Raw genomic sequence first — 69,788 nt, 5'->3', positions numbered from 1 at the left:
CAATTCCTGTTTGGCAAAAGTTCTGAGCAGGTGGAAGGGAAAAGTGTGGGTAAAGGGAAAAGCCAGGATGCCTTAATGAGCAGCTGGAGCAGGAGGAGCCAGCAGCAGGCACAACAAATCAGCCTCACATCCAGGGAACATCACTGGAAATATTTCCCTTCTGTACCAGCAGGACTGGGACTTTTCAGGGCCTGGAGGGGCTCCAGGAGAGCTGGAGAGGGACTGGGGACAAGGCCTGCAGGGACAGGAGCCAGGGAATGGCTCCCACTGGGAAAGGGGAGATTGGGCTGGGATCTTGGCAAGGAATTGCTGGCTGGGAGGGTGGGCAGGGGCTGGGCTGGAATTCCCAGATTTGCTGTAGCTGCCCCTGGATCCCTGGCAGTGCCCAAGGCCAGGTTGGGCACTGGGAGCTCCCTGGGATAGTGGGAGGTGTCCCTGCCATGGCAGGGTGGCACTGGGTGGGATTTAGGGTCCCTTCCAGCCCCACCCAGCCATCCTGGGGCTCTCTGAAGGGCACATCCCCTGTGTGCTCTGAGCAGCTGCCCTGCCCTGTCCCTTTGGCTCAGCTCCAGTGCAGCAGAAAGGACCCAAATGCAGAAAGGCAGGGACTTCTCCTTGCCAGGCAGTTCAGGGATTCCAGGCCCTTCCAGCCCTGAGCTTTGTTCTGCTACAGAAAACCCCAAATTCAGGTCACAGGGATTTTCCAAGGAGCTCCTCAAACCCCAGCAGGATGGATGACAAACAGCTCAGCCAAGGGAAGGCACAGAAACCTGCTGACAGAGTTGCTGAATGGTCCCACACACCCACAGCACCCAGAGCTGATTGCCACAGGCACATCCTGGGGGATCCCACGGCCAAACATGGCAAAGGCACCTGGGGGGACCCAGCTCCTGCAGCTCCTGCTGTAACTGAGCCCAGCAGTGACGTGGGGCTGGCTCTGTGCTGAGCCAGAGCGTGACTCAGAGCTGGCCCTGCTGGCACTGCCAGGATCTCAGTGGGGCTGGCACATCCTGGGCACCTCGGGGATGGAACCAACAGGGAAAGGGCAATGGGGCAAAGAGGGGCTCAGAAGGGATGGGGGTGACGGTGCTCAGAGGGGTCCCAGGAGGAGGGGAGAGACGAGGATCTGACTCCACGTTTCAGAAGGCTGATTTATTATTTTATGATATATATTACATGAAAACTGTACTAGAAGAATAGAAGAAAGGATTTCATCAGAAGGCTGGCTAAGAATAGAATAGCCAAGAATGATAACAAAGGTTTGATCTCAGATGGAGAGTCTGAGCCAGCTGACTGTGATTGGCCATTAATTAGAAACAACCAACATGGGCCAATCACAGATGCACCTGTTGCATTCCACAGCAGCAGATAACCATTGTTTGCATTTTGTTCCTGAGGCCTCTCAGCTTCTCAGGAGGAAAAATCCTAAGGAAAGGATTCTCATAAAAGATGTCTGTGACAGATGGGGGTGGAAAGGGCAGCTCCTCACATCAAGAACTGTCTGGGAGGGGGGAGGGTGTCAGCCCAGGCAGTGCTGGGGACACCAGGGAGCTCTGAGGTCCTGCACAGCTGCAGATCTCAATTGGATCCCCTGGTACCTCCCAGGGCTCTCATGAAGAGACTCCACAAAAATCTTCCCATGCTTGGGACATTCACAACATTTGGGTTATAAAATTATAGAAAATCCTCAGATGGAATGGACCAACAGGGATCATCCAGTGCCACCTCTGCCCTGCCCAGACCCCAGGACTGCTGGACCTGATCCCTGCAGGGAGCTGTGCTGGCAGGAGGATCCCAAACCCTCCCTCCTGCTGGATCTGGTTCCTGGATCCCAAACCCTCCCTCCTGCTGCATCTGGTTCCTGGATCCCAAACCCTCCATCCCTGCTGGATGTGATTCCTGGGTCCCAAACCCTCCCTCCTGCTGGATGGGATTCCTGGATCCCAAACCCTCCCTCTTGCTGGATGTGATTCCTGGATCCCAAACCCTCCCTCTTGCTGGATGTGATTCCTGGATCCCAAACCCTCCCTCCTGCTGGATGTGATTCCTGGATCCCAAACCCTCCCTCCTGCTGGATCTGGTTCCTGGATCCCAAACCCTCCATCCCTGCTGGATGTGATTCCTGGATCCCAAACCCTCCATCCCTGCTGGATGTGATTCCTGGATCCCAAACCCTCCCTCCTGCTGGATGTGATTCCTGGATCCCAAACCCTCCCTCCTGCTGGATCTGGTTCCTGGATCCCAAAACCCCTCTCCAGGTCCCTGCCAGGGGCCCAGGGCCCAGGGGCTGCTCTGCCCACAGCAATCTGCATCTCACCACAGGCAGCCCTGGCAGCCTCCGTGCCTGTGGGGTGCAGCAGAGGTGGCAGGGACAGGGGATGTGAATTCCCATTGCCTCACACGCTGCTCTGGGCTCTAATTAATACCTACAAACCACTCCAAACCACATACAGGAGCTGTTATGTAAGCAGGAATTATTATTATTAAAAAAACATTACCAGCCAGTTATTAGTCTGACAGATGGAATTATCAGTGGAATTATATTTTTATCAATCATCTCACATTTCCTTTCCTCTCATCTTTCTTTTCTCACCCTCCGGCTCGAGGTTGGCAGCCCAGCATGAGTGCCAGGAGTGTTCATCACCCCTCAGTGGCACAGGAGAGTAACTGAGCTCTTCCAGAGAGCCTGGGATGGAAAACTCTGGGATCACCTGAGGTGTGGGATGGGCAGGAAGGGCTCAGAACACAATGGCTGAGCCTGGCATGGGCAGGAAGGGCTCAGAATGTGATGGCTGAGCCTGGCATGGGCAGGAAGGGCTCAGAATGTGATGGCCTGGCATGGGCAGGAATGGCTCAGAACACGATGGCCTGGCATGGGCAGGAATGGCTCAGAACACAATGGGTGAGCCTGGCATGGGCAGGAAGGGCTCAGAACACAATGGCTGAGCCTGGCATGGGCAGGAAGGGCTCAGAACACAATGACTGAGGCCTGGAGATCACTGCCCCCTGCCCTGTTGGCTCTGGGCTCTGCAGAGCTCCAGGGGAGCTCAGTTCCTGCTGAGGAAAGGGAGCATTCCCCATTCCTCAGCAGGAATTCCATCATTACAGCTGCTGTGCTGGAGGAGGATGAGGATGGTTTCCTCTCCTCTCTTCTGGAGAGGCTGGAGGGTCGCTGGAGCTGCTGAGGGGTGCTGGTGGGTGCTGCCCTGGGGGCAGGAGCAGCACAGCTCAGGCTCCCTGCTCGGGGCTCTGAGCTCCAGGAGAGCCCTGCAGTGCCCAGGGGCTCTGCAAGGAGAGCTGGGCTGGGATTTGTGAGGGTGAACTGCCAGGGGCAGGGATATGGGATGTGGGATATGGGATATGGGATATGGGATATGGGATATGGGGCAGGAATTGTTCCCTGGCAGGGGGTGAGGCCCTGGCACAGGTGCCCAGATTTGCTGTGGCTGCCCCTGGATCCCTGGCAGTGCCCAAGGCCAGGCTGGACACTGGGGTTAGAGCCCCTGGGACAGTGGGAGGTGTCCCTGCCATGGCAGGGGTGGCACTGGAGGGGATTTAAGGTCCCTCCCAGCCCAGGCCATTCCCTGATGCAATGATCAGGAAGAGCTCCCAGTGGCTCCCACAGTGGAATTGCAGAGGCAGCTGCTCCCTAAAGGTTGCTTTGGTGGTGAAGCCAAACTCCCCAGGACTTGGGAACAGCCACAGCCCCTGGAGAGGTGACTGTCCCCATCCCAGAACTGCTCCTTGTCCCAGGCTTTGCTGGATAACTGGATAACAAACTCTCCTCCTCCCCTGAGAGTGCTCAGCACTCTGCTGCTGGCTGGGATTTTACAGCCACAGGACATAAATATTGATTTTATTATTGGATTTCTCTGGAGTTAATCTGTATCCAAAATGTAAAACATTTCTGGGATACATGTCCCATAAATATGGAATTCTGGAATGGTTTGGGTGGGAAGGGACCTCAAAGCCCAGCAAATCTGGGCACCTGTGCCAGGATCTCACAGGAAGAATTTCTTCCCAAGATCCCATCCAAACCTTCCCTCTTTCATTTTCAAGTCATTACCCCTTCAATAGGCAAAAAAAAAATAAATAGTCCATGTAGGAAACATCTCCCAGTTCTGACTTCTGTGGCAGGAAATGCCATTTCCTTCCTTCCTGCCCTGGCAATGACCAAATGGGACAAGTGGAGCCTCTGAATCCCTTCTGGAACTCTGCTGCTCTCACAGCATTGCCCCTGCCCAGGCACCCCAGCTGTGAAACCCTTCTCACATTTGTTATTGGCTCCACGTTTGCTTTAATTGCTCTGTTAATTCATGATGCAGTCACAGACTGAAATAGATAACCTGCTTGGCAGCCTGGGCTCCTAAAATAATCAACTTCATTAATATGATTAGGAGCAAAATCTTTCACTGCTTCAGGTACTCAGGACTAAATTGAAGAATGAGCATTGAATAGTTCCTCAGGCAGGTCTCATTTTTACAAAGTATAAAAACTCAGTTAATTTTAAAGGTTCCTGTCCCAAAATAGCCCTGTACTGTACTTTAATAGTAAAGCAATAAAAAACCTTTCCATGAAGAGAGAAAGAAAGAAACACAATGTAAAATATTACAAGTTCCCAGACACCTAGGGCATGACTAATACTGGGATGAGGATTTTCTGACTGGTCAGAAAGCAAGGAATAACGAGAGGATGCTCATGCAATTAACACAGGATGGTGGTTTGTGATTTGTGGATTTTCGTTACCAGGCTAAATTTAAACCCTTAATTTACCTAAATTAAAATTGCTCAGTCTGGTTACAGCCTTTTCTCAGCCAAGTCTGAAAATGAGCTCCAGTTGCACGTTATTGCTCTTACTTTGGAGGTTTATAATTATAACTTCAGCAATTTCAGCATGATCAGATGGTTAAAGCTGAGGCAGTCACTCGTTACCCTGGGGAGGATTTGGGGAGCTCAGGTCCTGGACAAATTCAGGGCTCCTCTTTTGTTAGTGGTGAGGGTTCAATGAAAGGAACTCTTATTTCTGTAGCAATGCTATAAAATAAAGGTTTATTTCTTGGATTTCCTCATGAAGGTGCCAGTTAGCTCCTGGCCAGGCCAGGCTGCAGCTCTGGCTGTTCAGAGCCAGAACCAAAAGCAGAATTTGTGTCTCAGAGAGGTCTGAGAGCAGAGCAAAAAGCAGTTTGTGTCTGAGACAGGTCCAGGAGCAGAACCAAAAGCAGAGTTTGTGTATCAGAGAGGTCCAGGAGCAGAGCAAAAAGTGCAGTTTGTGTCTGAGGAGCAGAACCAAAAGCACAGTTTGTGTCTGAGACAGGTCCAGGAGCAGAACCTAAAGCACAGTTTGTGTCTGAGACAGGTCCAGGAGCAGAACCAAAAGCAGAGTTTGTGTATCAGAGAGGTCCAGGAGCAGAACCTAAAGCACAGTTTGTGTCTGAGACAGGTCCAGGAGCAGAGTAAAAAGTGCAGTTTGTGTCTGAGGTCCAGGAGCAGAACCAAAAGCACAGTTTGTGTCTGAGACAGGTCCAGGAGCAGAGTAAGAAGCACAGTTTGTGTCTGAGGTCCAGGAGCAGAACCAAAAGCACAGTTTGTGTCTGAGGCAGGTCCGAGAGCAGAGCAGATGGGGCTGGACAGATGGAGCAGGAGGGGCCAGCGAGGGCAGCAGCTCTGCTCTGCAGGGCTCCTGCAGGAACGGCAGCACTGCAGGGACAGGGGAGGGCAGGAGGGGCTGGAGCAGCTCCGAGGGAATGGGGGGAGCAGAGCTGAGCTGGGGCTGCTGGGGAATCGGGGAGGAGCTGGTGGAAGGGACCCCAGGGACCCTTCCAGCCCTCTGCCAGCCTGCCACCACCCCAGGCTGCCCCAGCCCCATGCCCAGCCTGGCCAGGGATCCAGGGGCAGCCACAGCAAATCTGGGAATTCCAGCCCAGCCCCTGCCCACCCTCCCAGCCAGGAATTCCTAGCCAAGATCCCAGCCCAATCTCCCCTTTCCCAGTGGGAGCCATTCCCTGGCTCCTGTCCCTCTGTCCCTTGTCCCCAGTCCCTCTGCAGCTCTCCTGGAGCCCCTGCAGGCCCTGCCAGGGGCTCTGAGCTCTGCCTGGAGCCTTCCCTTCTCCAGGGGAACATTCCCAGCTCTGCCAGCCTGGCTCCAGAGCAGAGGGGCTCCAGCCCTGCAGCAGCTCCGGGGCCTCCTCTGGGCTCTCTGCAGCAGCTCCACGTCCTCCTGCTGTTGGCCCCAGGGCTGGGGCAGCTCTGCAGGTGGGCTCTCACCTGAGGGAGGGGCACAGGGACACAATTCCCACCTTGCCTTTGCCATCAGCCCAGGGCTGAGCAGGGGCTCTCGGTCCCAGCACACACAGCCAGGGCAGGTCCAGTTCTCTTCCAGCTCATGGAGGGGAGAGGAAAGCCCACACTGAAGGCATCTGCCCTAAGGAGGCACTTGAGAAAAAGGAAGATTCCAGAGAAGGACAAGACTTCAAGATCAGTGTAAGCTCTGGAACTGACCCAGGGAAAGTGAGGATGAAGCACTGGTTTTGAGATTTAACTTTTTAACCTTTTATCCATTTAGCTTTCATTAAGGACTCTGGAATGAGCATCCCTTGTCTCTTGGAAGGGAAGGGCACTGGAAGAATCCTGGGCAGGCTTGGCATGTCCATCCTTGGAGGTATTCAGGCCTTCATGGACACAGTCCTGGGCAGCCTGGTGCAGGTGGGTCTGCCAGGGCCTGGCACCCCTCAGTGTGGGTAGCAATGGTTCTGTGTGCTCAGGGACCTGCAGGGGATGGGGCAGGAATGGGGGTGTCGGGTGGGGTCAGCGTGGATGGGTTTGGCCGTGAGGGAACCCAAGTGTGACTGTGAGCAGAAATTCTCAGTTGTGGATGGGCTGTGGGCAGGGCAGGGGTGAAGGGAGAGCCAAGGAGACACTGTGAGGTACCTGAGGGAAGGGTGGAGCGTCAGGAAACTGCATCAGGAGGAGAAGAGGGGAGGCAGGGGAGCTCCAGAGGCAGGGAAGGGTCACCACACACATTGTCCATAAATCCTTGGGAGTTGTAGGTGAGATCCTGTCCTTGGCAAGAAGCAGAGCAAAGAAAGGGACCCTGAGGAGTGAGCAGTGCCACAGCCAGGTAGCAGAGCTTGGAACTGAGTGGATCCCTCAACAGAATGCATGGATGATGGATGAAGTCACCCTACCCCTTCATTGAGCTCCATCTGCCCAAAGATAGACTTGCCTTGCACAGACACCTCCATTCCAGCAAGTCACGTTGGGCTCCCTTTGAAGTCAACAGAGAAGAACAGCAAATTTGAGGACATGCTTCATCTCCTCCCAAAATAGAGACTAAAACAGATTAGCTGACTCATGCCCTAAAAGACTCTGATTTTCCCCCACAGATTACAGAGAGAGCTCACACAGCTGGGTTCAGATTAGTCTGTGCTGGGGGAGCTGAACTTTCCATAACTCCGTGCTCCAGTCCAGCCATGGTCCCTGCCATGGGACATGGAGCAGAATTCCAGGGCTGGGCTGGGCTGGGACCCTGGAGAAGGGACCAAAGAGGGGACATGGCTGAGCACAGAGCCACGCTGGCCATGGGGCCCTTATGGGCAGGGAGCAGCCCCAGAGCTCAGGGGGCACAGCCCAAGGTGTGCTCAGCACCTCTGTCCCCTGAGTGCCACCAGGGCAGGGCACACGTGGGACAGGCAGCCTGCCAGGCTGGGAGTGAAGAACACGCTGGAAACTGAACACTTGGCAGTGTTTCAGGCATTGAACAATACATGAGATAGAAAAGAGATAGAAAAGAGCTATAAAACAGATATAAAAGAGATATAAAATAGGTAGAGCTATAAAAGAGATAGAAAACAGGTGCCATGGGTTGGCCATGCCCAGCCCAGAGCCCTGAGGCTGCTGCAGGCTGGATCAGGGAGGTCAGAGTGAGGACCTGGGCACTCCTGGCACATCTGGGCTGGAGTGCCCAACATGCTCCAGTACAGTTAAAGAATAATGGAATAGTTTGGGTTGGAAGAGACTTCAAACACCATCCAGGGCCACCCCTGCCATGGCAGGGACACCTCCCAGGTGCTCCAAGCTCCATCCAGCCTGGCCTTGGGCACTGCCAGGATCCAGGGGCAGCCCCAGCTCCTCTGGGCACCTGTGCCAGGGCCTGCCCACCCTGCCAGGGGCTGTGGCTGTGTCTGGGGCAGCTGGGGCAGCACAGAGAGCAGGGGCTGATGGAGCATGGACACTTCCCCTGCTGGAACAGCAGCAGCAGCTGATGGGGTGGCACAGACAGAAAATGTTCTGCAGGAGCTGCACTGCACCTGAGGGTGAGTGCAAATCTCCAGTTCCCAGCACCGCCATTTTTCATCTCCATGAAATTCAGTTATTTTCTTGTTTAAACTTAGCACAGAACTCAGGGAACGCAGCGTTTCAGCTTGACAAGTGGTTTATTCAGGAGCTGATTTACCAATTCAAAGGCTACTCCCTACAGACTCCTACCAGGAACGTTCACTCGTAAACCTCTGATTTAATTAAAGACTTAGCCCTTCAAACATTAGCGCAGCTGGAAAATCCATAATTAGCTGTACATTTTTTGAGGGAACTTTCCCCTGATTTGCCTGGAAACCTGGGGAAGGGCTCCATATATCCATCATAATTCCCACCACTTCCAGCTCAGGCATTAGAGACGCTGTGTGGGCAGATTTAATGGGTTCCTTCTCACTTCCTGGGGAGGAGAGGGGTTGCATAAGATGTGAGTCAAGACACCCGTCCTGAAGCTGTGCCCGTGGCACTGGCAGGGCTGGGTGTCAGGCCAGGACGTTTCAGAGCAGCTCCCAGCCCATGCTGGGTCACTGGAGGAGCTCCAGTGCTCCCCTTTAGTCTGGAACTGGGGCTCAGCAGTACCCAGGAGGGCTCTGGAGCTCCTTCTCCCATCCCAGCTGACACTTCCACAGCCCAGACTGCACCTGGAGCCTGCTGGCCCTCAGGGTGAAGCTTCATTTGGGACATGTCCTCCTGCTCCCTCTCTTAGGGTCCCTGCTTATCCTCAGCCCCTCAGGGTGAAGCTTCACTGGGGACCCTCCTGTTCCTTCTCTTTTAGGCTCTGCTTATCCCCAGCCCCTCAGGGTGAGGATTCATTTGAGATATGCCCTCCTGCTCCCTCCCTTAGGGTCCCTGTTTATCCCCACTCCCCTCAGGGTGAAGCTTCACTGGGGATGTGCCCTCCTGCTCCCTCTCTGAGGCTCTGCTCATCCCCAGCCCCTCCTGGAGGGTGTTTTCCCCCCAGGTCCAGCCCTTGCCAATGCAGGGCTTTCATCACTGCACAAGGAATAAAATTTTAAACAACTCAGCACCATTCACAGGGAGGAATCCCAGGCTTTCTGTAGATCCAGGTTCCCAAGAGCTGGGTGTAGTTACCCTCATTTTGGGCATCTTACCAGAGTACCTAAAGCACGTGGGGGATTTTCCTGGGCACTTCTGGGCTCACTGGAAGGAGCTGTGTCCCCTCACAGGCTGCACCTTCCTGTGTCACTTTCCCCATGGCACAGGGACACAGGCACAGGTGCCCAGAGCAGCTGAGGCTGCCCCTGGATCCCTGGCAGTGCCCAAGGCCAGGCTGGACACTGGGGCTGGAGCACCTGGGACAGTGGGAGGTGTCCCTGCCATGGCAGAGATGGCACAGGGTGGTTTTTAAGGTGTTTTCCACCCCAAACCTTTCCATGATCATATCCCCTGCCATGGACACAGCTGCCATTGCCCCTTCAATACCCCAGTATGAGCCCTGCTGGAGGGCTGCTGAGCCCAGGTCCCTCACATCAGTCTATCCCATTCATCTGTTTCCCTGGTTTAATCCTGATTTGCTCTTTTCAGCTCAGAAACCTCGGCTAAGCCCAGATCCCGTTTATCCCTCAATCTGATTGAGCTGAAATCAGCCAATAAAGCCTGCAGCCTCTGGATTGCAGTGATCAGGGCACTTTGCTGCTGCTGCTGCAGGCAGCCAGGAGCAGGATCAGCTCCCAGCTTGGCTGGAATGCTCTCCCAGCCCCGGGTGCCCTGTGCTGCTGTGTCCCACTGCTCCTTGCATGGAGCACAGCTCCCCATTCTGGTGTCCCACTGATCCCAGCATGGAGCACAGTCCCCCATTCCTGTGTCCCCCATTCCTGTGTCCCACTGCTCCCAGTACAGAGCACAGCCCCCCATTCCTGTGTCCCTCCATTCCCAGCACAGCTCCCCATTCCTGTCCCCCCATTCCTGTGTCCCACTGCTCCCAGTACAGAGCACAGCTCCCCATTCCTGGGTCCCTCCATTCCTGTGTCCCACTGCTCCCAGTACAGAGCACAGCCCCCCATTCCTGGGTCCCTCCATTCCCAGCACAGCTCCCCATTCCTGTGTCCCCCATTCCTCTGTCCCACTGCTCCCAGTACAGAGCACAGCCCCCCATTCCTGTGTCCCTCCATTCCCAGCACAGCCCCCCATTCCTGTGTCCCCCCATTCCTGTGTCCCACTGCTCCCAGTACAGAGCACAGCTCCCCATTCCTGTGTCCCTCCATTCCTGTGTCCCACCATTCTCAGCAGCCCCCCATTCATGTGTCCCAGCACAGAGCACAGCTCCCCATTCATGCTTCCATTCCCTTTCTCTCCTTTTTTTCTCCTGAGCCTGCGCTGTGCTCAGGAGCTCAGCCTGTCACCAGCCTCCTCTCCTAATTCCTGCTTTCATGTCCTGCAGCCCCATCTGAGCTGCTTCCCTGGCACAGATCACAGCCAGCCCAGCTCCCCCCGCTGCTGGGAACCCCCGTGCCCCTCGCTGACGGAATCCCCTGCCCATCACTCTGCTGTGCCAGCTGGCTCCTGCTGCCCACCCTCTGACACACCTGATCCTCCCTCCTTGCCTCCTCCTCTCCATTTTTAACGGGAGCTGGATGTAGAGATTCCCTGGATCTCTGCCATGGAACCACGTCCATTTCTGCAATCACAAAGCAGGGGAAAGGCTCACTCAGGTGTCAGTGTTCCCAAGGTACCAGATACTGAAATGCACAGGCACTAGAGCAGCTGAGATTTGTTTTCCAGAGCAGCTGAAGAATCCTGTTGATCAGATCCCAGTAACGATGAGCTTCCAACTACCTTGGAGCACAGAAATCCTCACGTTGAAAACTTGGCAATTAACGTGTCACTGGCACCAGCCAGGGCCTGATGTTCAAACATTCCTCTTCTCCAAGGTATCTGAAGTCACGATTGTATTTTATATCCTCCCCTGCAATTAGCACATTAATCAATCCCTGTATTTTAATATATTACATGTCACCTTTTAAACCCCTGAGGCTGACAGAGTTTCGGGGGAAGGCAGGTTCTTCTCTCTCCAAGAATCTCCCCCAGCGATGGCCTTTCTAAAAATTCCTCTGCCATTTTCATGTCAAGTGACATTTCATTGGAAAGGATCTGAGCAGATTTCCATCTGAGCCTGAGTAAGTCTCTGGATATTGTTAGTCAATTAATAAAAATGTGAACAGCTTCCTGTGTGATGTGCGAGCGATAAACACTCAGCCAAGCCTCCCTCCTCCCCTCCCTCCCTGCCTGTGAATCGCTCTGCTAAAAATAAAGGCAGTGACAGAATTTGGGGCTGCTGTGACGAGAGGAGCCCTTCAGAGCTGGCAGGTCCCTCCCAGGTGCCTCTCGGAGCTGTTCTCAGCACCACACCGCGCTCAGCGAGGGAGAGCCGGCCCTGGAGCCGAGCCTGCTCCTCCTCGGGCTGCCAGGGAAATAAAGCAGGAATTGCTGCTCTTCCAGCGGGGTTTGCTGTGTGCCTGCTGCCTCTGCTCCCCCCGGGCAGGCACCCCACGGCTGCTGCTCCCTGCTCCCAGGGGTCTGGGGATGTGTACAAATAAGCGCTGGGACGGGCTGAGCCCAACACATTCAATTGCATTTGCAACCGGAGATGGCTCTGAATATCAAGCTGCATTTTCTTGTCAGCATCTTAATTATTTTAAGGAATGTTTGCCTTGCTGTACTGGAGCATTCCCATTTATCTGGTGCTGAAAAACAACCCCCCAGTCACTGCAGAGCCCGTGCAGACGCTGCCTTTTGGGAGATGTTCTGCTGGATACCAGGCAGAGAGCTGCTCTGAGCAGAATAAAGAACTCAGGAGAAGGAAATGCTCCGGAAGCACCTTTATTTTCCAGTTCCCTGCTCGGGGAGGGTGCAGTTACTTATTGGCTGGGCACAGAGCTGCTCAGTGTGCACAGCTGGGTCCACTGCTGATACTCAGCAGGAGAGTTTAACTGCTGGGATGGGGACAGAGGGACTGGGGGGCTGCCACTGGAACCTGCATGGCCCGGGACTCCTGGCCCTGCTCTGCAGCTCCAGGGCAGCCAAAATAACTCAGAATCCTGCTTTTAACAGGAAATTCCTCCTGTGCTTTTGCTGGCCCCAGCTGAAACACGGAGCGTTAACCAGTGCCTCCGGGAGAGCTTATCACAGAGTCTGGGAGTCATGGCATGGGCTGGGATGGAAGGGACCCTAAAAACCAGCCAGCACCAACCCCCTTGTCATGGGCAGGGATGGAAGGGATGGAAAACCAGCCAGCCCCAACTCCCTTGTCACGGGCAAGGATGGAAGGGACCCTAAAATCCAGCCAGCCCCAACCCCCTTGTCATGGGCAGGAACACCTCCCACTGGATCAGGGGGCAGTTGTGTCAGGGGAAGGCAGAGATCCTCCCTCCCTCCCTCCCTCCCTCCCTCCAGGGCTCGCCATGCACAATGGCAGAGAATGGGAAGCCATGGAGGATTTCAGGGATCAGGGAGCCATGCAGGATGGCAGGGATCAGGAAGTATGGAGAATTTCAAGGATCAGGAAGCCATGGAGGATTTCAGAGATCAGCAAGTCATGGAGGATGTCAGGGATCAGGGAACCATGGAGAATTTCATGTATCAGGGAGCTATGGAGGATTCCAGGGATCAGGAAGCCATGCAGGACTGAAACCCAGATCTAAAGGTGTCCATGGGGAGGTCCATCTCATGTTCTCCACCTGCCCAGACTTTGAGTCTGTCCTTTAAACCCAGCTGGGGACTGGTTCCTGACAGACCAACAGAGACCCCCACTGCCGCTGGAGAGCTTGGGAGAGAGTTGAATGAAATTCCCACGTAGGACAATCCCACTCATTTCCTGCTCACACAGGAGTGTCTCAGAATGCCTGATTTCAGTGGCATTTCAGTGTCCATCCACCACCGAGGGGCTCCGGGAGAGCTGCAGAGGGACGGGGACAAGGGACAGGACACAGGGAATGGCTTCCACTGGCAGAGGGCAGAGTCAGGACAAGGGCACAAACACCAGGAAGGTTTTATTCACAGGAGGGTGACTGAATACTGGTAGCGCTGCCCAGGGAGGCTCGGAGTGCCCATCCCGGGAAGTGACCAGGGAAGGGCTGGAGGTGGCACTCAGAGCTCTGGGCTGGTGACAAGGGGACATCGGGCACAGCTGGAACTGAATGGTCTGGGATGGCTTTTGCAGCCCCAGCCATGCTGTGACCCTGTTGGACCGGACATTACGGGGGAGCTTTCCTGGCACACGTTACCGGCGGCGGCTGCCTCCGGATCCCGGGCAGTGACCCGGCCGGGCTGGGCGGAGCTCTCCAGGCAGCGGAAAGTGCCGCTGGCAGCTCCGTCCTGTCCGGCCCGGCCCAGCCCGCTCCGGCCCCGCTCGCTCCGGCCCCGCTGTCCCTCACTGTCCCTGGCGGCTCCGCCTCCATCCGGGCATTTCCGCTGCCCGCCAAAACCCCCGCGCGCGCGCGCTCCCTCAGCCCCGCCCCGCCGCTCCCCGCCCGCCAATCACCGCGCGGGAGGCGGAGCTCGCTCCCTGGCCCCGCCCCCCGCACTGACCAATGGCGGCGCGGGGAGGGGGCGGTCCCGGCGCGTGCGCGCGCGGGGCGGGCGCGAGTCCCTGACGACCGGGCGGGACACGGGGACAGCCGGACACACGGACACGGGGGAGGGACACACGGACACGGCCCGGCGCCATGGAGCACGGCCAGCAGCAGCAGGAGAAAGAGGAGGAGCAGGCTCAGGTGAGCACGGGGCCGGGCGGGCAGGAGCAGCCGCTCACCGACCGGAGCGGTTGTGTGTGTCTGTGTCTGTGTGTCCGTGCGTGTATGGGTGTCCCTGTGTGTGTCCGTGTGTGTCCCTCTGTGTGTGTATATGTATATGCGTGCCCGTGTGTCCCGGTGTGTGCCCGTGTGTCCCGGTGTCCGTCCCTGTGTGTCCGTGTGTCCCCGTGTCCGTGCGCCACGCGGCGTCCTTATCTTGCTGGGGCTGGGGCAGCCGGCCGGTGTCACCCCCTGCCCTGTGAAATGGCTCTTAAGGGGTCACTTCCCCCAGAAAGGGGGACCCGGCTGGCCCGAGCCCCTTCCCGGCTCCCAGCAGGGCCCGAGCCCGGCCTGGTCCCTCCGGTGGCCCCCGTCCCTCTCTGCCCCTCGGTGTCCCCGGTGTCCCTCGGTGCCCGGCTCTCTCCCGGGATAAGGGTCCCCTGCTCCGGACCGCCCCTGCTCTCCCGGCAGCAGGCTGTGCGCTCTGTCATTGTGTTAATTACAGGCTGATAATGATGCATTGTTCCCTTGGGGCTGGTTCTGCCCCGGGGACGGGTGAGTGCGGCTGCTGAGCCGTGACCTGCAGGGCACTCAGGGACAGGGATCAACTCAGCAATCACAGCGTGGTTTGCGTTTGGAGGGACCTTAAAACCCAGCCCGTGCCACCCTGCCATGGCAGGGACACCTCCCCCTGCCCCAGGCTGCTCCAAGTCCCCTCTGACCCGGCCTGGGGCACTGCCAGGGGTGCGGGGACAGCCACAGCTGTGCCAGGGCCTCCCCTTCTGATGGGGAAGGATTTATTCCAAACATCTCATCTGAATCTCCCAGCTTTTAATTTAAAGCACTTCCCCCTTGTCCTTCCAGTATCTGCCAGTGTAAAAAGTTGTTCCTCTTTTTTAAAAGCCACCTTTAAGTTCAGGGAGGTGCTGGAAGTCTCCCTGGAGCCTCATTTTCTCCGTGGAGGGCTCACACAGCTCTCTGCCATCAGCTGTGCTCAGGCCCCTGGATGTGGTGTCCCACCAGAGCTCACACAGCTCTGTGCCTTCAGCTGTGCTCAGACCCCTGCTGCAGGCTGGGAGGAGATGCCTGGCAGTGCTGTCCCATCAGGGCCATGCAGGAACCAGTGTCCTGCTGAGCTGGCACCCTGTGAGAGCGTGGGGCAGGTCCTTGTGTGGTTCTGGCACTTGGTGCTGACTGCCCCCTGTTCTCAGAGGGAAAATCCCGAGGTGTGACAGCTCCAGAGCCAGGAAGGGGCTCAGAGAGAGGTGCAGCAGCCACGTGGAAACCTGAGGCAGATGCCTTGGCAACTTCTAGAAACATTCCCTGGAGGAAGGACAGGCTGGTGCAGGTTCAGTCTCACCAGGAGAAATAACAAAGGTGGAGCAAAGGGTGGGAACAGCCATGGGAATCACTGGGACATGCTGAAGCCCAGGAGAAATAACAAAAAGTGGAGCAAAGGATGGGAATAGCTGGGATTTCCTAAAGGCCAGGGGAAATAACAAATGATGGTAACAGCCATGGGAATAGCTGGGATATCTTAAAGGCCGGGAGAAATAACAAAGATGGAGCAAAGAATGGGAATCACTGGGACATGCTGAAGGCCAGGCTGACAGTGATGGACATGGCACTCAGTGGAGGTCAATGCAGTTTCCATCAGCCCTGCAGCAGCAGCAGGAGCTGCCCTGGGTGCTGCCAGGAGGGACAGCAGGGCTGGATGCTGCCCTTTGTTCTCCCGTGCATTTAAACAGCAATGCCCTTCCTGGGAGTGCAGTTCCAGGCAGTTCCCAGCCAGCTGGGCTCCAGGCTGTGCTCTTGGGGAGCAGTGAATTCCCCTCCTGTTCTGGTGCCAGCTGGCTCTGCTGAGCCCAGGGCAGTGTGTGTGGTGCATTTTGGGTGCTGCTGTTCCCTGTGGCCGTTGCTCCCTGTGTGTTTGTGTTGCCCTGGCTGTGGTGTGAGTGCTGCTCTGACAACCCCAGCGAGCCCTGGCAGTCCCAGCTGGAGCTGAGCCCAGGGGCTGCAGTGCAGCCAGAGCAGCCTCTGCTGCCCTCACACCTCTGCTGTGTCCCTCTGTTCCTTCTGGGATGGTTTCAGCCCACTGCAGAGAGTCACTCTGGGATTTGGGAGCTTCAGGCTGCAGTTCCCAGGGTATCCAAAGCAGGAGTCACCTGTGCTGCTGTGCCCTGCTCACCTGTCCTGTGTCACACCTTATGGCACAAGCCAGCACAGATCTGCAGTGGACTGGGGTTCAAATTAGCTTTAAAAACTTCTGCTCAACACTTCCCTCAAGTTCTTGCTCACTGAGGAGAGGCTGGGAGTGATGTCCCAGTTTGTGGTGATTTAAAGGTGTTCTGGGCTTCGGGGTGTAACAGGGGGAGGAATTCTGTAACCCACAGAGTGAGGCGCTTCCTATTCTTTGGGACTCTCTGAGGGAACCGTTCCCTCCTTGGCCTCACCTGGATCCTCTCGTGTTTGGGGTTCTGTGGGAACCATTCCCTCCCTTGCCCCAGCTGGACCTTGTCCTGTTTGGGGCTCTCTGGAGGGAACCATTCCCTCCTGGCCCCAGCTGGATCCCCTCCTGTTGGGGCTGCCAGCACAAGGGACAGGCCAGCAGGGTGGCCTGAGCCTGGGGAGCCCTGGGGCACACTGGGCAGGAGGCTGGGCAGGAGGAAAAGGAGGAGGAGGCAGTGGTGCTTCCCTGCCACAACAGGGTTTGGAGAAGGCAGAGGAAGGTTCCTGGAGGTGCTCAGGGGTGGGACCTGCAGACTGAAGGTCTGTAGTCCCAGGGGCAGAGCAGCTGGATCCCTGGTGCTCCCGGTGGATCCATCCCTGTGTTTCCATGTGGATCGGTCGCTGGTGTTTCCAGGTGGATCCAGCCCTGTTTTCCCAGGTGGATCCATCCCTGGTGCTCCAGGCAGATCCCTGGTTCCCAGATGGATCAGTCCCTGGTGTTCCAGGCAGATCCCTGGTTCCCAGGTGGATCCATCCCTGGTGCTCCAGGCAGATCCCTGGTTCCCAGGTGGATCAATCCCAAAGTATGTGTGTGTCCGCTCCAGGCAGATCCCTGATGTTTCCAGCTGCATCCCTGGTGTTTCCAGGTGGATCAATCCCTGGTTCCCAGGTGGATCCCTGGTTCTGCAGACAGATCCCTGGTGTTCCCAGATGGATCAGTCCCTGGTGCTCCAGGCAGATCCCTGGTTCCCAGATGGATCAGTCCCTGGTGTTCCAGGCAGATCCCTGGTTCCCAGATGGATCAGTCCCTGGTGTTCCAGGCAGATCCCTGGTTCCCAGATGGATCAGTCCCTGGTGTTCCAGGCAGATCCCTGGTGTTCCCGGATGGATCAGTCCCTGGTGTTCCCGGATGGATCAGTCCCTGGTGTTCCAGGCAGATCCCTGGTTCCCAGATGGATCAGTCCCTGGTGCTCCAGGCAGACCCCTGGTTCCCAGATGGACCAGTCCCTGGTGTTCCAGGCAGATCCCTGGTGTTCCCAGGCAGATCAGTCCCTGGTGCTCCAGGTGAGTTCCTGTTTGTCCCTGCCCTGCAGCAGTGGCTGCTGACTCCCAGTGGCCCTGAGCTCTCACTGCACCGGGGGCCAGGGAAGAGCCGGGCCAGGCAGGGAAGCTCCATTCAGCTCTGATCTCTGCCATTATTAACTCTGCTCCTCAAACTGCTGCAGCTGTGGCTCGTTCTCAGCCAGGACTGGGGTGCCAGCAGTGCCCTCCAGACCCAACCATCCATTCCCTCCTGCCACCAAGGCACCTCCACCAGAGATGGGTGAATTCTGAACTGCTTCTGTGCTTCCCAAGGCCCACAGGAGAGCCCCAGCCCAGCAGCTTGGGCAGGTTAAATTGCTGCCATTCAGTCTGGGCATGAGCAATGCCCCAGTGCAGAGCAGAGTGTCCTGTGTCCCTCCTGTGTGACAGTCACCAGGGCAGGAGGGAGCAGCCTCAGGGAGCTGTGGGTTGGCTGTGGGGGAAGATCCCTGCCCAGAAAGGGCTGTGGGGCTGCCCAGGCAGGGCTGGCCTCAGTCCCTGGGGTGTTACAGGCTCCTGTGGGGCTGGCAGGGCTGGGCTGGGGCTGCTCTCAGGTGCTGGCACAAACCAGAGTGTGTTTGTGATGTCCTGGCAGATCAGCTGGCTGCCATCAGGTGTCTGGGGAGATAGATCTCTCTCCCTTCTCTCCCTGGGTTTTTGCTTCATCAGGTATCTGGGAGATCTCTCTCCTTTCTCTCCCTGGGTTTTAACTTCTCCCCTGTTCTGTATTTTGGTATTCTCAGTGGTCTGTGGGGCAGAATAACACAAGGAGAGCTAACCTGGCTGTTGAAGGTAGTTCAAAACCCAATAATGTTCATATTTCTGCCCATGAACTGCAGCATGGGTTCAGAGCTGCTTCTCCAACTCCCCAATTCATGGCACTGTGTGCTGTGGGGGTGGCTGTAATTCAGCTTTATTTCTGTCTTCACCCCTCTTTATGTATTTAGCAGCAATGTATTGAACTTCAGGAGGAAAAACGTTGTTAAATTTCCTTCATTTGATTTAAATGGTGTGGGAGCCCTCAGAGATGATTACACTCATTTAGTAAATCCTTCCTCCTGCTTGCAGCTGCCTGGTTCAGTGCCCTGCTACAGCCAGTGCCAACGTGGGGCAGTGTCTCACCCAGGTTATCTCCTCAGGGGTGCTCTCTGGAACAGGGATTAAACTGGAATAGTGCAGCACAGTGTACTGAGCAGCACAGGAGAGATTATTCCTGGTTTATCCAGGGAGCTCCCCTGGAGCTTGGGGGAGGCACAGCTGAGCCTGGAGAACCTCTGGGTGGGAGGTTGTCAGGAGGGGATGAGCTTTGCTGGAGGTTATGGTGGAATTCCCAACCTTGGAGGTGTCCAGGGAAGGGCTGGAGGTGGCACCCCGAGCTCTGGGCTGGGGACAGGGGGGATTGGGCACAGGAGAGCTTGTCCAGCCTCAGGGACCCCAGGGCTCCATGATGCTCCAGTTCAGTGGCTCAGGTGTGGCTGGGTGTTGATCCTCTTCAGAGCACACACTGGATTTACATGGGTTTGGGAAAGGGAAGGCTGTGTGCCCCAGGAGGGACTGGCTGCTGTGCACACAGTGGTGCTCAGGTTTGGGGGCTGAGGTGGGAAAGGGACCTGCCTGCTCCAGTGCACTCTGGCATTCTGCATGGGGTGTAGGAACACCTGAAGCACAAGGGGCTGGGGCCCAACCTCTGCTGCTGGGGATGGCCTGAGCATTTCATGTATTTCATGTATTTCATGTATTATTTCATTGTCCCTGAGGCAGTTGAGCACACACTACAGAGCAAAGCAATAATCTGTGTTTTTAACCAGCAGATGATCCCTTTTAGCCCATTGCCAGCACTTCCCCTGCCCTGCTTGGAGGGAGGAGCTGCAGCAGCAGGACCCAGGAGGGCAGGAGCACTGGGGTGTCCCTGGATCAGCCATCCCTGGGATATTCATAGGATCAGCCATCCCAGGGGCATCCCTGGATCAGCCATCCCTCAGGAAGGTGCTGCTGCCAGGGTGTGTGCTGAGCTGCTCTGGCCTGGGCTGAGGGTTAATTAGGTGATTGCAATTAGCAGGAGGTGCTGTGTGTGGAGTGCAGCCCTTGCACTGTGCTGCAGTCCCAGGGGATGTGCTGGATGTGTTGCTAGGTGTGGCATTGCTCTGAGAATTCCCTCTGCTCTCAGTGCCCAAAGGCTGAGCCTTACCAGCCTTATCTGAATCAAAACCTGGATTTCCAGCTGTGCAGAAGCTCTGGCTCACACAGCAGGGCTGTGGGAAGGAGCTGTAAGCCCTGGGGGTGTCCCCAAAGGCAGAGCAGCTCCTCAGGGCAGTGCTGGGGGAGCCATGTCCTGCCACACTCCAGGCTGAGGGTTTGTGTAGGAACCCTTCAGACTCAGTGCTGGCTTCTCTCAGTTTCACAGGGATGATGGTGAGCAGTGTTTGATGATGATGGTGAGCAGTGTTTGGTGATGATGGTGAGCAGTGTTTGATGATGATGGTGAGCAGTGTTTGATGATGATGGTGAGCAGTGTTTGATGATGATGGTGAGCAGTGTTTGGTGATGATGGTGGGCAGTGTTTGATGATGGTGGTGAGCAGTGTTTGGTGATGATGGTGAGCAGTGTTTGATGATGATGGTGGGCAGTGTTTGATGATGGTGGTGAGCAGTGTTTGGTGATGATGGTGGGCAGTGTTTGATGATGATGGTGAGCAGTGCTTGATGATGATGGTGAGCAGTGTTTGGTGATGATGGTGAGCAGTGTTTGATGATGATGGTGGGCAGTGTTTGATGATGATGGTGGGCAGTGTTTGATGATGATGGTGAGCAGTGTTTGGTGATGATGGTGAGCAGTGTTTGATGATGATGGTGGGCAGTGTTTGATGATGATGGTGGGCAGTGTTTGATGATGATGGTGAGCAGTGTTTGATGATGATGGTGGGCAGTGTTTGATGATGATGGTGGGCAGTGTTTGATGATGATGATGAGCAGTGTTTCTCCCCCCAGGAGCCCTGGTTCTGGCTGACAGCAGAGCTGGGCAGCAGCTGCTCCTGGGACACCAAGCTGGGCCAGAGCTGTGCCAGGAGGGACCTGTCGGAGCTGCCCACGCTGGAGGAAGGGCTGCTGCCCTCAGCAGAAGCTTCTGGAGCTGCAGTTCCTGCCTCACCCCTGGGTATGTCCAAAGGGATTGCTGCACAATGGGTGTTTTACTGCTCACTCAGTCCCAGCCTGCATTTGACCTTCCTTCAGCGGGAAGTGAGGTTTCCAAAGTGTGTTTGGGGTGATTTTGTTGCCAAAGCTCCCCTCAGGATGAGGGGCAGGGTTTGTGTGCCTTCCCTGGATCTCCTAACATGAACAAGTTCCTTTTGTGCCTGGTGAAGCTTTGCTTTGTTTTCCTGTGGAATTCAGGGTGAGCCTGAGTGCAGCTGCCACCCCTGGCAGTGTCCAGGGCCAGTGCAAGGTGTCTCTGGCAGGGGCAGGAATGGAATAGCTGTGAAATAGCTGTGAAATATCTGTGAAATATCTGTAAAATACCCTCCACCCAAGCCAGGCCATGGTTCCAGTCCTCATTGCTGCCCTTGGGTGCAGTTCCTGTTGCTGAGATTTGCAGTGCTGGCACTCTACTCCAGCCAGGGTCTCTGCTCCTTCTCATCCCTGCAGCTCAGTCACAGAAGGCTTGAGAATCTCCAACATTTAACATTTCACCTTTGTGCTTCCTTGCTTCCATTCATTTCCAGAGTATCCTGGTCAAACCCAGCCTCAAATGCAGTTTCTCAGCCCAGGGGTTCATTTTGCAGAGCAGGAGCTGCCCTGGCCATGAGGACATTCCCTTTGTGACCCCCCTTGCCAGGGTGTGCCTGAGTTGGTGAATGAAGGTGCCTTTTCCTACACCAGTGGTGTTCTTCACAAACAAACACAATTACTGAGAGGCAGAAAACATAATTGTGGTGTTTTAAATAACCCTTCTGTGCTTATAGTTGAGTGCACGTGGAGCTGTGCAGTTTGGGCTGTGCAGTTTGGGCTGTGCAGTTTGGGCTGTGCAGTTTGCCATTCCCTGTGCCAGCCTGCCTGTGTGCTGCTGCTTTTTGGGCTTTGTTTGGGAGTTAAACCCCACATGAAGGGCATGGAATTAAAACTGCCTTTTTTTAAAAATCCCTGCTGTAGGATTTCCTCACAGCAGCTCCCGAGGAGTTTGTGAATTTGACTTTTATTTTTTTTAATGCGAAGCTCTTGGTGGTTTCCATGAGTTTTTGAGATGATTTTGCTCCATCCTTGGTGAAGGAGTCTGCAGGAGGAGAAGGAACACCTTGGGTGGATCCTGGTTCATCCCAAACCCTCTGAGGCTCAGTCCCTGTCACTCTGGGTGTCACCATGGTGGCTGTCCCTGTCACAGACATTTTTCACAGAAATCCTTTCTTTCAGATTTCTGCATTTTCTGGGAAGCTGAGGGCCCCAGAAAGTGAATGTAAACAATTGTTATCAGCTGCTGTGACATGCAATAGGATGCACCTGTGATTGTTTCATGTTCCCATGTTTATAATTAAGGGCCAATCACAGGAGCAAGCTGGGGACAGAGCCCCTGGACACAACTTTGTTATAGATTCTTTCTTTCTATTCTTAGCTTAGCAGCTCTGTAACTTCTCTCTTTATTTCTATTTAGTATAGCTATAATGTATTATATATCATATATCAATAAATCCAGCCTTCTGATCAAGAAACAAGATTCTCATCATTCTCTCACCATGGAGACCTTCAACAGGTCCCTGTAATATGTCCCTGCTGTCTCTTGTAACACTCACTGCAAAGATTAATTGGCTTTTGGTAACTTCTGGTTCCAAAAGTTCCTGTTTGCACCTCCTGACAGGTTTGTTTTGCACAAAGCAGGACAGGTAGTGAGGGGAGAAGGGAGAAGGAGCACAGCACAGGCTGGGTTCACTCACAGCACCAGGGAACTGCTGCATTGCAGCCACCTGGGGATGTTTTTGAAGGGTTTTTCTCCTCATGGAATGAGAGTCATCCTGGGCTGTCTCAGAGCTGGGTCTGCAGGCAGTGTGGTGCTTACAGGCTGTGTGTGCATCACTGGCAGTTGGTGAATAGTGAATAAATCCCATTTTGGTATGAAAGTGAGGTTCAGGACAGGGCTCAAAGTGGGAGGATGTGGAGGGCTGGCCATGCCTTGTCCCTGCCCATGCTCTGGGCAGCATTCCTGTGGTTCAGGTGTTTCACAGCCCTTTTCCCCATGTGGTTACGTGCAGAACTGGAAGCCATTTAATCAAGGAAAACTTCTTGATATTTGTGCAGCTCTCTGTTTGCAGTGCAGCTGGAATTAAGGAGCAGGCAAAGGCTCTGCAATGTGCTGAGAGCTGTGAGAACCTCTCTGTGCTGTTTGATCTGGGCTCCTTAGAGATGGGCTGCAGGCTTTGGGTGTGCTCTGCATTCCCAGCTACAGGGGAGAGCTGAGAGGGAAGGAGCTGCAATCCTCACTTATTCCTGCTTCTCCTCCTCACAAAGTGCCTTGGATTCCGTGTCAGGAGGGGAGGAGTGACAGTTGTACTGAAGTGCTCCTGCTGCTCTGGGGAACAGCTTGACAGAGCCCAGGCTTTGTTTTTGTTTTGCCTTCCATTTTTATCCCCCAAATGGCAGCTTGAGTGTGGCATTCAGGCTTGTCAGCAGGCTGGGAGAGCGAGTCCAGGCCCAGCTCTGCCTGCTCGCTGAGCTGCACTCAGGAGCCTTTTGGCCTTCAGAGTGGCAGCAGGAAAAATCCCAGTTTGACAGCAGGAGCTCAGGGAGAGCAGCACTGACATCACTGCCTGCTTCAGCCCAGGCTGCTGCTCCAGGCCTGGCCCTGGCTGAGCACAGCCCCCTGAGCCTCCTGGGCATCCCAAATGTGTCCCTGGAGCTGTCCTGGGCATCCCAAATGTGTCCCTGGAGCTGTCCTGGGCATCCCAAATGTGTCCCTGGAGCTGTCCTGGGCATCCCAAATGTGTCCCTGGAGCTGTCCTGGGCATCCCAAATTGCCTGTCCCAGGATCCCTCCTGGTTATCCCATATGTGCTCCAGGACCCCTGAGCATCCCAAATGTGCTCCAGGATCCCTCCTGGGCATCCCAAATGTGCCCCAAGATCCCTGAGCATCCCAAACATGACCCAGGGTCTACCCTGAGTATCCCAAATGTTCCCCAGATCCCTTCTGAGCATCCCAAATGTGCCCCAGGTCTCTTCTGAGCATCCCAAATGTGCCCCTGGAGCTGTCCTGGGTTTCCCAAATGTGCCCCAGGATCCCTGAGCATCCCAAATGTGCCCCAGGGTCCATCCTGGGCATCCCAAATGTGCTCCTGGAACTGTCCTGGGCATCCCAAATGTGCCTGTCCCAGGATCCCTCCTGGTTATCCCATATGTGCTCCAGGATCCCTCCTGGGCATCCCAAATGTGCTCCAGGATCCCTCCTGGGCATCCCAAATGTGCCCCAAGATCCCTGAGCATCCCAAACATGACCCAGGGTCTACCCTGAGTATGCCAAATGTGCCCCAGGTCCCTTCTGAGCATCCCAAATGTGCCCCAGGTCTCTTCTGAGCATCCCAAATGTGCCCCTGGAGCTGTCCCGGGTTTCCCGAATGTGCCCCAGGATCCCTGAGCATCCCAAATGTGCCCCAGGGTCCATCCTGGGCATCCCAAATGTGCTCCTGGAACTGCCCTGGGCATCCCAAATGTGCCTGTCCCAGGATCCCTCCTGGTTATCCCAAATGTGCTCCGGGATCCCTGAGCACCCCAAATGTGCCCCAGGACCCACCCTGAGCACCCCAAATGTGCCCCCAGGACCCACCCTGAGCATCCCAAATGTGCCCCAGGACCCACCCTGAGCATCCCAAATGTGCCCCAGGGTCCCTCCTGAGCATCCCAACCGTGGCCCCCTCCCCTGCCCCCTGCTGAAGGTCTGTGCACTGAGGTTTTTGTTGTTGGCAAACACCTGCCTGATCCTTGAGCTTCTCTGGAGGGATTTGGGGTTTCTGGAGTTCCCTGTGAATGTTCAGTCACTTTTTCATTCTTTGAGCTTCTTAAAACAAATGTGGAGTGGCACTTAGGTGTTTGTTGGTATAATAGAGCCTGAAAGCACTCATTTATCAGCCAGTGTTGTGATTTATGGGGTGTGTATGTGTCTGTGTACGCACATTTGCTTTATTAATCTGTGTACACAAAGATTAGCAACATCTGCTTTTGACAGCTTTGTTTCCCAATTATTTTCTGCTCCCTCCCTTAGTCCTCTTTGTTTCTTCATTTCCAAAGCACACCCAGATTTTTCTGTGTGTGGAAAAACCTTTTCTTTAATCACTCCTGCTTTTGAATTTAGCTTGAGAATACATTTTCATTCAAAGTGGAGAAGTTCAGCTGAAATCAGAAGAGCTTGTTTTCCTCCTCTCTTGCATGACTAAAAATAAGGTGCCAGTTCTGCCACATGAAGTGTGTCATGATGGGAGCTGACAAGTCTGATTTGGTAACTGCAATTAATATTATTTGTTCACTAGTGCCATGTTAAATAGAAAACAAGATTTGGGAGGGGGAAAAGTCCATCTAACAGAGCTGAGAGAGTTCAGATTCCAGCTTGCTTAATGTTCTTAAAAAACACTGGTTTGCATGCTTAATGCAATTCTGTATGCAGATTAATGTGCTCAGTTTTCCCAAGTGCAGCAGTGAAATATTCCTGAGTGAGCTGTGCTGAGTGGGCCAAGTGCCCTGGAAATGCTGTGTGTGCTCCCAGTTCATTACTGGGAGTTGGGAGTGTAAACCAGGCTGTGTGTGCTCCCAGTTCATTACTGGGGATTGGGAATGTAAACCAGGCTGTGTGTGCTGTGTGTGCTCCCAGTTCATTACTGGGGATTGGGAATGTAAACCAGGCTGTGTGTGCTGTGTGTGCTCCCAGTTCATTACTGGGAATTGGGAGTGTAAACCAGGCTGTGTCAGTGCCAGCCCTGAGCACACCCCTCTGATCTCTGGGTGTTTGGGGGGACGTGAGGGACATCCCAGGGAATCAGCTCAGTCCCCTGTTCCTGATCTTAAATCAGGGTTCTGAGTGATTAAATCCTGTCACTGCCTCAATCCCATCCCTGCTCCAATCTCTTCATCCTGACACTGCCCCAATGCCATCCCTGCCCTAATCCTAACCTCATCCCAGCCCCAATCCCCTCTCTGCCCCAACCCCAATCCTATCCCTGCCCAAATCCCATCCCAGTCCCCTCCCTGTCCCAGTCCCCTCCCTGCCCCAATCCCGATCCCCTCCCTGCCCCATCCCAGTCCCATCCCTGCCCCATCCCAGTCCCATCCCTGCCCCAATCCCAGTCCCATCCCTGCTCCATCCCAATCCCCTCCCTGCCCCAATCCCAATCCCCTCCCTGCCCCAATCCCAATCCCCTCCCTGCCCCAATCCCAATCCCCTCCCTGCCCCAATCCCAGTCCCATCCGTGCCCCAATCCCAGTCCCATCCGTGCCCCAATCCCAGTCCCATCCGTGCCCCAATCCCAGTCTATCCCTGCCCCAATCCCAGTCTATCCCTGCCCCAATCCCAGTCCATCCCTGCCCCATCCCAATCTCATCCCTGCCCCAATCCCAGTCCATCCCTGCCCCAATCCCAGTCCATCCCTGCCCCAATCCCAGTCCATCCCTGCCCCAATCCCAGTCCATCCCTGCCCCAATCCCAGTCCATCCCTGCCCCATCCCAATCCCATCCCTGCCCCATCTCAATCCCATCCCAATCCCATCCCTGCCCCAATCTCATCCCTGCCCCAGTCCTTCACTCCCTCAATCCCCCAGTCCCTGCCCCAGTCCCTGCCCCAATCCCACTGTTCCCCAAGGGCTGCCCCATCTCCCCCCCTTTGGGGTGAGCTGTTGGTGGAGCAGGGCCCTGAGAGCTGCTGTGTTCCAAATGAGTTTTGAGGAGCGTTTGAAGGAGCTGGGGCTGTTCAGCCTGGAGAAGAGGAGGCTCAAAGGTGCCCTTATTGCTCTCTACACCTTCCTGAAGGGAGGTTGTGACAGGTGGGGTTGGTCTCTGACAGAACCAGAGGGCACAGTCTCAAGCTAGGGAAGGGATGGGTTGGATATTAGGAAGAAATATTTTACCAAAAGAATAACAAAGTACTGGAATGCTCTGCCCAGGGAGGTGGTAGAATCACCATCTCTGGATGGGTTTAAAAAAAGATTGGACATGGCATGTGCTGCTATAGTTGAAGTGTTAGGGCACAGGTTGGATTCAGTGATCTCAGAGGTCTCTTCCAGCCTCATCATTCTGTGATTCTGTGGCTCCTTGGTCCTGCATTCCTCCCTTGGTTCTGCTCCCTCTGTGCTGCCCTTTGCTCCTCTCCTTTGTCACCCCTGCACGTGTGTCAGAGCTCATTTTGCCATCCAGCCCTGGACTGAGCCCTCTGGAGCTCCTCCTGCTGTCACACTGCTCAGGAATAGCTGCTTACACCTAGGTTTTGAAGCTACATCTCATTTCCTTTCTCCAAGCTCCCAAAAATGCATTTGAATCATATTTGGTGTTGCAAATTCAGTTATTCTATCTGGCTAATTATCCTCTCACTACCTGGAGTTCTAAAGTAATTTTAAAAAGTTAATTGGAAGTATTAAATTAAAAATTAATGAGCAAGGTTGCCTTGTGGTTGGCTGCCCCTGGTCAGGTGATGCAGTGTGGGTGGAGAAGCCTTGAGCTGGAGCTGATGGAATGAAAACTGGAGATTTTTGTGTGTAATGATCATTTTTCTGGTATGATTGTGCTCCTCTAAGTGCTGCAGACTGTGGCTTGTCTGAGGGGCTGAAAACTAATGAGCCTGAATTAAATAAATGGCATTTCTGGGTTAGGAAGTCACTCCCTTGACCACAAATAGCTCTTTCCCTTTAAAAATAAAAGCTTGCTTAGAATATTGGGAGTATTGTTTTGCACCCCTCAGACCTGTCTGTGGTTATTTACACTTCTCAGACACCAGCTCAGAGTTAAGAAAAGGAGAAACTCCCTCCAAACATACAGTTATGTCTAAATCCCACAGATAATTCCATATGTATTAGAGTTGTTTTATTCTTGTGGTAGGAGCAATTTCCATTTGTTTTTGTAAGCAATGAACTGGGAAAAAAAAAACCCAAGTACCCCAAAGAGCAAAGAGATGCAGGATAGAAACTAAAATTGCTGTAGCAATCATCTCTGCCTGCTGGGTTTGAGCACTACCTGAACTTGAATCCCTCAGGAAAACAATGGCACACAGCCTGGGCTGGAATCAGAGCTTCTGAAGGAGCTGTGGGATCCTGGGGCTGGAAGGTGGAAGGTGGTGGGATGGGATCCAATCCCTGTGTGATCCCCCCTGGCCATCAGCACGGGGTGCTGGCTGGGCTGGGCAGGGTGGGGTGGCACAGGAGGAGGTTTGGGATGGCAGTGCCAGGGTGGGTGCTGCACATCTGGGGTTGGCACAGGTGAGTTTAGTCCTGGAGAGAGGGGGCTCTGGGTGGGACCCCCTCCCCTTCGCTGCACCTGGGGTCTCTGGGGATGGGGGCTGGGATATTTGGGGGTCTTTAGTGATGGGGGCTGGGGTCTCTGGGGATGTGGGGCTGGGATCCTTGGGGATATGAGGCTGAGATCTTTGGTGATATGGGACTGGGATTTTTGGGTATCTTTGGGGATGTGGGGCTGGGATTTTTGGGCGTCTCTGGGGATGGGGGGCTGGGATCACTGGGGATGGGAGGTGGGGTCTTTGAGGACGTGGGGCTGAGGTCCTTGGGAATCTTTGGGGATGTGGGGCTGGTATCTTTGGGGATGTGCAGATGGGATATTTGGGGTTGTGGGGCTGGGGTCTTTGGGGATGTGAGGCTGGGATCTTTGGGGTTGTGGGGCTGGGATCTTTAGGGATCTTTGGGTATCTTTGGGGTTGTGGGGCTGGGATCTTTGGAGATGTGCAGCTGGGGTCCTTAGGGATGTGGGCCTGGGATCTTTGGGGATGTGCAGCTGGGATCTTTAGGGATCTTTGTGACTGTGGGCCTGGGATCTTTGGGGATCTTTGTGCCTGTGGGGCTGGGATCTTTGGGCATGTGCAGCTGGGGTCCTTAGGGATGTGGGCCTGGGATCTTTGGGAATGTGCAGCTGGGATCTTTGGGTATCTTTGGGACTTTGAGGCTGGGATCTTTGGGACTGTAGTGCTTGCTGCCAGCTCTCAGTGCCCTGCTGGTGTTTTCTCTCCCCCAGATGTCCAGGAGAGCAGATTCTCCCCCTGCCTGCCCCTGCTGCTGAGCCCAGCCCGGGGTGAGACATTCCTGCAGGGATCCCAGATGGATTTCCTTCCCCTCAGGTGGGATGGGGCTCCTGGGGGAGGTTCTGCACTGGGTGATGGACAGTGGCAGGGTCTGGGCTCTGAAATGGGATTTGGGGGTGTGTGGAGAGGAGGCACCTCTGGGTTCTGCCTTCAGGAGAGCTTGAGCAAGGGAAAAGCAGGAGCAGGCTCCTCTGAGCGTGTCATGCTGAGGCTCCTGGGGAAAATGAGGAACTCCACCCTCTTCAACATCTCTGGAGCCTTCTTAGACTCTGGAATAAACTTCATGAAATTTTGGGGACAAAGATCAGGTTTCTGTATTTACAGGAGTAAAACATACATGGACAGGGTAGTGGTTTATAAATGCTGGAGCCAAATATGTAATTTACAGTACAAATTTGGGGTTAAATGCATAAAGAAAGAGCTGTTTCAGTAAAAAGCTTTGTCACCTTCATTCTGAGGTGCTCTGCTTGCATGGAATAATATCTATTAGGCTCTGATGGTATGTTTATTATAAAGGAACTTTATAGTATTAAGTATTAGAACTTTATAGGAATTTGTTGCTTATCTGAGACCTGGCTGCTTTTATATCCTTTAAATAAATAATTGATATAATGAATTGAAGTAGCTTGTACTTGTAAAATATGCACCATTATTAATTTGTATTAAAAATCACAGGCAAACTGAGATATGTGTAAGTACATGTTGCATATTTTACTTAGCTAATTTTATTTATTTATGTAGCTAATAACAGCCTGTCAGTAAGAAATGTTTCAATCCTAAACAGGTGGAGCAATATTGCCATACTAAGTAAAAATTGATGTTATTATGATATTATTTTTGAGCCTTTGTTTTATAGGAGATTTTTGATATTTCTTTGCATTCCTTTGGGTTTTGCCCCTTTAGGGCTTGCATTTATGGGTATTTCTGTGAATATTGCTACCCCCCAGTTGCACTGAAGTTCTTTTGCCTCTGATTTAAACCAGAGATGTTGGAGTAAAAGAAATGCTCAGGAATTCCCTTTTCTTGCAGAGGAGTCCCGGATGTTTCTGGAGCATCCCTGGAGCGTTCAGAGCCTGCCCACGTCCATGGCACTGCATCCCTGAGGGGCCCAGCCCTTCCCAGCCCACCCCAGCACTCCCAGCCTGTGGCACAGGAGGATCCTGGAGCTGCTCCCCAGCCTGGGCAGCCCCTGGGCAGCCAGGGGGACAATGGGGACAGTGGGGACAATGAGCAGGAGGCACCAATCCCCCGGGGCAGGGGGGATCCAGCACAGCCAGCTCCAGAGCAGGGGCTGGGGAAGGGGCTGGGGCAGCCCTGGGGCACAGCTGGGAGGGATGGACACTGCCCTGGTCACCCCTGTGGTCACTCCTCCCAGGACAGTGATGGCCCAGCTGCTGCCTCTGAGCTCTCAGAGGGGAACAAGGAGTCCCCAGGGCAGGAGGAATCTTCCTCCTCCTCCTCAGGAAACTCCTCCTACAGAAGTGCCCTGACCAAATTCTCAGAGAAAAGCGAGAGGGGTGTGCAGCAGGCGAAGGTGAAGGTGGCTGGCAGTGGGGCAGGAGCCCTGGAGAAGCTGGAGAAGGGAAGGAAGGCGCCTCAGCCTGGTTTGTCACATAACTTCTCTGATGGCCTGAGGAAAGGCCATGCCAAGAACTCGGCTGCTGAGGAAGTTCTTTGTGCAGCAGCCTCTGGGGCAGGCAGAGGAGGGCTGCAGGAGCCTGGGGTGCTGCCCAGGGGCTCCCAGGGGCTCAGAGGTTCCCAGGAGCTGGGGCTGGGCTCCATGGCTGCTCCTGAGGGGCTGCAGGGAGCTCTCCTGGACCACCAGCAGCAGCCAGCAGGGAGGCTGGGGACAGAGGGGCTGCTCCCTGCTGGGACACCCAGCCTGACCCAGCCCCAGGATGCTGCCCCCTGCCCTGGGCACTCCCCAGAGCCTGCAGGGAGCAGGGATGAGCTCACTGCCTCTGACTGCTCCATACAGAGGGGACACAAAGGCACAGAGATCTCCCCTTCCTTCAGCCTGGGCGCTGAGGGCTCCTTCTCCCTGCTCCTACCTCATCCCAACTTCCAGTCCACCCCAGGGGTGTTCCTCAAGAGAGCTGGGAAGGCAGAAGGACCTGGTGAAGGCCTGGTGATGCTCTCAGACCTTCAGGCCTCTCCTTGGTGTCCCAGTGAAGAAGCCCCAGGGATGTCCCCTGTCCCTGGGGAGGAGCAGCCCCCTCCCCAGAGTGCTGTGGCAGAGACCTGTGGGCGTTTGGAGTCCCTGAAGCTGGAATCTCCCTGTCCTGGCAGGATGCAGTCCTTCCCCTCACTGAGCTTCCTGGAGAAGGTGGGAGCCTGGCACCTGCAGGGTCCTGCTGCCACCTGTGTGCCAGGTGCCTCTCCTCCTGCAAGGAAAGCCTCCAGTGCACCTCCCAGACATTCAGGCTGTGTTTCAGCAGTGCAGGAAAGCCTGGGGGACCCCAGGGGCAGTGCTGCTCGTGCCTGCAGGGGCACAGGTTCTCTGGGAAATGTGCATTTCCCCCAGACTGAGCTGCTGCCTGCCCTCCCTCTGAGCAGGTCCCAGTCTGACAGCACCATGAACATCTCCAGCAGGAGCACAGCCCTGCCTGCCCTGAGCCCTGCAGCACAGGGGGAGCAGAGTGCTGCTCTGGGGGGCTCTGACAGCCCCACCCCACAGAAGGGGCTGCCTGGAACCCCTGCTGAAGATGGGCACAGCACCACCAGGCGAAGCTCAGCCCCAGATGTGTGTGTGCTCAGTGCTGCTCAGCTCCCTCAAAAGGATGGGAGCTCCCCAGCTGAGGAGCACCAGGACTGTGAGGAGAAGGGAAATCAGTGCCTCAGTATCCCCACTGGTCACATCATGGACAGCTTTGGAGTCATTCCCTTGGAGAGTCTGACTTTTCCTGTTGGTCCTGAGGAGCCTCAGGGGGCCCTGGTGGTGCCCAGGCCCTGCCCCAGTGCAGGAGGGAGCAGCCCCATCCCCTCTGGAGCAGCCCTGGAGACTCCCAAGAAGGAAGAGCTGAATATTGAAGAAAGGATCCCGGTAAGTTTGGCTCTAATTCAAACTCTGCTTCCAGAGTTATCAATTTTTTTCCCCCAGGTTAACCATTTATTTTCCCGGAGTTACCCATTTTTTTTTTCAGTTATATGTTTTTTTCCATTTGTTTTTCAGAGTTCTCAATGTGTTTTTCACTTTTCCATTCCCTCCCCCCCCCACTGCTCTTTTAGGAGAGGATCTAATCAGTACAAGCCAAAACAAATGGTTTTACACAGGGTTGTGCCACAGTGAATTTCATCCATGATACAGGTTCAGCTCATCTTAAATAGAGGTGGAAAATAACTTTTAGTACTATTTAACATGGACAAAGACGGTTGGATATGGGAAAGGCCTCTTGTCTTTCCCAGGGTAGGTGAGTGTCAGGATGTGGGAAATGGATTTGTACGGAATTCTCAAAGTGTGCAAACCTTGAGACAAGAAATGCTGTTTTAGAAATGCCATGGAATAAAGCAGACATTGCTGAGAGAGAAATGGAGCCAGATACGTGTTTTAAAGGATGGCTTTGGAAATAAGATTGGATAGTTTGGAGAAATAGAACTGTGAAAGGTGTATTGTAGTAGGACCCATGAGGGGTAATTTTGTATTATTGTCTTTAAGACACGTACAGCATGGTGTGGCTAAAGCTGATAGACCAAAAACCACTTAAAGTGTATGGTAATTATGAAATAGTTAACTTCTAATTGTGATGGTGTGAATTCTAACATCTGTATTGTCTCACCCTTCTGGTGAGACTGAAAATGGAATAAAAGTTTTGAAAACCCCTCTCAGTTACCCCATCTCTGGGTCAGAAAGGGCTTAATCCCACACCAGGGGAGCAGGAGGAGAGAGAAGGGAGTGTTGGTGGCTCTCTCAAAGACCAGGCTCTCCTTGTCCAAACATGAGGTTCAGGCTCAGGTGCTCAGTGAGGAGAGCTGAACCCTCCCCAGCTCTGCAGCAGCAGCAAACCCAACACGACTCCTTAGAAATGAAATTCCTTTTTTTCCTGTGATTTTATCACTCTGTTTTTTCACCTTGCTCCAGTTTCTGAGGCCTCAGTTCTGAATTCCTGATGTGTTCCTCACCTCCAGAGCCTCTCATGCCTTCCCTCCTTTCTGTCCTGTGTGGCTGACCCAGGTTTCTCCTGATAGGGCTGGAGCCCTGTGCAGCACCTTCAGGGCACTAATAGCTGGGAGTGGTGGAGCAAATGAATTGCAGATTTATGGTAATGACAAACATGTAATTATCCTCTGAGTAAGAGGCTGCTCCTCTCACAAGATGACTCCATAATCACCAGGTCTTTGGGAATGTGCTCTGGAAGCTCTCTTCACTCTGTTGTCTCTGCAAACCCGTGGTGAAACAAATATAAATATTGGAGGGAGGGTGTTTGAAATGAAATTCATGAGACAGAGAGATGACTTCTGTTCCTGGCTATAATTACACACTCCAGCCTGGTTCTGGGGAATGCTGCTCCCATAAATCCCTGGAAGGTAAAGGAGATCAGGTCACTTTTCTGGCTGGTAATGTGGAAGTTTATGATAAAATCATAGGAAATGGAGCTGGCTGTGATGTGTAAGGTAATTAATTTCATTTTCCTGGCTAGTTTAGGACATAGTGTGGATGAGCTGAAATTAATTTGCCCTACAGGTGATGAAGCCAAGGAAAATTTTGGCTGTTTTTTTCCTGCATATAGCATCTGTGTGTAAACCAGCTCTGACAAAACTGCTCCCAGCTATTTGCCTGGAAGGTTTGGCCAAACTTGTCCTAAAAACTGAGGAGCTTCCCTGCTGCTGCCTGGAATTCCCGAGCCTGCCAGTGTTTCCTGAGCAGAGCTGAGTGGGGAGAGAGAGGGCTTTGAACCCAAACCTTTGTGTTTTCAACCCAAACCTTTGTGTTTTTAGCTCAAACCTTCCCGTTTGTGTGGAGGTAGGGTTTCCAGCAGTGAGACTGGGGCTCAGCCTGCTCTGAGCAATGCAGTGCCCACTCCTGCAGTGCCCAGCATGGCAGGATCCATGCCTGCCCTGAGTGCTGATTGTTCCTGATCCATCCCTGCCCTCAGTGCTGATTGTTCGTGATCCACCCTGCCCTCAGTGCTGATTGTTCCTGATTCCTGAGTGCTGATTGTTCCTGATCGATCCCTGCCCTCAGTGCTGATTGTTCCTGATCGATCCCTACCCTCAGTGCTGATTGTTCCTGATCTATCCCTGCTCTCAGTGCTGATTGTTCCTGATCTATCCCTGCTCTCAGTGCTGATTGTTCCTGATCCCTGAGTGCTGATTGTTCCTGATCCATCCCTGTCCTCAGTGCTGATTGTCCCTGTTTCCTTTTCCAGGTGCACCTGTGGAACCTGGGCAATGCAGTGCCCACTCCTGCAGTGCCCAGCGTGCCAGGAGAGCTCGGGATGCCCCCCTGCCCTCAGTGCTGATTATCCTTGTTTCCCTGCCAGGTGTACCTGCGGAACCTGGGCATCGAGCAGTCCCCTGGCACCATCCTGGCCCCCTTTGTGCCCCGTGGGCCCCTCCGGGAGCTGGAGTTCTCCCCATGGGGGCTCAGGAGCCTGCAGCCCCCCCTGGACACGGCCCCCCTGGACAGGGTCCCCCCGCAGGCCCAGGGTATGGGGGCTCTGGGGGATGGAGGGTAGCGGGCTTTGGGGTTTCTTTGCTTGGGTTACGTTATGATTATTAATAACTATTTATAGTTATACAATATCTAATATTATTAATATATGTTATATAGTATTATTATAGAACTATAATTGTTATATGTATTATAAATAGTTATAATTAGTTAATAACTAACTAATAATTATTGGGTTAGATTATTATTAATAACTAATTATAATTGTTATATGTTACATTACATTGTAGTATATCTAATATTATCAAATTATTATTATTATTATTATTATTATTATTATTATTATTATTATTATTATTATTATTATTATACTATAATTGTTATATATTCCAACTTATTATTATTAGTTACTAACTAACTAATTATTATTGCCTTCGGTTATTATTAATAACTAATAATGATTGTTATATATTATTTAATATTATATATAATATTAAATTTAATATTATATATAAAATATTAAAATATTTTATGTTATTATTGTATTATATTATTATAGAACTTATATTAATGATATGTTATATATCATTATTATTATATAGCTGATTATAATTGCTATATATTGTGTAACAAATTATAATTCTAATTAGTTAATAACTAACAAATAATTATTGGTTAGTTATTATTAATAACTAAGTGTTCGTGTTTTGTAACCTGGACTTTTTAAATTTAATTACATAATATTACTTAAACTTATGAAGCAGGTGAAGAAGAAGGATTAGTTACTTTTTTACTTCTTTTGTTTTATATATGACTAAATACTTTATAATACTATATACTAAATACTACATAATACTATAATTACTATATATTACTAAAGCTTTACTATACATTTTTATATTTTATATAAAACATTACTATATATTACTAAAGCCTTAAATTCTGAGTTTTCTACTTTGTAACATTACCTACATTTATTTAAACTATACCCTCATGATCTGAGTTTTATCATGCAATTTTGGAAGCTTTCTCTGTGGTCTCAGGTCAAATGTAGAGTTTTCTAGAGGGTCAGTGTTTTCTAGCCCAGAAAGTGTGAAACCCTCAGTACCCAGGGTTCCAGCAGGAGGGCACAGACCCCATTCCCCTGGGGTTCAGGGGGTTCCTGGCACTCCATCTTCTGCCATCCCAGCAGATTTGGGCACTGGGAGATACTCAAACCTCTGCAAAGGAGTGTGGCTGTGGGGCAGCTACCAGGCACACAGGGCCTTCATTCCCTTAATTTCTCTTTTTCCAAGAGTCCTGTAGAAGGAAATGGTTTGTATCTTGAGACTCAATGACTGGGAGCAGACCTTTCCTTCTTGGGAGAGGAGTAATTCTTGGGTTCTTTTGCGTTCTGGCATTTCCTGATGTGTTTGGTGTGATGAAAAGTTGTCAGTGTTTTTATAACTGACCAGATCTGTTCCTAAATCCATCCACCCATCATCATCATCATCACCATCCAAATTAGTGTGGTTTTGTAACAGCCAGCCCTGCCAGAGCTCCAGGGGGTTTGGACACTGCTCCCAAGTGCACAGGGTGGGATTGTGCAGGGCCAGGGGCTGGATGGGTGATGTCATCCAACTCTAGATATTCTATAATTCTCTGTTAAGTTTATATTTTGTTTGATATTTATCTGAAGTAGTCCTGAGATTTCTTTCAGGAGACAATTCTCATGGAAATCTTGGTTCAAGTCTCATCCTAAGGACAGCACCTTAAATATTTTCCAGTATTTGAGTTCTTCCCTCCCTTTGTATGCCCTGTAGTATGACGGTGTTCACAGGGATTCTTGGGTGAGGGAAGAGACGAGGATCTGACTCCATGTTTCAGAAGGCTGATTTATTATTTTATGATATATATTACATTAATACTATACTAAAATAATAGAAGAAAGGATTTCATCAGAAGGCTAGCTAAGAATAGAATAGCAAAGAATGATGACAAAGGTTTGTGGCTCAGCTCTCTGTCTGAGCCAGCTGACTGTGATTGGCCATTAATTAGAAACAACCAACATGGGCCAATCACAGATGCACCTGTTGCATTCCAGAGCAGCAGATAACCATTGTTTACATTTTGTTCCTGAGGCCTCCCGGCTTCTCAGGAGGAAAAATCCTAAGGAAGGGGTTTTCCATAAATGATGTCTGTGACACTGTAGCACAGGAAGGGATGTTTGCTGTGTTCTGGAGCCTGCAGATGCTCATTTGTGTCCTGTTCCTTTGCAGGTGCATTGCTGCCAGCCTTTGAGCTGTCCCAGGCCAGCTTTGGCTCGGATGTGTCTCCTCTGAGTGTGTCCCTCTCCGTGGGCTCTGAGGCTGGCTCGGAGCAGGAGCAGGACCTGCTGTCCCCCCGGGAGCTCTGTGCCAGCTCCCCCACGCTCTCTGGGCACTCCCCAGCCAGCCAGGGCAGTGTGCCAGGCCCCCAGCTGCAGGGAGGAGCCCCAGGGGGCACAGAGGGGTCCCCTGGACCTGCTGGGGCAGAGCAGGACCTGCCCAGCTGCTCCTCGGTCAGGGATCCCCAGGATGGGGGGAGAAGGGCTCAGGGTGCCCTTGCTGACCCTGAGTGCAGGAGCTCAGGCAGCAGCCAGCAGGAATGGGCTCTGTCTGGGCTTGGGAATGACATGGAATTGGATAGGGCATCCTCGAGCTCCGGGGTGGGAAGTGAGAGCAGCCAGGGCCAGGAAAGGGAACCCCTGATGGGCCCTGAGGCCCTGCAGGAGCTCCGGGAGCTGCTGGCACAGGCAGAGGGTCTGGCTGCCAGCTGGAGCCGTCCTGCTGGCCCCACAGCCTCCTGCAGGGAGCCTGGGGAGGCTCCCCCGGGGCTGGGTGGGAGGGAGGAGGATCCAAAGGATGCCAGGTTAGGCCAGGACTGGATCCCAAAGCTGCAGGACACACTGTCACGGGATGAGGCCGTGACCCCGAGGGGTGTGCAGGCACAGGAGCTGGACACGGACCCTCTGGACTCTTCCAGCTGCCAGCTGGCATGGGGACACCCTCTGGCTGTCAGCTCCCAGCGCAGGGAAGGGCTGAGGGCAGTGGCCCAAGAGCCAAGGACAGGGAAATCCACAGGGAGGTGGGAGCCAGAAGGGAGCAGCAGTGTGGGCAGGAGCCAGGCTGCCCGTGCAGGGCTGGCACAGAGCACTGCCAGCAGCCTCCCGGGCACTGGCACAGCCCCACAGCCCAGCCATCCTCCCTCCCTGGAGCCCCTGGCAGTGCCTCCAAAGGCTGCCCGTGGGGGGCTGGCACAGAGCACTGGCACAGCCCCACAGCCAGGCCATCCTCCTTCCCTGGAGCCCCTGGGCAGTGCCCCCGCTGGCCTGGGCAGCTCCCTGGGCTCCTGGGGCCAGGCTGGCAGGGCAGCAGGGACACAGGGCAGCGAGGACAGCAGCAGTGGGGATTCCCTCAGTGCCCGGGTCAGGAGCCTCCTGAGGAGGGCTGGGCACTCCCAGCAGCCGGGCAGTGCCCCGGGGGTGGTGCTGGGCAGCCTGCCCGGGGCTGGAGTTGCTCGGAGCCTGCCAGGAGCTGCCCTGAGCCCGGCGGGCAGCAGCAGCAGCAGCGGTGACTCCCTGGCCACCCGTGTCTGCAGCCTCCTGGGCACCACTGCCCCGGCCAGCCGTGTCCTGAAGAGCGCTGAGGAGCACGAGAGGAGGATCCGAGGTGAGGAAGGCTCTCGGTGGGTTTGGCTGTGTCAGGGGCACGGCCTGGGGTGGGTTTGTGTAGGGGCTGGGCTGGGTTTGTGTCAGGGGCTGTGGCAGTGACCAAGGAGCAGGAGAGGAAGATCTGAGGTGAGGAAGGCTCTCAGTGGGTTTGGCACAGCCCGGGGTGGGGTTGTGTCAGGGGCTGTGGCAGTGATGGGGTGAGGCTGCTCCTGCATGAAGGGTCTGGTATTCACGTGCCCTCCGAACAGAGAGAAGCTGTGAGAAGAAGGAAAACACAGTTCTTATCTGGCTTGCTGTGCCTGTGTTGTGCTAAAGTAGAATGCAATATGGAGATTGTTTACCCAAAGTGAAGATGTTTTGTTCCCTTGGCCTATCAGGGCCAGGTGTGTGTGTGTGTGGGTGCTGGACTGTCACGGGACAGTCACGAGACAATCAGAGATGAATGCAGGGTGAGCAGTTGTGAGCAAGGGTGAGTGCATGGCAGATTCAGTTTGGATACAACGTGCATAGTATAGTATTATAAAGTAATTAATAGTAAAGTAATTAATTAGCCTTCTGATAATGGAGTCAGATGCATCATTCTCCCCTTCATCGGAGTCGCCTTTGATTTACAACAGAAGGAGATTATTGTGCAGTGCACTGAGACCCTTTAATGGGACAGAGCTTGGGTGGGGGACACTTCCCAGTGATCTCCTGACTCCAGTGATCTCCTGACTTCATCAGGGTCTGGTGTAGTGCCTGTGGGACAGGTTTGGGGGGATGTTCTTTGGGGGGATGTTCAGGCTCTGAACATTGAAGGGGATTATTGTGCGGTGCCCTGAGACCCTTTAACGGGACAGGGCTTTGGTGAGGGACACTTCCCAGTGATCTCCTGACTCCAGCAAGGTCTGGTGTAGTGCCTGTAGGACAGGTTGGGGGATGTTCTTTGGGAACATTCAGGCTCTGCTTCTCCCTTTCAGAGGTGACAGCCCCAGGAATTCAGGTGCCACTGGATTTTCTTGGCATTTCCTTGTTTGCCATGGAAGTGTGTGAAGCCTGAGGGCAGGGAAGGGATCAGGACACTGGGGAATCTTCTGTGCTGTGATCAAACTGGGTAGAACTGGGCTTTTCCAGTTTGAAAAGCTTCTTTTTCTGGCATCACTGTAAGGAATTATTTTGTCCGTACAGTTATTAAATCAGGGATGTGGGAAGGGATTGTGTGAGTGAGCTCTGAGTTGTGTCTGAGACTGTGAGGATGACAGAACCAGGGAAGAGTCTTGGATCCATCTCCCCAAATAAATGATCCAAGGAGCCATTTGCCATTGTAGTCCTGCTCATTCCAGGAGCTCTGGAATTTGGTGTGCTCTTTGTTCTCTCAGCGGGGCTAACCAGAAATGCACAGCTTTGACTTTAAGTTAAAAACTGCTCTCATACATGAAACAGGAAAGGAAAACTCTCCTACTTTGTGTTTTTGGCAGCCTGGGTGAAGATGAAACTGGCCAGCCAGTCCCAGGAGTGTGAGGCAGACTGGGATGAAGAGCCCCAGCTGAGGATGGAGGCAATCAAGGCAGAGCTGCTCCCAAAGCCCAGGGAACCTGCACCAGCCAAGGTACAAACCAGCTCAGCTTGGGGAAACACTGCTGCACCTGCCCTTGGGGGATTTTGGGTTTTTTATGGTTTTCCCAGGCAGTTTGGGGTGGTTTGGCCGTGGGGGTGACACTCAGCTGCAGATGTGCCTGAGGAAGGTGTGAAGGACAGAGCTGTGGGGGGACAATTGGTGTTGCTGTGGGAAAGTGCCCAAAGCTCCTGGTCCTGGGGTTGGCTGGAGGAATTCTTAGCACAGAATGTTTATGGAGGTGCTGATGGTGCCTGGGAAACTCCTCCTGGTGTGCAGGGAGCACCCTCAGCACTGGGCAGGAGAGGGAAGGGGGAAGGGAAGAGGGAAGGGAAGGGAAGAGGGAAGGGAAGAGGGAAGGGAAGAGGGAAGGGAAGAGGGAAGGGAAGAGGGAAGGGAAGAGGGAAGGGAAGAGGGAAGGGAAGAGGGAAGGGAAGGGAAGGGAAGGGAAGGGAAGGGAAGGGAAGGGAAGGGAAGGGAAGGGAAGGGAAGGGAAGGGAAGGGAAGGGAAGGGAAGGGAAGGGAAGGGAAGGGAAGGGAAGGGAAGGGAAGGGAAGGGAAGGGAAGGGAAGGGAAGGGAAGGGAAGGGGCTGCTCCAGGCTCCTGCAGGTGAGGATGCCAGGGGAAACCAGGGAGTGCTGGTCACAGGATGCTCTCCCTGGAGCTGGGAAGTGTCTATGGAAACCTGGTGATGTCTGTGCTGGGTCAGAGCTCAGGGCTGAGGAGGTTCAGGCTCTGCAGCTCTGACTCTCTGGGAGAATGAGCCCTGAAGCTGCCATGGTTGGTGCATCTCCTTTGGAGTGTTTCTTGTTCATTATAAATTGCATGTCTGGGTTGGAATTGGTCTGAGCAGGAGTGTGTTACCTGTGTTTTCACTCTAAATGCCATTTCTGGCGCTGCTGTGCTCTCCAGGGTGATTCAGGCAAGGTTTTTAGGGACTGGTGGTTCAGACAAGTGCCTTGAGCTTTAGGAAGAGCTTCCTCTTTATTTTTTCCCTTGATTTTCCCCCTGTTTTCTCATGCAGCCTGCTTGCCTCCCAGGAAAAGCAGCAGGGGTTGGTTTGTTTGTTTTAATTAAAAGCCCTGCATTAGCAGGAGTGACAGTCAGTGCTTTAGGAGTACTCTGTGTTCTGAGCTTCTCTGCATCAGCAGTGCTGGGAGGGGACACAGCAGCTCCCAAAAGCCATCAGGCCAAACTTCCTGGGTATTCCCAGACTGGTGGAATCTCTGGGCAGCTGGTGAAAAGAAAGTGACTATTTTATTAATAATTATTATACAAATAAATTATAAATATAGTATAGTAGATTTTAATGATATTTAAAAATTAATATTATGTAATATACAATATACAATATATAATATATATTAGACATATTATATAATATATAATATTAAATATATTATATAATAGCTTTAAAATTATTTCATATTTTAGAAATTCACATTTCTTAAAATTCAGATGTTTTAAAAAACAGAAACAAAACATAAATACAAAACCAGAGGCATCAAAGCTTTTCCCCTCCAGCTTTTAGATTTTGTTTGGTCACAGCTTGGTCCCTGGAAGGAGCTCTGTGCAGTGTGGAACCAAGGATTTTACCTTTCTGTGACTCAGTGTCAGCTGGGGATTGTTTTCTCCCCATTTAGAGTAAGAAGAAATTCACCATAATTTTGCAACCAAGCTCCAAGAAATTGCTTTAGTTGAACCACAGCACCTCGTGCTTTGATCTTGAAAATACTTTTGCACTGCAATGTTTTTAATTTGAGATTAAAATGGTTTGAATTTGCAGAGTGAAGGTCACTGGGTTTTTTTATTTTATTTAAGATAAATGTGCTGTTCCCTCCAAGACAAACACTGTCACTGAAAAACACACATTGTTCAAAGCTATTGCACTGAAAAAAACCACAGCCAGGCAAAATATGCTCCTGTAAATTTAATGGGAACTGTTGTGTACAATAAGGGTGCAAGTCTTAGAGCCACAGTGCCTTGCATGGAGTCAAAAAGAACAGAACAAAGATTAGGAAAAGGCATTTTCCTTCTCCTAAACTTTTAAGGCTGAGAAAGACAAACTGTTCCTACAGCTTGAGCAAACAATTGCAGCAGGGTCTGGTGTGGTGCCTGTGGGGCAGGTCTGGGGATGTTCTTTAGGAACATTCAGGCTCTGCCTCTCCCTTCCAGAGGTGACAGCTGCAGGAATTCAGGTGCCGCTGGATTTTCCTGGCATTTCCTTGTTTGCCATGGAAGTGTGTGAATTCTGTGGGCAGGGAAAGGAGCAGGACACTGGGGAACATCTCTGGGATGTTTTATTTGGGAAGATTTTCCGTCTTTCCTGTGGGTTTCCCACGTCGGCCTGAGCAGAGGGTTCAGGAGGGGCCTGGGGTGGGCACAGCAAGGGGCTGCAAACCCAGCTCGAGTGCTCTGGAGGGCTCCAAACCCCTGGAATATTCAACATGGACAGGCTGGGAGAGCTGGGAATGTGCCCCTGGAGAAGGGAAAAATCCAGGGAATCCTCAGAGTCCCTGGAGGGGCTCCAGGAGAGCTGCAGAGGGACTGGGGACAAGGCCTGCAGGGACAGGAGCCAGGGAATGGCTCCCACTGGGAAAGGGGAGATTGGGCTGGGATCTTGGCAGGGAATTCCTGGCTGGACTGGAATTCCCAGATTTGCTGTGGCTGCCCCTGGATCCCTGGCAGTGCCCAAGGCCAGGTTGGACATTGGGGCTTGGAGCAGTGGGACGGTGGGAGGCATCCCTGCTATGGCAGGTTTGGAGCTGCTGTTGGATGCAAACACAATTCCAGCACCTTCAGCCTCAGGATTTTCCTCCTAAATTGAGAAGCTGATCCCCCACCTGTATTTCAGGGTGCCAGTGCCCTCTGTTCCCTGCCCTGTGAGTTCCTCCCTGCTTGGTGCAGTGTTTCCCTCCACTCCCTGCTGTACTTTTCCACTCCCTGAGCTTTCTCGCTTCTCCAGGAAGTTCACGGAGTTGTAGCTCTAAATTTGCTCTGCAGGCTCCTGTGGATCATATGGCACTGGGAGCTTTTTTGGAAGGATGACACATAACAGGCACAATAAAACATGTGAAAGGCTTGGGAAGATGAGTTTATCACAACTTCTGTGCCTGCTCCTGTGGGTGGGAGTTGCTCTGGATTACCTCAGGCCGTTGAACTGGCACGTGGTGCAGGGAGGAGAAGCTTTTGGATCATCCCTGTGCTGGCTCAGCTCTGCTCCTTGTCCCTGGGCTCTCCCACAGGCCCTCCTGGCTGCAGGAAATGCCAAAAAATCCCATTTATTGCTTTAAAACCCATAAAGGAATAGAGAAGTGGGATAGTGATCCAGGCCCTGCTGGAGTAGATGCTGCTGTCAGGACAGCTGGGATGGAGAAAGGCTGGGAAAGCTCTTGTGAAATATTTGTTTGTATGTTTGGTTTGCACCAAAAATGTTTCCCACTGCTTTTTGTTGCCAAATTCCCAGTGGTTGATGGGGATATAATCACCCAGGGACCCGTGGTTGATTCATGACTGGAATACATTCTGCTGCTTCCACAGTTGGCCCAATCAGTAGGAAAAAGTAAATATAACCTAGATTTTTGTGTCTTTTTTCTCTAATTCAGCTTATCTGGCCCATCTCCATGGCAGCACATTTCTCTCAGATTTACTCTCTTCAGTGGAAGTGTTGGAATTTTGGGTTACACTTGAATGAATAAATTTATGTTGGTGGTTGGAATCATGGAATCATTCAGGCTGGAAAAAAACCTCCAAGATCATTGAGTCCAGCCATGAACCAGCCCCACCATGCTTAGCACCAGAGTGTCCTCACGTGCCTCATCCACACATTTCTGTGCAGTTCCAGGGGTGGTGACACCACCAGCTCCCTGTTCCAGCACCTGCCAACCCTTTCCAGGCAGAGATTTTCCCTAAGATCCTTTCTAAACGTCCTCTGGTGCAGCCTGAGGTCACTTCAGGGGTTCTGTGCACAGGAGGGTGGTGGCCTGAACTCCACAGACACAGGGGGACGTGGGGTGGGAGGGTTGGATCCCCATGGAATTGTGTCTGTGTCCTGTCCCTTGCCAGCATTCCCCAGCCCTGACCCTGCCCCAAACCAGACCAGAACTGAAGGGCAGAATGGATTAATCACATTTTTGAAAAGAACCACATCATCACAGCTTTTAATTAAGTAATATTCATTTTATACATTTAATTTTATGATGCTGCTGATAAAGGAATGTCTTCGAAACAAATTACTCTTTCATAAACCTGTTAAATTTGTTTTTAAGTGGTAGAGGCCATTGGGTATGTGTGGTATGAGCCAGTAACAGTGCTGATATTTAATCCACTTTCCAAAATTGATGGAAGAATAATTGAGACCCTTTTGGAACCCTTTAAGGAAGAGCTGTACTCCCTACAGATACCAATGGGGCAAACACATCAGAAATTAATATTGCCATTAATGGAATGGTGACTTGGCACTTAGAAAGGGTAAAGTTTAATTAGTTCCTTACCAGCTGGGCTCCCTCCCTTCCTAGTGACAAACTCTTGGTTGGTGACACTCTCACCCTTGGCTTTTCCCATCCAGGTTTGGCCAGGTGGGATGTTCTCCACATGACCTCTGAACTGTGCTCTGTTTTTCAGGATCCCTGGCTCTGTGGTTTGGAAGCAGCTTCTGAGTACCTGAGGAAGCAGGAGCAGGACCTGGAGGGTGTGCAGGCTCCCAGGTGTCCCAGGGGCAGGCAGGGACAGCTCTCCAGGACCTGGGAGCTCCTCCAGCCCTGCTCCCCACCAGCAGCACCATTCCGTAGAGCTGGTCCCTGGCATGCCTCCCTGCTGAAGGACATGCACCTGAAACCTTGGGGTGCTGCTGAGCTGAAGGACATGCACCTGAAACCTTGGGGTGCTGCTGAGCTGCAGGATGTGCAGCTGAAACCTTGGGGTGCTGCTGAGCTGAAGGACATGCACCTGAAACCTTGGGGTGCTGCTGAGCTGAAGGACATGCACCTGAAACCTTGGGGTGCTGCTGAGCTGAAGGACATGCACCTGAAACCTTGGGGTGCTGCTGAGCTGCAGGATGTGCAGCTGAAACCTTGGGGTGCTGCTGAGCTGCAGGATGTGCAGCAGCCACAGGAGATGCAGCTGAAACCGTGGAACACTGCTAACCTAAAGGACGTGCAGCTGAAGCTCTACAGTGCTGCTGAGCCTCAGGAGATGCAGCTGAAACCCTGGAACACTGCTGACTTGCAGGACATGCAGCTGAAGCTCTACAGTGCTGCTGACCTGCAGGAAGTGCACCTGAAACCTTCTGGTGCTGCTGATCTGAAAGACATGCAGCTGAAGCCCTGCAATGCTGCTGACCTGAAGTCCTGGAATGCTGCTGATCTGCAGGATGTGCAGCTGAAACCTTGGGGTGCTGCTGAGCTGCAGGACATGCACCTGAAGTCCTGGAATACTGCTGACTTGCAGGACATGCAGCTGAAGCCTTTCAGTGCTGCTGAGCTGCAGGACATGCAGCTGAAGCCCTGCAATGCTGCTGACCTGCAGGACATGCACCTGAAACCCTGCAGTACTGCTGAGCCACAGAAGATGCAGCTGAAGCCCTGGAACACTGCTGACCTAAAGGATGTGCACCTGAAGCTCTACCGTGCTGCTGAGCTGCAGGATGTGCAGCTGAAACCTTCTAGTGCTGCTGAGCTGCAGGACATGCAGCTGAAGCCCTGCAATGCTGCTGAGCTGCAGGACATGCAGCTGAAGCCCTGCAGTACTGCTGAGCCAGAGAAGATGCAGCTGAAGTCCTGGAACACTGCTGACCTGCAGGATGTGCACCTGAAGCCCTGCAGTGCTGCTGAGCCACAGGAGATGCACCCAAAGCCCTGGAACACTGCTGAGCTACAAGTGCACACCCAGCAGGCAGCCATGGGGCACCCCAGTGCCAGGGCAGAGCCCTGTGCCCCTCTGGCACAGCACCCCCGTGCAGGGAGCCCTGCAGCTGCCCCCCCTGCCCATGGGGAGCTGGGCAAGCCCAGCACCTCCCTCACCCTGTGCTCCCAGGGCCTGGCACACAGCCCCAGCCTGGCCAGCATCCTGCTTGGGCAGCACAGGCTGGGCACAGAGCCCTGGCACAGAGCTGGGGGTGCTGCTGAGGCTCCTGCTGCCTCTGCTGCCAGGGCTGCAGCTCCTCAGGAGCCAGCCCAGCAGCCTGGGAGCATCCAGGCTGGCAAGGGACAAACCCTGAGTGCCAGGCAGCCCCAGCTCCTGCCTGCACCTCTGGGGCACAGACACAGTGCCAGGGAGCTCAGCCAGGAAACAAAGCCATCCATGGAACCTCCCCCTCTGAGCCCATCCCTGCAGGAGGAGATCCCACCTGGGCACACCCAGCCCCGGGAGATCCCACCTGGGCACACCCAGGCCCAGGAGATCCCACCTGGGCACACCCAGCTCCAGGAGATCCCCCCTGGGCACAGCCAGCCCTGGGAGATCCCACCTGGGCACACCCAGCTCCAGGAGATCCCACCTGGGCACACCCAGCCCCGGGAGATCCCACCTGGGCACAGCCAGCTCCAGGAGATCCCCCCTGGGCACAGCCAGCTCCAAGAGATCCCCCCTGGGCACAGCCAGCTCCAGGAGAGCTCAGAGGGCCCAGGAGCAGCTGCACAAAGGGGTTTGCTGAAGGGCCCCAGTGAGGTGTTGGCTGAGGGGAGGAAAAGCCCTGAGGAGCCACCTCTGGTTCCAGAAGAGGCTGTGAGGGAGCAGATGGGTCCTGCTCACCCTTCACCTGCAGATGAAGCTTTGTCCACCATTCCAGAAGAGGCTGTGAGGGAGCACGTGGTTCCTGCTCACCCTTCACCTGCAGATGAAGCTTTGTCCACCATTCCAGAAGAGGCTGTGAGGGGGCAGATGGGTCCTGCTCACCCTTCACCTGCAGATGAAGCTTTGTCCACCATTCCAGAAGAGGCTGTGAGGGAGCAGATGGGTCCTGCTCACCCTTTACCTGCAGATGAAGCTTTATGCACCATGCCTGAAGCTCCCTCATCACCAGTGAAGAGATTCCTGAGCTGTGTGCACATCACCCTCTCCTCCAGGGCCCATCACCCCAGTGCCAGCAGTGCTGGGAATGGGATCAAGGTGTGGGACAAACCTCCAGAGAAGGCTCAGACAGTGACTTTACAAGCAGCTCCAGAATCTTCAGTGGGAGGTGTTCCTAAATCCCCTCGTGCTGAGGGCATTCCTAGCTCAGCTCAGCCTGTGGCAGGTCCCAGCCAGCTGCTTTCCCCCAGGCAGGAGCTGCAGGGCAGGGCCAGAGCCCGGCTCACACAGGGCATCCCCAGCTCTGCCACACCTGCCAGAAGGACTTCTGATGCTGCCACCCAGATCACCACGGAGAGTCCCAGCAAAGCCACGTTCTCAGCAGAAATCTGTGTGGATCCCCACGAGGGGGGAAGTGCTGCCCTGCAGCCATCACTCCCCAGTGCTCCTGGAGCTCCTGGGACTGCAGCTCCACCCCACAAGGCCCCTGAAGCCCCTGGGACTGCAGCTCCACCCCACAAGGCCCCCGGAGCTCCTGGGACTGCAGCTCCACCCCACAAGGCCCCCGGAGCTCCTGGGACTGCAGCTCCAGCCCACACGGAGATTCCCCCCTTCCCAAGGCAGCCTGGTGAGCAAATTCCTGTCTTACAGGTGTCTGTGCTCTTGAATCTGCACAAGGTCAGGTACTGATAAATGTGAAAGCCCAAAACCAGCTTTTTTGTGGAAATAACATCCTTGAGATAATTGAGGTATTTGAAGTTGCTCAACCCTTAAACTTGTGGTTTTCAGCCCTGTCAGGAGGGGTTTGTGTGGAAACAGTTGGGATTCAGTTCAGGTTTCTCTAGAATTGAATTCTTTTTGTCCAAATGTGGTTGGAGAATATTTTCTGATGTTTGTGTGTAGATGGTTTGATTTGGTTCACTTGGAGTACAGTGAGAGCTGGGTCTGATTACTGATTTACTCTCTACTCAAGATAGCACTAAAAAATCAGAGGGAAATGTGCACATTGCTGCTTTTAATGGAATAAAACAGCAAACTGCAGGGTTTGGGGTGTCTGTCAGCAGGGGGATGTGGATGTTCACAGGATTTCCCACCCCAGTGGTGTGTGGTACTGGGGGTCTGTTGTTGCTTTTATAGACTTGAGGGACACATCCCTGCTCCTTTAAAGGGATTCCCTCGGGCTGGGATCAGCTGGGAGCTCTGTGGGTACAGGAGATGTTTCTGTAAGTCACTGTTTGCCACCCTGATCACATTTTTAATATTGAATAGGAGATGCTGTTTTTCCAGGTAAGGGATGTAACCTTCTACTTGTGGGTGGGGATTAAAAAATCCAATTAATTTAATTTAGCTAATGAAATAGCAATTTAACTTAATTTAGCTAATGAAATAGCAATCCCTGTTGCTGAAGAACAGGGTACTCCTCAGGCTGGAGCAGCAGGAGCACCCTGAGCAGCTTGCCCAGGCCCTGCCCTGCTGCATGAGAGGTTTCCAGCCTGGCTGCTGCTCACTGTTTGCCTTGTCCCTGCAGCCCAGCCCCTGCTGCTGCCCTACAAGCCCTCAGGAAGCTCTGGCATGTACTATGTGCCTTTCCAGAGAGCAGGAGCCAGCGTGGAGCCCAGCACAGCCAGCTCGCACTCAGGTACTGCACCCCTGCCCAGGCTGGATGGGTGTTCTGTGCTGAATTACCTGTGAGCCATGAGGGCAGCTCCTGCCTGCAGCCTCTGCTCTCCTTCTGGGGTGCAAGGGGGATCTTTTCCACTCTGGCAGTGAAAAGGAGCAGAACTCAGTGTTCACAGCCTGAGCATCCCTTGCTTTGCTCTGGGAATTGCTGCTCACTTGGCATCCTTGCAGAGCTCTGCCACTCTTGCTGCAAAGCATGGACCACTGGGTTTAGTACAAGTTTTCACAGGTTTTTATTACAGGTTATCACAGGTTTTATTTGCAGGTTGGTTTCACTCAGAGCTTTCTAACATCCAAAGCTTGGTCTGTAGACAAAACTCACGTTGAGAGATTCCAGTTCCTGAATTGCAGCAGTGGTGACCAAGGGCTCAGGCTGATCCAACAGTGCCCAGATCAATCACTGCAGCCACAAATTGTGCTGGCCATGGTTTAGGTGTTCCTGCTCTTGACCTTTTTCAAGTTTATCTGGGGAATCGTGTCCAAAATGAGGGAAACAAATGTGATGCAAATCTGTTGTTTTGCAGAAATGATGATGCCATATATAAAAATTCACTATGCAAATGAAGCAGCACAAGGTTCTAGGAGAACGTACAGCAGGATGGAAAAATACATTTTGTTTTTCCCAGTCCCTGCTGCTCCCAGGGCTCAGCTCAGGGGGAGCTGAGGGATCTGAGTGCAGGAAATCCATGGGATGTAACCAGGTGGGGTTGGCAGCGATGAGAAATTGGTGGGGACAGTTCTAGGTTTGTAACCCTGAGACAGGGATAGGATCATGGAGTCATGGAATGGTTGGGTTGGAAGGACTTTGAAGATCATCCCATTCCTCCCTGCCATGGCAGAGACACCTCCCACTGTGCCAGGCTGCTCCAAGCCCCATCCAGCCTTGCCTGGGGCACTGCCAGGGCTCCTGATTGCTGATTGTCTTGGTTTGGAAAGACCGGAGTCTGCTAAGGAAGGCAGGAGAAATGGAGAATGTAAACCCTTCCCACTCCTCCCAATTGCTATAAATTTTAAATTAAGGGGCTCTCAGGCAAAAATATGGGAGCAGGAGATAGCAGTTCTTTAATACGGAAAAGAAAAAAAAAGAATAAAAGGATAAAATTAACAATGCAGTACACTAGAACAACACTGCCAGAGTCAGAACCCAACCTGACCCTGTGGGTCAGGGTGTTGGTGGCAGTCCCATTGGAAATGTGGCTCAGCCCTCCTGCAGTGTCAGGGGTGGTTCTGTTGGAGCAAGGGGGATCTGTAGAGAAGGATGTATTCTTCCTCTGAAGATCCAGTGGAAGGAGAGGCAGCTGCTGCTCCTCTGGGGAATCCCATGGAGAAGCCGTGCTGGTGTCTCAAAACCTCTGGATTATATCTGGGTAGCAATGCTTAGCTCCTCCCTCTGGGCTCACATCTCACACTGGGATGCTGTAGTTCTTATCAGTCATGCAGTGACATTCAATAGCTGTTATCAGCAGATGTCCCCTCCTGAGGGAGGTGTCACTCAAAGAGAGAGATAAAGCAAACTGCCCACTTGACAAAAGATAACCTGCCGTACAGATGGTAATGGAAAACATCTTGCATTGCAGTCTTCAACACTGGTTCATTGTGGCATTTGTGTGCCTGCTGTCCCTGGTTGCTGTTTTACTCACTCTGCTCTCTCTGTGCAGGCTCAGAGGATGCTCCTGCTCCAGGGATCCTGGCCCAGGTGCTGGCTCTGGGGGATGAGCCCCCTGCAGCCAGGGCAGCTGCCCAGCACACAGGGACAGTCCATGGGCACTGGCCTAAGCTGGCCTGGGCTGAGGGGCACAGGACACCGCTGGAACAGTCTGCAGGTAATGAGAATGTGGATTTGATTTTGTAATTGTTTCTCTGTGTTCATACATGTGGAGGAAGTCAGAGCAGAAGATTTGACATTTCAGGATCCGTGGTTCCGGTGACATTGCTGGGTCTGCCAGAAAATGCTGGATTTGACTCAGTTTTCTCTTCCTGTCTTTCTGCTGATAGAATCCAGGTTTCTCTGGCAGGCTCTGGACTCTGCATCCCTGCAGTGTCCCAGGCCAGGCTGCACAGGGCTGGGAGCAGCCTGGGACAGTGGGAGGTGTCCCTGCCGTGGCAGGGGTGGCACTGGATGGGATTTCAGATCCCTCCAACACAGCCCATTGCAGGATTCCGTGGAAAACTTGGCCATCAGTATTTGATGGCATTCCTGTGTCTCCAGGGATTGTCAGGAATTCCCTGAGGCTGCAGCCATTGGGGATTCCTTGAGCAGGGAGGTCATTCTGCCCCTGCCCTGGGCACTGGTGAGGGCACACCTCGAGTGCTGTGCCCAGCCCTGGCCCCTCAGTTTGAGATGTTTGAGCCCATCCAGAGGGGGCTGGAGAGGGGCTGGGAGCACAAACCCTGTGAGGAGCACCTGAGGGAGCTGGGGGTGCTCAGCTGGAGAAAAGGAGACTCAGGGGTGCCCCCATGACTCTGCACAGCCCCTGAAAGGTGCCTGTGCTCAGCTGGGGCTGGGCTCTGTCTGCAGGAACCGACACAACCAGAGCACACAGCCTCGAGCTGTGCCAAGGGAAACACAGGTGGGATAGCAGGAAAAGGTTTTTACAGAAAGGTGATAAAGTTCTGGAATGTTCTGCCCAGGGAGGTGGTGGAGTCACCATCCCTAGGGGTGTTTAACAAAGCCTGGATGTGGCACTGGGTGCCAGTGTCTGGCAGAGGTGTTGGGGCTGGGTTGGACTTGATGATCTTGAAGGTCTCTTCCAACCTGGTGATTCTGTGAGCTGGGCTGGGGCTGTCCCTGCCCAGGGACACTCTGCTGTCCTGTGATGTCACATCAGGTTCCTCTGTGCCCTGCGTGTCCTGGAGCTGCAGCTCAGTGTGCTGCTGTCCCTGCCCCTGTCCTGCCCTGTCTTATCCCTGTCCCTGTCCCTGCCCCTGTCCTGCCCTGTCTTGTCCCTGTCCCTGCCCTGCCCCTGTCCCTGCCTGGCTGGAGGAGCTGCCCTGCAGCAGGGTCAGGGTTTGCCCTGTCCTGTCCCTGTCCCATCCCTGTCCTGTCCCTGCCTGGCTGGAGGAGCTGCCCTGCAGCAGGGTCAGGGTTTGTCCCCCAGTCTCTGTGTGCTGAGGGTGCTGCCCCAGGGGGATCAGGCTGGGCCCAGCCCTGGGTGCCTCGCTGGCTCTGGTGGTGGCAGCAGCTGGAATGATCCTCGTGGGCACTTTGTACAGCACAAACTGATGTGAGTGCCTGATGCACTTCTGGGTTTTCATCCCTGCACACAGGTGGCTGCAGCCACACCACTCCTGGGGGCTGCATCTCTGCTGTCCTGATGGTTCCTGTCCTGATGTGGTGATAGGGTTTCCATCTGATTATTTCCATTTTTCACTTGAGGTTGGGTTTTTTTCTTTGAAGCTTTCCCTCTCAGAATGGAGAGATTTTGATGTTTCCAGAAGACAATTTTTATTTGCACAGGAAAATTTCAATGATTATGTAAGGCTGCCACATCAATAACCTGGATAAAAATGAGAGGAGAACAAAAGTGTTAACATAAAATTATCTCCTAACATTTTTATTGCTATAATGGTCTAAAGGCCCAGGTAAGAAAAGAACTGTAAGGAGAAAGAATATTTTGTGAAGGTAGCCAGTGCAGCTGGAACTTTAAAGAATCTTTCAGAAGAAAGACTTGCATGTCTTAAATCTTCCCTGACTTCTTCAACCATATTTTTAGATGATCTAATAAAAGATTACCTCTACCCACAGAGCTTGTCTAGAGCTTAAAATTATGCAAGTTATGTATTCTTTTTTAAAAAAGTTTCTCTATACAAACTTATTTTTATTTTTTGCCTGTTTACATTCCTTCCATTTCTTGGTAACTTTCTAAAAAGCCAGGAATAGCAAAGTTCTGCCTGGCATTCCCAAGCCTGATCTCATTTGTCAGGAGGATGTGGAGGAAGCCTCTTACACAAGTTTATAAACATTGCCCTTGTATGGGAAGAAAAATTCCTGCACTTCCAGAGTTAGTGGGGCTGGGCCTGGCTGCAGCATCTGTGATCTGTGTGTTCCACCACAGCCCCTGTGCTGGGCAGGGAGGAGATGCAAGCACCCAGTCCTTTCTACAAAAATCACAAGGCACATTTTAAAAGTGGGCAGGTTTTACATTATATTAAAAATCACTTTAAAGCTGTTTTGCAGAGCGATCCTGGCTCGTGCTGGGTGTGTTTCATGGGTGGCCAGGGCATCCCCATCCCTGGCAGTGTCCAGGGCCTGGCTGGATGGGAATTGGGGCACCCTGGGGTAGTGGGAGGTGTCCCTACCCGTGGCACTGGATGGGCTTTGAGGTCCCTTCCATGGCTCTAACAAAGGCTCAGTTCAGGGTTGGTCAGGGCAGTTCCGTGAGATGGAATTGGTGGAGTGAATTCTTCCCCAGATTCACTTGGATGGAATATTCTCTTGGATTCCACGTTTCAAAAGATAGAAAACATTTGTTTATGTGATTTTAATAATGCTCAAACCTGATCTCCCAGTTCACTGGGTTTGGGAATGAGCTTGGTGATCCTGCTTTTAATCCTTTGTGGTGTTTCGGGAGTTTTAGCATGAAAATCCTGCACTTGAAGCAGAGCAGTGAAACATCCCTGTGTTTTGTGTCTTGCAGAGCTCCCGGCTGGTTCTCAGTGTGCAGAACCCTCCCGTGGTGTCCCTGAGCCCCGTGCCATGCCCACCAGGCAGCGCTGCAGCCAGCATGCCAGGGAGCCCTGCAGGGCCCGGGCTGCAGCTGGGCACGCTGCCCTGGGCACAGCAGGGCACTTCTTTGCCCTCCCTGCAGAGGCTGACGACAGCAGGAGCGAGGAGCTGAGTGCCAGGGGCTCCTTTGGGCACGGGGCAGCTGGCACGGGGCTGCACCAGGGCACTGCTGGCACCGATCCTGCCCCACGGGGCCCAGCTGCTCCCCTGCAGGACAGCCTGGGGAAGGCACCACAGCAAAGGGGCCACGCCAGGGGCGGCCTGGACGAGCTGTGGCTGAGGTTCCTGGAGCGCCAGGGCACGCAGCAGCAGCAGCAGCAGCTCAGGAGGAACGGGGAGCTGAGCCTCGTGCAGCGCCTGGACCGGCTGGCCAGGCTCCTGCAGAACCCCATCAGGCACACCCTGGCACCCACAGCTGCTGGGGAGAGGGCTCCTGAGCAGGAAATGCAGGGGAGGGAGCAGCCAGAACCTGGGCTGGCAGGAAAAGCCAGGTCTGGGAGCAGCACGGAGCCAAGGGGAGCACGAGCGGGACAGAGGCCACGTGTGAGCCATGGCAGCAGCAGCCCCGGGGAGCCCAGGCTGGGGCAGAAGGTGATCCAGCACCTGAGCAGGATCCTGGAGGAGCAGCAGCCCCTGGGCAGCATCCTGGAGAAGCAGCAGCACCTGGGCATGCCAAGTGACAGCTCCTCAGAGAGCAGGCTGAGCGGGGAGCCCAGCAGCTGCAGCACCTCTGCGTGGGACACGGGGACAGGGCTGGACACCTCCCCTGCCTCTGGGAGCAGCAGCTCCCTGTCCCTGTCCACCATTGACACAGCCAGGCTGCTCCAGGCCTTTGGGCAGCACAGGGTGGCCCCAAGCACCGACGCCCCCAGCCCAGCCCCACAGCTGTCCCCAGAGCTGTCCCCGAGGCTGGCCCGGCTGTACCGTGCCATCAGCCAGCAGAAGAGGCGCTCTGAGAAGTGGCAGGAGCACAGTGGAGGAGCAGGGACTGCAGGATGTCCCCAGGGAGCTGCTCAGAGCCTCGGGAAGGGACAGCAGAGCCAGGTAAGAGCCCCCTGAGCCCAGCACTGCCCCATCCCCATGGGAACCCCAACTGCTGCCAGCTCTGTGAGCTGGGAACCTCTGAGAGTCTCTGGGAACCTCTGAGAGTCACTGGGACCCTCTGAGAGTCACTGGGAACCACTGGGAATCTCAGCATCGCTGGGAACCTCTGGGAATCACTGGGAACCTCTGGGAACCACTGGGAGTCACTGGGAATCTCTGAGAGTCACTGGGAATCACTGGAATATCTGAGAGTCTCTGGGAATCTCTAGGAATCACTGCAAATCTCTGAGAATCTCTGGGAATCAATCACTGGGAATACTTAGGAATCACTGGGAGTCACTGGGAATCTCAGAATCACAGAATTTCTGGGAATCACTGGTTTGCATGGGAGGCTTCTGCCTTCCATGGGGCAGCCCCAGCTGGGGTCTGAGTGTGCAGGAGCCAGGGCAGCAGCTCAGGCTGGCACACACCCCCTGGGCTTGTATTCCCTGTCTGCATTCCCTTGGGAACAGCTCCATCCCGAGCCAGGGCAGCAGCTCAGGCTGGCACACACCCCTGGGTGTGCCCTCCTTGTCCCCATTCCCTTGGGAACAGATCCTGGTGTCCCAGTCCCTGGGAACAGATACCTGCAGGCTCAGTGAGGTTCTAAATCTGATGGAAATTGCAGCCAGGACATCCCTGGGCAAGGCTCCATACAATTATTGGAGTTGCCCTGCTGCTGGGCTTGTAAAAATCTGTGAATTGTTTTGTCTGGCTGGTTGTGAGGTTTTTCTTTTTAAAGAGTGAGAATTCCAGGTGAGAGCTCTGCAGTGCAGCTGTCTGAAAGGGGAGGGAATAATTCCTTCAGGTGAATTCGGCTGTTGCCCTTGGCAGGAGAAATGGAAATGTTCTTAACTGGGACTCAGCCTGGATTTGGTGATTTTAGTAAGGAATTAGTTCAGGGGTTCTGTGATCCACAGGAATGCTGAAAAGTACAGAACAAGTGAGGAATATTGAATTACTTCTTTCATTTTTTTGTATTTCCAGATGAAAGTGGAACTGGCATCATTACTACCAGATTTAATTAAAATTACTATTTTATTTTATAGAAACAGTTCCAAGTCTGTTTGTCAAATAAGCCAGTGAATTATGAAATAATTTAAAAGAATGCAAATAATGAAATTAATCTAGGGAAGAAACAATCTTTTTGAAGGTGAAGAATGGTTAGAAAATATTTTATTTAATATTTTTATTCATAACATTTATTTGAAGGTAAAATAAAACTGTTCTGAACTATGTAGTTTTAGGACTATTAACCAGAACACCAGCATTAGGATCCAACATTTCTGGCACAGTTGTAGAATTCAGAAGATGATTTTATTCCACGTTCCATTCACAAGATTAATTTTTCAGGGTCTGTTGAATCTTAAACCCGAATCTGATTTTTTAACGTGTTAAATCACCTGTGAGATGACAAATGGAATTACTGCTATGGGGAATGAACCCTTTAAAGGCTCATTGAACCCCCATGGCTTTAGAAACTCACATTTTTTATCTGCTGGTGAAATATCCTTTTTAAAAAATCCATTTGAAGACATACATGAGCCCCCTCAAATAAGGGGTGAGAGAAGATAGATGGCAAAATAGCAAATTGAATTCAAAATTCTGATTTTGGTCATTTCTGGGCTGTTTTGCCCAGGCTGGGTGGCTGCTGCTGGGCAATGCTGCAGGGAAGGGCAGATTTGGGGTTTTTCTCCCTGGTTTGACACGTTTTTGCCAAGCACATAATTCAAATTCACACATTCAGATGTTCACAAATTCACAATTCAGATGTTCACATGCTCTGTTATCTGAAAGGAAATCCATATCCATGCATGTGGGCAGTGCCTCTCCTGGAGCTGGGATAGTTACAGGAAATTAAAGAAGAGCAGGTTTATGAGAGCCAGAATGGCCTCCTTCTAGTATTTAGTTTTGTTTGGGTGATAGAGCTGTAGTAAAGGGAATAAAGAGGCCTCTGCATTCCCATGGCCTCCTTCTAGTATTTAGTTTTGTTTGAGGTGATAGAGCTGCAGGAAAGGAGAATAAAGGGGCTGGTGTTGGGGGTGACTCACAGCACACCAGGTAATTTTCTCCAGGTTGCTGATTGCAGCTCTGTAATTAGAGCTGGAGCTCAGGGGAGCTGTGGGCACTGTCAGGGTGTGCTGGGAGCCTGGAGAGCCAAGGTTGGGACAGCCTTCCTGCTTTTAATGGCTTTGTTAATTGCAATCAGTGTGTGATCTGCAAGCTGTGTCCAGCCCTGCAGCTTTCACACCTGGCTTGGTGGCAGTGAAGGTGTGACACTCCCCTCAGCCCTGCTCCTTCCATGTCCCTCCTGTTTCTTGGATTTCTGGAGCTGAATTTCTCCCACCTGCAGGACTCTGTGGTGAGGATCACAGGGTGAGGGAGCTTCCCCTGTTTTGAAAGGGTTTTGCCTGCTCCTCCTCCCAGGGAACAATTCCTAATTCCCAAGGTCCCATCCATCCCTGCCCTCAGCCATTCCCTGGCTCCTGTCCCTCCATCCTTGTTCCCAGTCTCTCTGCAGCTCTCCTGGAGCCCCCTCTGAGCTCTCCCTTCAGCTGAACAGCCCCAGGTGGGTTGGAGGATGCCCAGTGCTGTCCTGACTGATGCCAGCAAGCTCTTCCCACAGAAATAGTGTGTTTTTATAAAGTAAATAATGTGCTTTTCAATGATGTACCAAAGCAGGCTGCTGGAAGAGCACGGGGTGGAGCCAGGGCTGGGATTTGTGAGAGCAGGGGGACAGCTCAGCCTGGGCTCAGCATTAACAACAACGAGGGAAAAGCAATGACTGCTTTCTGTTTAGATGCTGTGTGCTGCTGTTTGGGTTGGAATCTCAGGAATTCCTGTTCCCTTACCTGTTTTGTAGAGCACCATGCCCTTCTCAGACTCCACCTGTGCCAGCAGCAGCTCCTGGGGGCCCAGCTGTGCCCTGAGCCACAAGAGACGGGCTCGGATGCTGAACAAAGGGATCCAGGCAGGTGAGGCCCTGAATCCCACACCTCCCTGGGCTCCTCCTGCCTCTCCTGCTTCGGAACCTGTTTTCCACACTCTGGGTGTTCTGGGGATGGCTCTGTACAGGCAGCACCCTCCAAATTCACTCCAGATGCTGGCAGGGAAGGGTGATGTGTTTAGTGAAGGTGAGCTGTTTAATTGCCCTTCTTGGGCTGCTTTAAAAACCAGTTTTCTCACTTGTAAGTTTATTAACCTCAGCTTCTGCTCCATTCCAATGGCAAAGGTGAGCTGCCTTTTTTTATCTATTGTTTTTCCCCGAGACATCTGTTCCTCCCAGAATGGGTTTTGTAGGCATATGCTATTTCAGAAGGCAACTGCAGTGTTCTGTGTTCTTCCTGGGAATATTTTGGGTGTTAAATTCTATTTCAGTCCCGAGCTGCTCCTGGCCTGGTGCAGTTCTGCAGTTGGGTTTTTTCTGGTGGCAATTAGCAGTTTCTTCATTGCTTTCATTTCCACGCCAACTCCCCATCATCACATTGAGTAATGGCCCTGGTTTATTCATCAGATACAGCAATTATTTATTTATTCCTGCTTGTGTGCAAGCAGATTGAACCAGGGAAGGATTTTCATAGGGCAGAGTTAATTCCAGTTGAATTCCCACCCCCAGATAAATTAATATTTTGCTTGGGGTATTTGGTTTTAATTTCCCTCAGATTATCAAGCAGTAACATAACTGGAAACTCTCCTTGCTTTGGGGAAGTGTAAAATAGAAATGTGAAAGGTTTGGACTGTTGGGGGTGGGTGAAGGATGTGATTCCTCACTCCTGGCTGGAATGGGGTCATTCTCTGCCCTGGCACACGGGACTGAGGTGTCTCTCCTTGGTTTCCATTGCAGGGGACCTGGAGATCGTCAGCAGTGCCACCAAGAGGAACACTCGGGATGTGGGGGTGACCTTCCCCACGCCCAGGAGCAGCCAGCAGCTGTGGGAGCCCCCTGGGCAGGGCCAGGGCACAGCCTGGCAGCAGCCCCGGGCACAGCCGGGCAGGATCCTGACAGACACACGGACCAGGAGGAGCAGGCTGCACTTCCAGCAAGGTCAGCATCCAGGGCAGGGCTGGGGACACCTGGGACAGGGCTGGGGACATCCAGGGCAGGGCTGGGGACACCTGGGCAGGCCTGGGGACAGCCAGGGCTGTGTCACAGCCTGTGGTGGTGGCACACACACCCTGCCCCAAGAGCATCCTGTGCCAAGGGGCAGGAGCCACGAGAGCATGGCACACACACTGATCTATGGACAGACAGCTCTTCAGCTAATTACAGTTGAAAAGTGCTGTGTTTATTACAGCACTGGTACAAGCTGAATCATTTCTAAAGGTATGTGTGCTCTTGAGAGTCCAAACTTCCTTTTTGTCCCTTAACCTGTTGCTGTGCATTAAGCTTTGCAATAGGTTTGTGCATGTTTATTTATCACAATTAGTTCTGATCAGTAGAGAGCTCTCTGGTTGTCCATCCATCTCCTGTAGCTTTAGTTTTGGTTTCCATCTTGTTTTAAGGTCTAAGAGGCCCCTCTTATTTTCTTCTAGCTTGGAAGTTCATACTTTTCACCTTGTTGAGGCAGCTTTGTGAGCTGCAGGCTGTTGCAAGCACAGGTTTTTTACAAGCACAGCAAATGGATAGACTGCACAGACTAAACAATTCAGAGCAGCACACTTCACCTGAACCTGAAATGGGTTTCTAACCTCAGTTAATCCCTAACCTCATGTCTCAACACACACACAGCATGAGAGGGTGAAGGCACAGGGGGGTCCAGGCATGGAGTTCCGATGTGCTTTATTTCAGACAATGCTGAAGGGATCCAGGGGCCAGAGAAAAACACAAAGGACGGTCCAGGGTATAAATACAGGAGGAGGGAATCGGGGATCCAGTGGTCTGAGGGCTCAGGGGTGGTACAAAGGGAAGGGACTGACAGTGTTGTAGCATGGCAGAGTGGTAGAAATGCTGCAGATACCTCGAGGTGTCTCCTTCAGAAGGTGCTCAGAGTAAGGCCACCAGAACAGCATTTTTCAGGTCCATGCACACACAGACACACACACACAGATCAGCAGAGGAAGCACAGGAAGGGTCTCTGTAGGATGTATTCCAGTGAGGGTTTATTCCAAAGCATGCCAAAGGATCAGGGACAAATGGGGTGTGCACAGGTTCAAGTGTGGGGTCAGTGACCTGAGGGCACAGGGGTGGGCAAAGGGCAGCAACCTGCTGGGAGGGATGAGGGATGAGTAACTGGGGTGGGCAGGGTCAGCTGGCCCATGGGGGAGGCAATCTGATGTGGATTGGCAGTAGTGCTCAGAGCACCATGGGCTGAGTCCTCTCCATCAGCTCAGGTGGGGAAACTCTATGGTAGATCCTTCCAAGGCAAGGCAATCCCTGGGGGTTTCTCTGGGGGGAGGATTCAGAGGGTTCCACACAACAGGGGATGCCAGGGTGGATGGCAATAGGTTGCACAAACCAATGGGGTAATGGGGAAGGGAGAACTCTCTAGAACATGAACATGTAGGGAAGGCCAATGGGCAGGACAGAACTGGATAAATGGACACAGAGCTGCAGGGCACCCTGGGGGAAGTCTCTTTCCTCACCCTGAGCTGTGAGGAGTGCCCAGAGCCCGAGGTGCATCTCTCCAGGCCATTCCCACTGCCCTCTCCCTGGTGGGTTCATGGGTCTCCACAGAGCTGGCCCTGCCACAGCCTCCTCCTACTGGGATTTCATGGGAGTTAACCAAGCCCTGCCAGGGATTGCAGTGCTGGCTTCTGATGGCCATTTCAGCCATGGAACAGCTGTTACAGCAGGAAATGCACTCATTGGGGAGGAGTGAACAAGGTGGAGAGGTGGCAATCCTGTAGGTGCTTAACATGAACTTGTGAGACACAAAAGGTTCTGTTGAACTCTCAGTGCTGGTCACCAGCTTGTCCTTAATGTCTCATGCTCTGAGGCTTCCCAGGAAATTTTTCCAGAGCACTTGAGTGAAAACTGGGAAGAACACGACTGTTATTGAAAATTGCATTTTTAGGCTGCTGCTGGAGTCTCCTGACGTTTTCATTTATGTTTTTTGTCTCTTAAATTCCTGCCACTCTTCACAACGTCACAATTAAATGTTTAAAAATATTTCCCTTACTCATCACTGTTGTTGTTGTGGGGACTGATCATTCTCTCTCATAAGGGTTTAATTTAGAAAATTCAGAATATCTGCTCAGAATCCACATCATTGTGTGTGTAAACTGTGAGTAACTGAATTCCTGGAGACACGTTGAGCATTTGGGAGATGGAAAGCATTTGATCTTTTGAGCGTTTGGGAGATGGAAAGCATTTGATGTTCCAAAACATGGATGAAGAGCCACAGGGCTTAGGCCAGCAGAAAGGCTCCTTAGAAATGTGTGATTGCTGGTAAATAACTGTTCTTTCCATGGAGAGAAACCTGGAAAATGAAACCTGGGCCGTTCAAAGTGGTGTTTGCTAAAGACTTGCTGGGGAAGGAATTCTCTTGAACCTGCCCAAGGTGTTTCTCACAGAAATTCCCCAGGAATTCAGCTGCAGTGAGGGGTTGCTGCAGTGCTGGCACTGGCTGGGTTTAGTTGCAAACCTGGGCACTGCTGTGGTTTAACCCCAGGTCCTGCCCTTCTGAGGGATGTGGGACAGGATGGGAGGGTGAGAGTGGGGAAACCACTGGATTGGGATAGAAACAGGATAACAAGGAAAGGAAAAGCCACATAAGCACAGCCAGACAGGGAATTTATTCTCCACTTGGAGAATCCTGGAGTGGGTTGGGTTGGAAGGGACCTTAAATCCCACCCAGTGCCACCCCTGCCATGGCAGGGACACCTCCCACTGTCCCAGGCTGTCCAGCCTGGCCTTGGACACTGCCAGGGATCCAGGGGCAGCCACAACAAATCTGGGAATTCCTGTGCCAGTCTCTCCCCACCCTCCCAGGGAACAATTCCTGCCCCATATCTGGTGTAAACCTGCCCTCCTTCAGCTTCAGACCATTTCCCCTTGTCCCAGGTTCCTCTGCAGCCTCCTTGGAAGCCCCTGTAGGCACTGGAGGGACCCTGGAGAGCCCCTGCCCACTTTCCATCCCCAGGAGAGCTCCATTGTGCCTGGTGTGACCTGGGGGGGTCAAAGTACCATCATTCCAAGTGCTCCCCTTCCTCTTCCCTCAGCTCTGTTTCCTGACCATGATCTGGGATGGCCCTTGGGTCAGCTGGCATCCCCTCTCCTGGCTGTGTCCCCTCATTCCTGCAGGAATAAAGGACCATGGATTGGGATGGACAACAGGCACAGGAACTGCCTCAAATCTTCTTTCTCTCCCGTGCTCTTTTAACAGGGACTGCGTGGCTCATCCCAGCAGAGGACTTGGAATGTGAATCAAGGAAAGAAAACCAGTGCAGTGCCCCTCCTGGCCCTGGGCCAGCCTGGTTTGAGCCCTGGAGCAGCACAAAGCCCTGGAGAGAGCCCCTGAGGGAGAAGAACTGGGAGGAGCAGCCCAGGCTGGGCCAGGGAGCAGTGACAGCCCCGGGGGCTGGCAGGGGCCTGGGGCAGCCCCTGGGCAAGCTCACCCTGCAGGTGAGCCCACCCTGACCCAGGCACTGCTGGGGCACATCCTGGACTGCTCTGGCAGCCTGGCTTTCCCCAGGATCCTGCCCCAGGTTATTTCCCCAGTATTTGAATTGGTCTGGTGTTACAGGGGTTAAACCCCTTGGCTGCAGGAGCCAGGAGGTGTAGCTGACAGAACATTCCACCACGCTTGTTTCCACGCAGAAACAGTACTGAGGTGTACATTGCATGAGATCAAAATGAGTTTTTATTATTCTTTATTATTATTTTGGTTTTTTTTTCCTTTCTGGCCAGTTTATTTCCATGTTGTTAAAGCAGAGGCTCAGAGGCTGCTGGTGTTAAGGACAGGAGTTTTGTATTACACCCAATATTGTGATGGGATTTTTTCCATGCTCTGGGGTTGGTGGTGGGTGTTGTGGGTCTCCCCTGCAGCTGCCAGCCCCAGCTTGGTGTGTTGGTGTCCCCTCAGGAGGCGCTGGCCCTGCACCGCCCCGATTTCATCTCGCGCTCGGGGCAGCGCCTGCGGCACCTGCGGCTGCTCCGCGAGGAGAGGAGGCTGCACAAAGCCCAGAGGGAAAAGCTGCTGCCAGCCCAGGGGGAAACACTGCTGCCAGCCCAGAGGGAAACACTGCTGCCAGCCCAGAGGGACCAGCTCCTGCCAGCCCAGCAGCTGCTGCAGCCTGCAAGGAGGAGAAAAGACTGCAGGACTGCAAATCACCTGCTGTCCAACCGAGGTACTTCAGGGCTCTGCTTTGAATTCTTTGGTTTCATGAACCCCACATTGTGCTTTAGGGTGTGTTTATTTACTTTGTATTTCTCCTAAACTCATTACGGTTATTTAAGCCTGTTGTCTGTAAGATCTTTAAAGAGTTTTTTGTGAGAACTTCTACAAAACTTACAAAGGACTCAGATTGTTGCAGTAACAAACTCGTTCATCATTCCCTTCTCTCAAAATTTTCCATTCAGGTTTCCTGATGAGAGAAAAAAGAAGAGCAATTCCCAAGCATGAAATGTTTCAAAGATCTAAAAGGTAAAGTTCAGGGAATTTTATTTCAGGTGGATCAGTGCCCTGGGTGGGGAAGAGCTCTGAATCCTGTCTGCAGTCAAAGAACTGGGCATGCAAATAATTCAGCTTTTTCAGTGAAAAATGCAGGTGCCTTATCAGAGGGAGAAATGTCCTGCTTAGAAGTTCCAAAAAATAAAATAATTTTGGAAATAATTTCTGTAGCTAAACCTAGGATTCTGCTGCAGTGTCAGCCATCCACAGCAAACTGGGTCCCACATGGAGAGGGAATGGGCTGGGGGACACTGGAGCATCTGAGGAAGATCAGAAATTACCAAAGTGGGTAACTGGGGCAGCAGCAAGGCAGCATTCCCCAAAGCAAGAGGCTTTCTATAGAAATAATCACCCCAAGGGAATGCAGAGACATTTACCCTTGGAGAAACCACCTTAGGGTAGGGTTTGTGTTATTTCTGACTGCAGTAATTCATCTCTGCAGTGCCCAGCACAGTCCATGGATTTACCCTTGGAGCAGCTGAGCTGCAGAGGGGCCACGGGAAGGGATGGTGAAAAATGGGAGCTCACTGCAGCTGAATTTTGCTGTGAATGGGATGGGAAGTGCAGGGCCAGGAGCAGCAGAGGTGGCAGAGCCTGAAATAGTCCCAGGTTGGTGGGATGAGGCCTGAGCAGCCTGGTCCAGCCTTGGAATGGACCCTGCTTTGAGCAGCAGCTTGGTGGCCTGCTGAGGTTTCTGCCAACTTGGTTTTCCTGTGATTCCACTAAACACCTGCTGCAATACTATACAATAGTACAATATATAAAATAAACCTCTTGATGATTTTTAATGATTTTCATGATACATTTTAATGGTTTTTAGCATTTAAGAGTATTCTTAGGGTGTCTGGGGGAGGTGTCCCTGCCCATGGCAGGGGTGGCACTGGATGGGCTTGGAGGTTCCTTCCAACCCAAACCATTCCAGGATTGAAGGAAAACTTGGGGAAGCATCAGCAGAGGAGAATACAAAGCAGGGCAACACTACTGAAAGCAGTGGAATTTTGGAAATGCCTGAAAAGCTTCAGTGAGGTGGTGGCTGTGCTGAACTCCTGGCGTGGCTGGAGGGACATGGGGCTGTCCTGGGCTGGGGACATGGGAGACACTGAGCTCCAGCTGGGTCACCAGGGCAGGGCAGAGCTACAGGTGCTGCTCTGGGGAGGTGCTGGGGTGGGAGAGGGGCAGTTCCAGGGGCAGGAGAGGCATCCCAGGGGTAGCAGAGCCACCCCAGCGGCAGGAATTCCCAGGCTCAGTGCTGCTGTGGATTCCACAGTGGGACAGCAGCAAACTGCAAATGCATTTGTCGGGGATGTGCTTGGCCAGCAGCCCTTAGGGGTGTGGGGCTAAAGCAGAGGGTGTGTGTTCCAGTAAAGCAGATGGGACTCAGTTTCTTCATGCCCATATTAAAATAAATAAATAAGTAAAGCAAATATATAAATATAACAAATAATGTAAAAATAGAAATAAATATACATAAGCTCACATTTATACAGTTTATTAAGACATTGTGTTTTACTCTAATTGGTTAGTAACCTTAACACCCAATCTATTGGTTAGAAGGTGCTCGTGTGTGTGTATGTGTTAATGCTTTTTTTTCTTCAGATGTTTATGCTTTTTCTTTGTAAATTCTCATAGGACAGATCTTTTGTTATTACTTTTTCCTTTACAAGAATAAGTTGTTATGCAGACTTGATTCTCAATCTAATTTTTTTCACATGAAAACTTACAAGCTGGCTACTAGTTTAGCTAAAGTAACAGGGCCTAAACCATATTTTATAGGGCTTTTCTAATATTTCTCCTTGTGTACAGCAGCTGTGGTTTTTAGTGTCAGGCAGTTTCAAATCTCTGTTTTTGCCTTTCCTGTCCCTTTAGGATGTACGAGCAGCTCCCTGAGGTGAGGAGGAAGAGGGAGGAGGAGCGGAGGAGGCAGGAGTACAGCTCCTACCGCCTGAGGGCTCAGCTCTACAAAACTGTGAGTGTGCCCCGGTCACAATGGACAAAGACACCTGTTCTTCATGCAGAATAGCCAAACCTCTGTTCATAGCTCATATTTTATTATATTAATATGTATAATAAAATATATTACATACATATATATATACACTAGGTATATTTTTATCTATTAAAATATATATTCTATATATTTTAATATATTTATATAACATATTATATTTTTATATCTTGTAAATATTTATTTTGATATAAAATATATATTTTGATATATAAATATAGATATAATATGGAAGGTATATAATATTTCTATTATATATTTATCTTTATATAATTAAATATTATAATACATATTATAATAGAATATATAATATATTCTAACACATATAATATAATATAATATAATATAATATAATATAATATAATATAATATAATATAATATAATATAATATAATATAATATAAGTATTCTATTATTTAAATATATATTTTATTATATTTATATGGCTATCAGAAGGCACCATGCCTGGATCTAACTGGTCAGCAGTTCAGTGAAGCTCAGCTCACTGGCTGGCAATGGCTGCTGTAGGTGTCCATCAAACCTTTCTCTTTCCAGCTATGTTCACATTCTTGTCTCCTGGGGAGGGAATGTTTCACAGGGGTAGAACTTTCCTCCCCACAGGTGTGAGCTGTCTTCTCACAAGAATAGATTGTTTTGCTAACTAATTCTCGCTATTGTAATTCTTATCTCAGAGTAACAAGGCCAGATTTTAGAAAGGTTTTTTTAATAAGGTTTTACCTGTATGTGACACCCCTCCCCTCTGGAGCACCAGGTTCCCTCAGAGGGTCCCAGACACAGGGATCTGCTGAGGGATGTCTGTTCGAAAAGCAAAGTGTCTGCTGAGGAAGGCAGGAGCCTCCCCTGAAATGGAAAATGTAAACCTCTCCCTCTGAATTATTGTGATTTGAAATTAAGGGGCTCTTAGGCAAAGATATGGGAATAGGAATAACAGTTCTTTAACAGGAAAATTAAAAATACAAATGCAATAGTACAAAACAACCCTGCCAGAGTGAGACCATGCCCTGTCCCCCTGTGTGTCAGGGCGGTGTCCCAGCCCCATCCCATGGGGGCTCAGCCCTCCTGCAGTGCCAGCTGTGGCTCTGCTGCAGCAGGGATCCTGCACAAGGGGGGAGTTTTCCTCTGCAGCTCCAGGGCTGCTGCAGATGGGCCTGGGCTCCCTCTGGCAATGCAGGGCAGCAGAAAGCTGCTCCTCTGGCAATGCAGGGGGCAAAGGCTGCTGTGTGTCCCAAAGCTTGGATTGGATCCAGGTAGGAATGCTTGGCTCCTCCCCTGGGCGGAGCATCTCCCCATGGGGTGGTGGAATTGGATCAGCCCTGCAGGGACACTCACTGGCCATGGACAGCAGATAATTAATAATTAATGGCCCATTAACAGAAGATAATTAATAATTAACAGCCCACAAACAGCAGAGATCTCCTGGAGGGAGGATTGGCTGTGGAAGAGATGAAGAGAACTGCCCCATGAGCAGCAGATACCTGCCCCAGCTCTGACAGGTGGCAGTAGAATACACACTTATCTTACATCCCAGGAAAGGAGGGAAGAGCTGGGTTCTGCCCAGAGGACAGCCTGCCGCTGTGGCTGTCCCTCCTGGCCGTGCTGTAGGGACAGGATGTGCCTGGATCCATTCAGGGAAAGGCCTGCCAGGGGCTGGAAACAAATCTGGGCTCCCCTTTTCATCCCACACCTTCCTGTGCCATGGCAAGGAAGAGGCAGAGCAGGCCAGAAGCAAAAATCAGATTTTGGAGCCATTTTGTCTGGGTGTAAATGGTTCTTCCATGTGCACATCCATGGAGGGGTTGGCCCCAAACCCACCCATCTGCCCCAGCTCTGACAGGAGGAATGCACTCCCCAGCCACACCTCACAACCCAGGGCACTGCAGTCCAGTGCTGGGGCTGCCCAGGTGTGCTCCATTCATCAGCCAAGCTCTGCTGCACCTTTCCTTTCCTGAAATCCTCCCATCCCACGGAAAAATGGCTCAGAAGGTGGTGCTGGTGAAATGATACAAACCAGGGCTTGTGCAGGCCCTGGGGTGCAACAGAGGGGTCTTGGAGCACATCCCAGAAGGACAAGTGTCCTTGAGACTGCTGGACTTGCTCTCCTGTGCCCTGGCTGTAGATAGAATTGCTCAGGGAATTCCCAGCCATGCCTAGCAAAGCCTGGAGTCACCTTTGATTTATCCAGGCTAGAGCCTGCAGTCCTGGTGGAGGGTTACCTCTGAGGGTTCCAGCAGTTTCTGTTTGCCCACCACTGGCCCTGCTCAGCCAGGACCCCTCTCTGGGAAGCTGTGGGATGAACCAGTGTCCCTGAGCATGGGCAGGCTCTGAAACTAAAACTGGCCTTTTCTTTAAACTCTGGGTGTTAAACTTGCACTCCAGTTTTAGTGTTAAACTCCTGGAGTATTCCAGAGCTGGAGTAACAGGCTTGGCTGTTTGTTGGGAGCAGCAGTCATTGGATTTTGGAAGCCAGCACTTGTAATGTGTTCTGTAAAACATCTTCCTACTCTAATCTGGGGAATTTACCACTAGAAAGACTTTAATTTGTTGCTATACTTGAGCAGGGTATTTTCAGGACATTTTTTTTCTCTGGTCTGAGAATTCCAGATGCTGGTATAGTAAAGTTTGGGGAATTAATGAGTTCTGGCAGTCACTGACTTGGAGTGGCAGAGTGGGCTGGAAGCAGGGAGGAAATAGGATCAGAACTTTTGCACATAAATATGGGTTTGATTGGAAGGGAGGTGATGATTCATGGCAGTAAATAATTGCAGTGCTTTAGTTCTCCCTGCTGGCGCAGAAGAGCTGCTGTAAATCAGGGAATGGTTTGGTGAGGATGGCACCAGCTTCTGGGTGAGGCTCATTGTGCCTGAAAATCAACCACAGATTCTGTGGAATGGCTCCAAAAATGAGACAGAGCTGGTCTCAAGGCATTTCTGTGACAGTTTGGGGCAGCTCACTGACAGGAAAAGAGAATAATAAAAAGTTTTATTGGCACTGAGTGAGGGGGAAACAACATGGGCCCACCTAGAACTGGAGCCATAAAAATCCCTGGGCTGGAGTGCACAGACATCCTTATCTGTGAAATTGTTCAATACTTCTCTTTGTTAAGATAGCAAAGTTATTTTTATCACAGGGTGCACGTGGATCTGGGCTGATGCTCTGTCCCAGCAGCCCTTTGCTTTTGTGCTTTCAATTTCAAATAGAGCATAAAATCATCCCAGTCAGATCAGGGGACAGGGAGTGCCCTGGAATTTTGCACTCTGTAGTGGGGACAGACTCTGATCTGATGGTAGCAGCAATCAGAACTTTCAGCCACACTGGAGCAAAAATGAATTTTCTGAGTTTGTCAGATGCAGATTTGTTCTAATGCTGAGGCTCTTCCACGAGGGGGAGCGAGTTTGTGATGCCAGTGAATTGGAGAGAGCTGCTGGAAGGAGCAGCAGCTCATGGGTATTCCCCCTGCTGGATTCCACAGCAATCTGTGCGGAGAACCTGTGCTCAGCCTTGTTAATTTCAAAGCACCAAACTCACCCGTGTCCCTCTGTTTTTCCCTCAGAGCACAGAGAACCTGTCCTCACCATTTTCAATTTCCAGAGCACTAAACTCACCCGTGTCCCTCTGTTTCCCCTCAGAGCACAGAGAACCTGTGCTCAGCCTTGTTAATTCCAAAGCACCAAACTCACCCATGTCCCTCTGTTTTTCCCTCATAGTACAGAGAACCTGTGCTCAACATTTTGAATTTCCAAAGCACCAAACTCACCCGTGTCCCTCTGTTTTTCCCTCATAGTACAGAGAACCTGTGCTCACCATTTTCAATTTCCAAAGCACTAAACTCACCCATGTCCCTCTGTTTTCCTCTCAGAGCACAGAGAACCTGTGCTCAGCATTGTGAATTTCCAAAGCACTAAACTCACCCATGTCCCTCTGTTTTCCTCTCAGAACACAGAGAACCTGTGCTCAGCGTTGTTAATTTCCAAAGCACCAAAACTCACCCATTTCCCTCTGTTTTTCCCCCAGAAGATCACCAGCCGTGTCCTGGGGAAGAAGGTGTCCTGGAGCTGACCTCAGCCAGCCTGGGCTGGCACACACAGCCCTGGCACAGGAGAAGGCACTAAATGCTTCTGCAGCCCCACTTTGTGCTCTTGGCTCCCTTCTGTGCTCGCTGCTCCTGCCCTATGTAAGAATCAGGGATTTGGGGGAGTGTCAGGGTTTTAAATAAATAGCTGGGGTTTTATAGTGGTGTTAGGCACTTCAGAGGAAACACAGTCTGGAAAAACTTGGTTCATAACATATTTATAACTCCCTGATTGGAATAGCAGTTTTATATATTTATTTTCAACGGGTTTTAACGCGGATTTTTAGATTTTTTAAAATTTCTGTCTCAATGTAGAAAATTCACTTGTTATGTTTTGTACTTCAATAAAACAGCTGAGTTGTTTTAACTGCTGCAGCTGTGTTTGTGTAGGGACCAGGAGGGGCAGAGCAGAGACACTTGTGGTGCTGCTGGTGGGAGCTTTCAGGGCTTTCCTGGGAGAATCCCTGTTTTATTTGATGCTTTGTCCTGCCAGGGTCCCTGGCTGTGCCCTGGGCCAGCATCACTGAAAAGATACAGGGCAGAGAGGAGGTTTATGAAGTGCTCAAGCCTCAGTTTCTTCTGATCATCACTGAGCAGTTCATAGGATGGATAAACAGGAAAAGAGATCTGAGGAAAACAGAGTGGGTGTGAGCTGTGGCTTCCTATGCTCTCTCTGCCACAGATGTTTGTGGCAATTCAGCCCCAGACAGCTGGGAGGGAACACCCACTGCTGGGAGGGCTGGGCACCATGGAGCTGGAAGGTTCTGGAGAGACCCTGCAGGGCCTGCAGGGGCTCCAGGAGAGCTGGAGAGGGACTGGGGACAAGGCCTGCA

General features: G+C 52.3%; 1 protein-coding gene across 2 annotated transcripts; it reads left to right on the top strand.

Annotated features, from left to right (window-relative positions):
* The first annotated feature begins 13,920 nt into the window (after nt 1–13,920).
* ALMS1 (ALMS1 centrosome and basal body associated protein) lies at nt 13,921–69,322 on the top strand. 2 transcript variants are annotated; one of them, XM_058024917.1, is made up of 18 exons: nt 13,921–14,042; nt 20,579–20,744; nt 28,789–28,891; nt 29,885–31,898; nt 34,336–34,501; nt 36,725–38,155; nt 39,615–39,745; nt 44,375–47,387; nt 48,288–48,398; nt 50,098–50,262; nt 53,077–54,209; nt 57,112–57,223; nt 58,093–58,293; nt 61,574–61,812; nt 62,273–62,537; nt 62,770–62,833; nt 64,727–64,826; nt 68,901–69,322. In XM_058024917.1, exons 1-18 carry the CDS (start codon nt 13,995–13,997, stop codon nt 68,940–68,942), a joined length of 9,504 nt encoding a protein of 3,167 aa, XP_057880900.1. In that variant the 5' UTR covers nt 13,921–13,994; the 3' UTR covers nt 68,943–69,322. The 2 variants fall into 2 exon arrangements, with proteins under 2 accessions (XP_057880900.1, XP_057880899.1); XM_058024916.1 differs by having other exon boundaries at nt 68,898–69,322.
* The last annotated feature ends 466 nt before the right edge of the window (nt 69,323–69,788 follow it).

Source organism: Melospiza georgiana, chromosome 5 (assembly GCF_028018845.1).
Source record: "Melospiza georgiana isolate bMelGeo1 chromosome 5, bMelGeo1.pri, whole genome shotgun sequence".
Lineage (NCBI taxonomy): Eukaryota > Metazoa > Chordata > Aves > Passeriformes > Passerellidae > Melospiza > Melospiza georgiana.
Note: the sequence above shows the minus strand (reverse complement) of the source record. Positions and strands in the feature narration are given on the sequence as shown.

Coding starts and splice junctions, on each gene's coding strand:
- ALMS1 (XM_058024916.1), top strand. CDS start 13,995: ATGGAGCACGGCCAGCAGCAGCAGGAGAAAGAGGAGGAGCAGGCTCAG. Junction 54,210..57,111: donor GGAAGGGACAGCAGAGCCAG/GTAAGAGCCCCC, acceptor CCTGTTTTGTAG/AGCACCATGCCCTTCTCAGA. Junction 58,294..61,573: donor CAGGCTGCACTTCCAGCAAG/GTCAGCATCCAG, acceptor CTCTTTTAACAG/GGACTGCGTGGCTCATCCCA.